Below are 72,089 nucleotides of genomic sequence, written 5' to 3'. Positions count from 1 at the left end.
AAGTCTTGAGTTCTTTCAGCACACTAACCCTTAGCCATTGCCCTAAGAGCCATAAAGCCTTGTGACAAGCCAGACAACTCTACTAGCAAGAGTAAAAGCAAAGTGTATTGTATTGTTATCAATTAATCTACAGGAAAGGGAGTGGAATTATTTTCCTCACCCTAATAATAATGATTCAGAGGCTTGGATAATTTACACCGTTGTTTTAAGTCACAGAGCTACTAAGTGACAAGATCAAGATTCACCAAGTCCACTGCCTCTGCAACCCATGTTACTAGCTACATTACACTGCATTATGCCTCCTTTTATGATCCAGAGCCCCATGGTCCATTCCAACGTAGCCAACTCTTTCAGAAGCCCTCAACATACATATCTTGAAGGCTTTGTCTTGCCTGTAACCATCTAGAAACTGTTGGCCCACACCGAACACTCAACACTCTATGGTTTACAAATCAGCTTAGAAGGGAACTCTGCAAACACGGCAAGCAACAGAAGGTCTTCTAATGTTTATAGTCTCCAAAGTTAGTGACCCTAGAGGACAGCTCCTATTTGGCACAAATAGAGAGAGGATAGATTTTAAATAAACCTTCTCAATTTACTGCTCATTAAGTAGTTAATAGTTTGGGCCAACATCTTTATCAGAAGGTAACGAGGTAAGTCTATCGTCTCCAAAATGAGCACATTTACATTTACACTTCCCAGAGTCGGTGTGAGCTAATCTTGGGAACTATACATATTACAGTAGGAGAACACTGGTCAGACCTACCTAGATATGAAACTATTTGTATTGTTTAAGAAATATAAATCCTAGGACATGATAGGATTGTCTGTTTCTCTACGTTTAAAGCAGGAGGAAAGCAGGGAGCTGAGGACAGGGTTCAGTCAGTAAGGTACAAGCTGCCCAAGTGTGAAGATCTATGAGAGCTCTCCAGAAGCCTTTTTGAGTGAGAGACCCTGCCTCAAATCACAGAGAAGAGAGCAGTCGGCACAGCTGATTCATCCATCCCTAGTGCGGATACTGAAGAAGCCTGATCTGACTTGGAGCTCTCCTCTGGACTTGCACAGCACTGTCTATCTCTGGCCTCTCTGCAATAATCAACACCCCAAAACAACAGCAGCAAAATTACTTGACTTGGGGTTTTGCCAGATTAAAGAAGAAAATAAATATGACCACGTAAACATGGGAACTGGGGGGAGTGACACCGTTGCTGCCTTCCAAACCCCTCCTCCATCCTTTCTGTCAGTGCTATGACTCCATTATGGAATCCTTAATGAGATTCCTTGAGGCCAATCAAAGTATTTGTCCCACTCACTGGCTTTTACCCTGACAAACCAATTTTTAAAGAGAAAGTGGCAGGAAACTGAAGAGCACCTACAAACATGGTAGATTCCCTTGAGGAAAACTATCAGAGGTTAACAGCATAACCGACCTATTCATAATCATCTCTTACACTGCTTAGAAGGAAAACTGAGGTTACCCCAGGTGTCCCTTTAGAAAGAACCAACTCAGGGCAGTAAAAAAACATCAGTGTGTCATCTCCAAAGTGCTTCTCTGCACAGATTCCCCCATGGCAGTCATCTCCTAAGGAGGTAATAAAGCTGCCCTTCATAAATTTACAGTACGTAATTGAGAGAACGAACCCATCTTTGCCTCTGAATGTGGATGTAATCCAAGTAGTTAAAAGAGGAGGATTCCTGGCAGAAGGGATGGAGCTCAGAAACCTTAAATCGAAGCCAGTTAGGCCTGCAGATGCTCCAAGCCCACACATTTAGACTGCTGGCAAGTCCAGTGGAAAGTGGAGCCAGGAACAATACCAAGTTTCAGTGAAGCCTCAAAACCTGATGGTCCCGCCACATGTTTTAAACATATGTTTAGCCCAGCAGGGTTTATGATGACAGCTGAAGAGCCTCTTCAGAAGCTGTCAGGGATGGCATTGGAGAAGCCCCTTAGGGCCGTCTCATACCAGTAAGGGTGTGTGCCTCATGTTAGCATGAAATGTGCCTGCATGAACATAGCGTGAGGCTTCTCTGATGAGGCTGGACCACTTTCCATTTGCCAATCCTGCAGAGCTTTGCTCCCTGGAGCTGGAGGGCTGGACCACTTTCCATTGGCCAATCCTACAGAGCTTTGATCTCTGGAGCTGGAGGTTCTTTGCTCTGCCATTACAGAAACCAAGGACTGCACTGTCTTATTTCCCCAGGAGTCACCTAGGAAATATCCAGCCATCACCAGAACATCTTTGTTTGCAAGTCTCTAAAGAAAGTAGCATGGCAATCGTCTCAAGTGGCTGGTCACCATGAAAACTAGTTGGAAAAGGTAACTTGGTGTTTCTAAATCATATAATTGATGGTTCCTGTTATTAGCCAAGGTGAAAAAATGCCCTAGAAATGATTCATTGAGTGTTATTAGTATGGAGAGAGATATATATACATACACACACATATATATATGTATATATATGTATATATATGTATATATATGTATATATATATGTATATATATATGTATATATATATATATAATCAGATGATCATATTCCTTATTTGACACGTTAGCTTGCTACATCATTTTATAACATAGCAATAAACCACTGCTCAGGTTCCAGAAATATCATCTTTTGATACTGCACTGCCTTAAAAAAAAAAAAAAGTAAAAACTTGGTAAAAGAAAAGAAAGTGGAGAAACTTTGAGAAGGTTTAAAACTTACAGAAAGAAAAAAAAAAGAAAGAAGCATTCCTTATAAACAACGTCATATATACAAATGTCACTGTTGACACCTGACTTTCTTAGTAAAAAATTCAGAAACAAGTTAAGAGAGGATAATTTTCGCCAAGACAGATTTAAGATTCTAAAATTTTGTCAATGATCATTTAATTACAAAAAGTTTCTCTTCAAAGTACAAGAAACCTAAGACTGTTGTCGCTTGCCAACTGTAGGGTCACTGTTCCATCCTCTCTGTCTCTAAAAGGAGGATTTAATTTTAAAATCTTGTTAAGACATTTTGCAAAGGATGAAGAAAGCTTCCTGTGGGTCCCCATGCCTAAGAATGAAGTTCAGCAGACAGTGTGTGGGGAAGTGGACCATGAAAGATAGCCTAGTCCTCGGTTGAGTTAAAGCTCAGAGAAGACCCTGATGGGACAGTAGGAGCTTCGCCTGTACCAGAATTCTGTCACTAGTCACGGCTCCCATAGCTTTGTGGCCACCAGTCACATAAGAGCAATGCCCCAAGCCTCCCACATGTAGATGAGGCTTCCCTAACATCTCAGACCAAGACCTGCCCTGTGGGCTCAAGACAGAGTTCTCCATTCTAATGAGGTACCTAGAAGCCTGGAGGGCTTAGCCAATAAGCTTTTCTTCCCAGATATTGCTCTCTGCAAAAGGAATTTCAAGACCTCCCTGATAAGTGGGGTATGTATGGCTTTACACATCCACTTTTTACCGTGGCAATAAACTCCTTAAAAATATGGACTGCCTCTTTTTATCAGAATCCACTGCGAGGAACCACAGAGATGGCCTTTGCCTACAGAGCCACTGTCTAATCTCCCATAGAAGGTCTCTCTGCACTCCCAGTCACCAAGCCTCCTGCTGAACAAGCCAAGAACAATCAATCACCTTGGGATCCAGCCTGAGAGCCCAGATTCCACTCTCAGCTCTTCCATGACTCCCAGAGTCACCCGGATGTCCAAGAGCCTGGGAACTCCAGGACCCCAGACTCTGTGCAGGCTCGGGACCCCTGAGCCAGCTCTGGCTGTCCCATGCCTCAGATTGTACTTCCCTATGGCCCAGCACACACCCAGCAATGGCGTGGGGTATCCCTGCATACTGCCTCCTCAGGCAGTGCTGTTTGACCGCAGGACTCACAACCCTACAAAAGTAAACATAAATTTATAATCAGTGCAGAAAGAGCTTCCTAGAAACAGGTGAGTTTGATAACTTGATTCTCTGTACTACAGTTCACCATGGGCAACTGAAACACAATGGATTCGATGTGTCTCATAGTCCAAGACTAAAAGAAAAATTGGGAATTCACTCTAAAACGGAATGACAACTTTGAGGCTGTCTCTGGAGTAAGTGTTGTCAATTGACATCAATGTGGAACAGATAGGTAAACATGACTCAGCGCCTGAGCTACAAAATTGCACAACTTTCTCAAACACATTTTCACTGCAGTTTTTCTTTTGTTAATAATTTATGTTTATTTTTGAAAATCTCATATATTTCCTCCCCCTGTTTTGTTTGTTAACTAACCCACTAATTGCAGTTAGTGCTGTTCATACGTGCATGGGTATAGGGCCAACCTCAGGAGCGTTGGAAAACTTCTAGTGTCTACATCCTTAAGAGAATGATTCTCCTTCCATGGGCAACTGACACTGCCAAGAACTTCTTCAGTAACAAGTAAGGCCTGGAGAGTTCTTCCTTCCCCATCTTTTCAGACATTTGGACTGGCTTGATGTTGTGCAGGTCTTGTCCAGGATTTCATGAAGTGCCCTACTATGTCCAGATGATAGCATTTCACAATCCTTCCCTCCATCCTCAGGCTCTTACTTTTTTTCTGCCTCTTCTTCCAAGACTTTCCCTGATTCGTAGAGTGGAGAGACGATAAAGATGTTCTGTTTAACCATAAGTACTCAATCTCTTATTTAAATCTAGATCCCACATATGAGAAAAATCATAGGGTATTTATCTTTCTGAGTCTTCTGGATTCTCTTAACAATGATTTTTGAATCTATCCATTTTCTTCATTGTTGAATAAAATTCCATTGTGTGCATGTAACACATTTGTTTATCTATTCAGCTGTCCATGGGCATCTAAACTGCTTCTGCTTCCTAGAGTTTATAAATCATAATGCTATAAACATGGATGAGTAGCTGTCTTTGTGGTACTGTTGACTTAGAATCTGTTGGCTACAAGCCAAAGAGTAGTACAGTTGGGTCATATGGTAGTTCTACTTTTAGTTTTCTGAGGAACTGGTTTCCAAAGCGGCTGCTCCAGTTTCCATTCCCACCAGTTTCAAACCCTTCAGCTTTCACAATGGGCAGTAGTATCAACGAGCCATACACTCTGGAGAGGTTAAGCTCCTGAAGACATGTTCACTTAAAGAAGGACTTGACAGCCACATCAACGAAGTTGCTACTGTTGGTAATTTCAGTCTTTCCAATCTGGTCTCAGTGGGCTTGACCATATTTTCTGGGAGCTGAATCTTTACCACTTACTCCTTTTCACTGATTATTGACACAGTTTAGCTTAATTAAATTTTAAAACAATACTTAAACATAACCAACCATTTGGAGGCCAAATGAAATAGACAGCTGAGATCTGTAAGCAGAACCTGCTGCTCCAACTAGACAACAGGCAGGCAGAGGGGAGAAGCAGGATGCATTTAAAACAGCCAGTTGGTTGGAGATAAGGGCTATAAAAGTCTGAAAACAAATGAAAGCAGGGAGGATGGGCATTGAGGTGGACATCTGCTACCTCAGAACTAAAGAGACAGAGGCAGGGAGACTGTGAATACAGGGCTACATACCTAAGACAAACTCAATTAACTGATTTTTTTTTTAATGCGGGAAAGATCCCTGTTTTCTTGCATTCTTCTAAATAAACAACTGAAGTAGATCATTTTGGGGTTTCCTTTGGTCTTTCTACATTCAACAAAACTATGATTCTCTTAGAAAAATGTCATGACCCACAGTGTTATGGCATTTTTTACAAAGAAAGATGTTTCAACTAAGAAAGACATCCTCGTGGCTGTACCCTAACAGAACACGCCTCTCCCCAGAGCTACAAAATCTTCCTACTGCTGTGATGATCCACAAAAGTTGCAGTTATATTGAAAAGATTTTCATTTTTCTTTTCTCTCTCCTGTGGACAATAGTTTATGATTTTCTCTGCATCATTTATTGGGATAATGCAAACAGCAACCCCTGGAAATCTGGCTCAGAAACACTCACAAGCATAATGGCTTCCATATGCACCCCTTTCCCAGCTGCCAAAGAACCTCCACTTATCTCATATAATCTTTACAACAGCTCAGTAGGTTTGGGAGATGTAGTACTCCAATAAAAGTACTGAAGCCCAGACACCACATATCTACCTTAGAACAAAGCTGCTTCTTCTAGTATCATGCATTCTAGTACAATAAATGGGATACCAGGTCTCACTTCCCAACTACACCTGCATATTTCAGTGTGTTAATATAGCCCACATATATTCAATGTTTTATTTTCGTTGGTGAAATAGTTTCCTGGCCTGGTTATCTCACTAAACACTAGCTTGCGGCCACAGTTTCAACATATGATTATCAGAAAGTGTTTAACCTCGGGTTTTCTCCCATTTATTGAAAATTGTATCCATCCAAGAAAATGTGATACATTTACACATTTGAGTACTAACCATTAAAAACATTGACAATTTGTAATTTGCGAGCAAATAGATGGAACTAGAAAAGATCACCCTGGGTGAGGTAAACCAGACCCAGAAAGACAAACATGGTATGTATTCACGTATAAGTGGATATTAGTCATAATGTATAGGATGACCGTGCTACAGATCACAGACCCCAAAAAGCTCAGTAGCAAGGAGGGTTCAAAGGGGGATGCTTGAATCACCCAAAGAAAAGGAAATATGTTAGACATCAGAGGTGGATGGAGGGAGGGAACTTGGTGGGGGAAGGGCTGGGGATGGGAACAGGAGGGATGAGATGAGGGGAACAGAGGGAGAGAATACTGAAAGAGACAACTAGATTGGGTGGGGTGTCTCTGGAACAAGCTGAAAACCTAGGGCAAGAAAAGCTCCCAGGATTCTATGAGCTTGAACCTAGCTAAGATTCCAAGCAATGAAGCCTGACTGAACGGGCTATCTCCTGTAACCAGAAAAGACTTTAAATGGGAGGATTTGGACACCAACCCAGCCACAAAACCCTAGACTCACAATTCATCCTGCAACATGAAGGGCCAACTTCCTTCAAATTCTTCAGTCAATGGCCCATCTTGAGACCCATGCTATGAGAGGGAGTCCAACCCGACACTATTAATGATATTCTCCTATATTGCAGACAGGAGCCTAGCATAACTGTCATCAGAGAGGCTTCACCCAGCAACAGATGGAAACAGATAAAGAGACACACAGCTAAACATTAGGAGGAACTTAGGGAATGCTGTAGAAAAGAGGGAAGAAGAATTGAAGGAGCCAGAGACACCAAGGTCTCAACAAGAAAACCTACAGAATCAACTAAGCTGGGTCCATAGGGGCTCACAGAGACTGAACTGCCAACCAGAGAGCATCATGGGATTGACCTAGGTCCTCTGCACATAAGTAATAGTTGTGCAGCTGGGTCTTCATGTGGAACTCCTAAAATGGGAGCAGGGCCTGTCTCTGACAACATTGCCTGCCTTTGGAGCCCTTTCCTCTAACTGGACTACCTAGTCTGGCCCCAATAGGAGAAGATGCCCCTAGTCTTACTATAACTTAATGTGCCAAAGCTGGTTGATATTCATGGGAGTCCCACCCCCTCTTCTGAGAAGGAGGGACTTGGAAGAGGCAAGTAGGGGGAAGCTGTGATTGGGTTAGAAAAGAAATAGCTTAATTAATAAGAAAAGAAAGAAAGGAAGGAAGAAAGAAAGAAAGAAAGAAAGAAAGAAAGAAAGAAAGAAAGAAAGAAAGAAAGAAAGAAAGAAAGGTATGATTATGATGAGACCAGAAGCTGAAACAATAACAAGAATAATACAGTAGACACACACACACACATACATCTTATTGACAGATGTGTGCTGAGACCCATAGTAGGGGCCCAAAAATCTTAGATAGTACCAAATCCTATGCATGAGTTCTGAGATATCACAATACCTAGTGTGATAAATGAAAAGGTACCAGTAAGTGACTAGTGGGGAGGATAATGCACACAGTAGATACCCTGGCTTAAAGGATGACTTCTGCCTTGAATAGACATAATGAGGAGATGGCTCAAGATTTTGTCATGTTACTCTGACTGTGCACACTTTAAATCCTAGAAGTTGTTTCTTCCTGGAATCCTGTGCTGATTGCTTTTTAACTACAATTGACCCAGTTAACTGACACTGCAGAAAGTCAAAACACATCAAAACAAGACCTTTGTAATGGCAACTACTCATCAACATAGAAGACCTTTGTCTTAGTTAGGGCTTTACAGCTGTGAAGAGACACCATGACCAAGGCAACTCTTATAAGGACAACATTTAATTGGGGCTGGCTTACAGGTTCAGAGGTTCCGTCCATTTTCATCAAGGCAGGAGCAAGGCAGTGTCCAGGCAGGTATGGTGCAGGAGGGGCTGAGAGTTCTACATCTTCACCTGAAGGACCACTAGCAGAAGATTGGCTTCCAGGGAGCTAGGTTGAGTGTCTTAAAGCTCACTTCCACAGTGACACACTTCCTCCAACAAGGCCACGCCTCCTAATAGTGCCAGTCCCTGGGCCAAGCATATTCAAACTATCACAACCTTATAATAGACGTATTCTATCTTTATAACAGGCCCGTATATGGCAAGTTATTAGAATTCTTATTAGCGTTAGAAAAAAAATGAGGCTCAGCAAAGCTGAGCAGCTTTGTAGGGCCCTAGGTCAGGGGACAGCGGCACGGGGTGTTGAGACCAATGCCACCTGTACTCAAATCCCACCTACATCTCATAATGGCCCATTGTTTTAAGGCTCTAGATTCCCAGTGGCCAGTGTGATGTTTCTCTTGCAATTTTCGCTCCTTCGGAGTGTGGCCTTAATTTTTAAAGAACCAAAAATAGTTGTCTTTCGACTGTCCATACAGGAAATCTGTTTTTCTATTCGATGCTCACTCCCCTTTTCCCTCCATAGGAGGTTTTGATCCCCCACACACACTTCTCTTAGTCCAGTGGCCTGGAAGAGTGGACATTATAAACTCTGCTGCTGGCAAGCAATTGCCCCCCACTGGCCTCAGCATGCTCTTCCAAGGCAACTTGTTTATCCATGCACTTCTCTGCAATTTTGCTGGCCTCCTGGACACATTCCCAAAGCCTTTGATAACATTAACCTCCCAAGATGAAACTCTTCCATTTCTGACTTGTCCAGGCTGAAGGGCATACAGCTGCCATTCATTCCAGCCAGTGTGCCCTATCCTCTCTGAGAAGTCTCTCACTTTGAAAGTGGAAGTGTTCGCTCTGTATGTCTCGCCTCTCACTCCCCGATCCTTACTTCTACTCCTCCTCTGTCACTCAAGCAACCAAAATCTTTCTCAATTCACCCTTTCTTCAACAAACAAAGGGCCTCACAGACAAGCCTCCTGTCTCTTTAGGACTTCCATTTTGTCCCCTCCTCCCTGTTCCCTCTATGACAAATAGATTCAGTCTTCATAATCTCTAGACACTTCCTCACCAGCTCACAAAAGTTCAAATCCTCCTCCTCTTCGGCCTCCGTTTACTGCTTGTTTGCATTCTTGAAACTTTTTTTCTGTATCTTTTTTTAAATTAGATATTTTCTTTATTTTCTTTATATACATTTCAAATGCTATCCCGAAAGTTCCCTATACCCTCCCCCTGCCCTGCTTCCCTACCCACCCACTCCCACTTCTTGGCCCTGGCATTTCCCTGTACTGGGGCATATAAAGTTTGCAAGACCAAGGGGCCTCTCTTCCCAGTGATAGCCGACTAGGCCATCTTCTGCTACGTATGCAGCTAGAGACACGAGCTCTGGGAGAACTGGTTAGTTCATATTGTTGTTCCACCTATAGAGTTGCAAACCCCTTCAACTCCTTGGGTACTTTCTCTAGCTTCTCCATTGGGGGCCCTGTGTTCCATCTTATAGATGACTGTGAGCATCCACTTCTGTATTTGCCAGGCACTGGCATAGCCTCATATTAGACAGCTATACCAGGGTCCCTTCATCAAAATGTTGCTGGCATATGCAATTGTGTCTGGGTTTGGTGGCTGATTATAGGATGGATCCCCGGGTACAGTAGTCTCTGGATAGTCCATCCTTCCGTCTTAGCTCCAAACTTTGTCTCTGTAACTCCTTTCATGGGTATTTTGTTCCCTATTCTAAGGAGGAATGAAGTATCCACCCCTTTGTCTTCCCTCTTCTTGATTTTCTTGTGTTTTGGAAGTTGTATCTTGGGTATTCTAAGTTTCTGGGCTAATATCCACTTATCAGTGAGTGCATATCTAATGACTTCTTTTGTGATTGGGTTATCTCACTAAGGATGATATCCTCCAGATACATCTATTTGTCCAAGAATTTCATAAATTCGTTGTTTTTAATAGCTGAGTAGTACTCCATTGTGTAAATGTACCACATTTTTCTGTGTCCATTCCTCTGTTGAGGGACATCTGGGTTCTTTCCAGCTTCTAGCTATTATAAATAAGGCTGCTATGAACATAGTAGAGCATGTGTCCCTATTACCAGTTGGAACATCTTCTGGATTTATGTCCAGGAGAGGTATTGCTGGGTCTTCCGGTAGTACTATGTCCAATTTTCTGAGGAACCGCCAGACTGACTTCCAGAGTGGTTGTACAAGCTTGTAATCCCACCAACAATGGAGGAGTGTTCCTCTTTCTCCACATCCTCGCCAGCATCTGCTGTCACCTGAATTTTTGATCTTAGTCATTCTGACTTATGTGAGGTGGAATCTCAAGGTTGTTTTGATTTGCATTTCCCTAATAATTAAGGATGTTGAACATTTTTTCAGGTGCTTCTCAGCCATTCGGTATTCCTCAGGTGAGAATTCTTTCTTTAGCTCTGTACCCCATTTTTAATGGGATTATTTGAATTTCTGAAGTCCAGCTTCTTGAACTCTTTGTATATATTGGATATTAGTCTCCTATCAGATTTAGGATTGGTAAAAATCCTTTCCCAATCTGTTGGTGGCCTTTTTGTCTTATTGACAGTGTCTTTTGCCTTACAGAAGCTTAGCAATTTTATGAGGTCCCATTTGTCAATTCTTGATCTTACAATACAAGCCATTGCTGTTCTGTTTAGGAATTTTTCTCCTGTGCCCATATCTTCAAGGATTTTCCCCACTTTCTCCTCTATTAATTTCAGTGTCTCTGGTTTTATGTGGAGGCATACTTGAAACTTAAAACTTGAGTAAATCCTTATTGTAGAACCTGAAAAAGACACACACATGATATAGGCTAATAATAAACACACATATTTAAAATATTTAATTACAAATGTGAATTCTACATGTTTCTGTGACACTGCTTAACACATGAGGAAAAGAGTGATACAGAGCACATCTTTAACATCTTCACTTCAGTAAGCTACTACATAAAGATAAAGCCACTGCCTTTGGATTCAGGTTGGCTCTAGATTCACTCCCTTCTGTCCTCCAAAGTTTCCTGGCTGCTTCAGCCATGCCAGGAACTAACCTGTCTTCCACACTCACTCAAACGAGACAGTATCTTCCTATGATATGAGAGCCTGGCTTTTTACCATTTCCTAGACATATTTCTCTAAACCATGTTTTTACTAGATAGTATGGCCCTGTCTCTGATATAATACAACTTTTAAAATTTGCATAAATCTGTGGGGGCTGGAGAGATGACACAGCAGTTAAGAACACCCGGTGATGTTCAAGTCCCAGCACCTACATAATGACTCACAACCATCTCTAAATCCAGTTTCAAAAGATCTAACACCATCTTCTGGCCTCTGTGGGGACTAGGTACATATATATATATATATATATATATATATATATATATATATGTACATATATATATATATGCAAAATATGCATACACTAAATAAAAATTTTAATATTCCTACCAGTTTAAAGCTACTCTGTGTTTTAGACAAAAGCCCTGTCAGGGAAAAAAAAAGTCAGAGCTCCAAAATGGCAGAGGACATTAAAGTACTTCCCTCCAAGACCTCAGTTCCTGAGACCCACATGGTAAAAGGAAAGAATTTTACATCCCCACCCACACCCACAGATAGATAATGTACAACAAAACAAAAGTTATACACTATGTCAATAAAAATATGTAGATGGCTGCCATTTGGCATAAAGCTTACTCATGTTTAAGCAAGAACTTTTTTTTTTCAAATCAGAAATACCTTTGGTGAGGGGAAGAAGAGAATACTTAAAATTATTGAAGATTAGAGTAAACTAGGAAGATTTTATGATTTGTTAGTCAAATAGGAAAGACTACATATTTTTTTTATGTGAGACACAACTCTTCTTCTTTGGATATTGTTTTGTGGATTTATCCATATTGCTTCTATTTATTTAAATTAAAAAAAAAACATACACATCACCAAGAATAGTAAGAGTGAGAAAAGCTTACTGTGAAATATTGGCTCCTCCAGCAAAACATTTAGTCTAAAAGAAGATTTCATTTTTATGAGTCAACATAAAAGTCTCCCTTAGTCAATGAACCACCAAATAAGTACCTTACTTGGCCTGAGTGTCTGAGAAAACAGACTAAGAAACAAACTTGCCATCTCTGTGATCATCCTCCAGGGGGCAGTGCAGTTCTGAGGATCAGTCTGACCTCTGTTGCCAAGGCTGGAATCTCCTCCCTGCCTGTTTTCTCTTACATGAATTAGGACATCGCTTTAAGCTGAGCCTTAGTTTCTCATACAAAAAATGATGAACAGAACCAACAAAATTGTTGTACAGACAAAATGAGAAAATGGACACGATGTGACATGTTCTATCAATGCTGTACTCCTACTCTCTTTATTCGCATTATGCTAATTTTCCCTGAGCTAGTTTCACTGAGCATTATTTATTGAGCTTATATATTTTTAAAAATATATAACATGTATGAAACTTATTAGGCATATAGGTAAAGACACTAGAAACACAATATATCTATCCCTTATCTCCATAAGGGATGTGCATCCCTAGAGGTGTAAACAAAGATATGTGGTCATGATTCAGCCACAGCTCTTTCCTAGTCCTGAGTTCTTAAGAGAGAATCGAATCACTGAAGAGCCAGAGCAGAGCAGAGCACAGTGGTGCTGGTGGGTGATGAGCAGATCTGAGAGCAGGAGGGAGATGTACTGATGCTGAGGCTGCTCCCAGGGGAAGACTGGGGGAACCCCCAGCTGGTTACCATCCCTCTGAGTCTCATATCTCCTTCTGAATCTGATGTCTAAACCCCTGGCCAATATCTAAGACCCCTTAGGGCAGTGGTTCTCAAGCTTCCTGACACTGCAAATTTATACAGTTTCTCATGTTGTCCTGACTTCCAACCATGAAATTGCTACTGCTCTGAATCATAATGCAAATATCTGATATGCAGAATATCTGATATGTGACACCCAAATGGGGTTACAGTGTTGAAAACCTCTGCCTTACATGACTGTCTGGCTACTTTTTTTTTTTTTTTTTTTTTTTTGGTATATCTTAGAAGTTTTCTATTCTTTAAAACTTTTGTTGTTTTGTTTAATTTTAATTTTTTATTAGATATTTTCTTTATTTACATTTCAAATGTTATCCCCTCTCCTAATTTCTCCTCAGAAAATCCCCTATCCCCCCCCCCCTGCACACCAACCCACCCACTCCAGCTTTCTGGCCCTGACATTCTCCTATACTGGAGCATAGAACCTTCACAGGACCAAGGGCCTCTTCTCCCATTGATGGTCAAAAAGTCCATCCTCTGCTACATATGCAGCTAGAGTTATGAGTCCCACCGTGTGTTTTCTTTGATTGGTGGTTTAGTTCCAGGAAGCTCTGGGGGTACTGGTTAGTTCATATTGTTGTTCTACCTATGGGGTTGCAAACCCCTTCAGCTCCTTGGGTCATTTCTCTATTTCCTTCATTGGGGACCCTGTGCTCCATCCAATGGATGGCTGTGAGCATCCACTTCTTCATTTGTCAGGCACTGGCAGAGCCTCTCTAGAGACAGCTATATCAGGCTCCCATCAACAAGCTCTTGTTGGCATCCACAATAGTTTCTGAGTTTGTTGGGTGGTTTGGGGGATGGATCCCCAGGTGGGGCAGCTATTAAAAACTATGAATTTATGAAATTCGTAGGCAAATGGATGGATCTGGAGGATATCATCCTAAGTGAGGTAACCCAATCACAAAAGAACACACATGATATGCACTCACTTACAATATTTAACCTCACCTGTTCCTGTGAGTCACAGAGTGAAATTTTGCAGTGCCATGGGGATCGTCCCTCTGCGTTTCCAACCGACCTCTGGCTGTTGCTTGCATGTATGCTATGATAACGATTTTCTTGCCTTTTCTCGGTATAAAGGGGGTCTTGATTGTGACACTGCTTTATCTTTGCAAATTACAAAGAAAAGCACCATCTAAATTTTCATTTATCAAAAGAATCAATTCCTCCCCCTTCCTCTGTGGTTCATTCCTCCCAGACAGGGATCCCTCATTCTTCACTCTTTTCAATTTATGATACCCAACAAAGAATGGGAAAAGGCTACACTGGGAAGAACAGTGCACGGAAATAGAGAAATGGGGGCCATTTTCTAGTTTCCCGGAGGGGTCCATGATCCATTGCTATCCTTGTTTTTCTCTTAATAATAGGCTGACCAAATTGACCTTCTTCTAGGGTCAAATATCAGCAGTTAGGTACTCGATGCAGTGGCCTCAGACAAGGGCACTGACTGCTCTCGGTACTCGCTGAAGGAGCCTGAGGTGAAGATGTTATCCTCTAACAAGCCATCTGGGACCCTTGAGGCCTTAGGAAAGGAACCCACACTGAAAATCACCTATGTGAGTACAATAAGAGTAGAAGAAGAGAAAAATAATAACTTGCCTTCCCTATTTAGGCTATAAGCCTGCCTACAAAAGCCAGAGCTTGGCACTTCTGTATTCCCAAATGTCTCCCTGCCACCCCTTCTCACTTTCCAGCTGTCTCCAGATTTTATTTTGTATCCACTTTAGCTATGAGGTCACAGTTAATCCTTGAAGAATGTGTCTTGCTATAGGCAGAAACCTGATTCTTTCTGAGGACCAAAAGAAAAAGAGAAAAAAAAAAACAGTAGACTTTGGGAAAACTGCAGTTGCTTTTGCATGTACAGGGAGAGCTTTTGGAGTCACTCGACTTAAAATGTTCTGTTTGTGAGACTGTCAAAAAGTTACTGCTCCCTGGAGGACTGAGCTGGTTCCCCTAAGCCCCTCCCACTGACTCATGTCAGCTTGACTGCAGCTGCTCAAAAGCATGGGAATTTAAAAGCTTGCCACACAAGTGCAAGAGCTGTTGCCAGAACCGCCACCAGACTGAATGGGAAGTCGCCTACTGAAGAAGGTGTGGAGAGGAAGGGCCATCAGTGGCAAAGCAGTGGAATGCAGGGTTGATAGAGATTAAAAGAAGCAGGAAGGAAATCACAAGTTCTCGGAGCTGCAAACTATTTCACCCTTTGACCTTGGGAAGGAAAACTCTCAGAACTTCAGTTTCCCTCTTTTGGAGAGGTTTTCTTTGACTTAAACTTTCCCTAGAAGTCAGAATTGATAAGCTGCCCATCATACCACTAGTCTAATATTTTTTTTCATCAATGCTCAAAAGAAACTTCAAAAAGAAGTTTTACTTTTGCTTCATTGTTATTACTTCCAGCCTAATAAAGTCCCAGAATTTTCCAGGGAAAGTATGTCTTAGCTCTCTGGTTCAGAAGTTCCCAGAGCCCAGGAAAAACGAGGTAGACAGCGGCAGAGCCATGAGGCAAACTCCATTACTGCAGAGTTCTTCTCTGTGCCCCTTTCCACACCCCCTCCTGGAGTTCTGTAATTTTCCCATCTCACCCGTCAAACAGGAACATGATTTCACAAGCATCCATCCAAGGTATAAAAGGGAACATGGCTATTTTTGTCAGTCATTCTACCTTCAGAGATAGAAAGGACGGATGGAGGACAGAGCGGGCAGAGCTGGAGAAACGCTCTCTGGGTGTGAGCATTGATGGTGACTGCTCCTGCGGAGGACGGGTGTTCAATTCCCAGCGCTCATTTGACAGCTAACAATCGTCCGTAATTCTAGTTCCAAGGGATCTGTTACCTTCTGATCACTACATACCCATGGTGCACAGATACGTGTGCAGGAAAAACCACCCATACACATAAAATTAAAGATACAAAGGAAGCCGTTCGCATGGCACTAAAATCTCCACGGCGTGCTTTATGGGGACTTCCTATTTAAACTGGACATCACAGTCCATCCAAAGCTCAAAATATTGGAGATGGGAATGTAAAAAATACTGCAAATTTCTCCAGAAATACCTTTGTTTATCCACCCCTCCCCAATGCAATGGTGCTCATTATACCTGCTTGCCTACGCTGAAGCCCTTACCCCAGACAGAAACATCTTCAGTGCTTGTGAGAGAAAGCCTGCCTTGCTAGAAATGGTGTCTTCCGGAGCCTTTCTTCTTCTGTTAGGAAAACTTCTGTTAATGCTGTCCTTCCTTAGAGTTGATCCAGCCTGAGAGCACTTCAGACTGAGTCTCTTTCTCATGCCTTGAACCCCATCGCCACCGGCCCATAGTCCGATCCATAGGGATCCCTAGTCGCGGCATCCCTAGAGGGTTTCGTGCCACTTTGCATTGGGATCTTCATTTTAGGTGGGTCTTCTGGAAAGCCTGACTGATTCATTTTCTGCCAGGTTCCCAGTACATTTCCACAATGATCTGAAACTATTTATAACCGCTTTACTTCCTGGAATGTTTTTGCTGCGCCAAGGAAACTTCTAAAGTTTAAGGACGTCACTTTAGAACTGGCTGCTTGGCTCTGGTCCTACTTTCTTTTTAAATTCTGAACTAACAACAACTACAAAAAAGAAAAAAAGATTCGAAAACTGATGTTTAAACTGTCTCTATTAAATTGCCTTTCATTTATTTGTTTGTTTTTGATAAGATTATGCCTCTTCAGCAAAACTCTTCACTCTCAGAGGACAAAAACGATGCCAGCTATTTGCTGCTTTGCTTGTTCGTTTCTTGCTTACTGCCACACTCCTTCCTGAGGCCAGCTCATAGCATCCTACACACAGTAGGAGCACACACAGCAGCATATAGGTGTTGGAATCAACAAGGTATTTTGACATTAATGTCTGCGTTTTGGGTGGCCAATGCTTTTAGCCCTATAGAAAAATAAAAATGGAAATATTTGAAGTTTGGCCTGTGAAATGCAAACTGACCTTTCTCTCATAGCTAAAACCTGTGGACTGGGAAGGGGTATATAATCCCCATACTAGAAAGCAGGATAATACCACACGGACTTGTCATCGAACAGTTATACATATCAGTCCAGCCCCTGATCCACTTAACCTCCTGCTTACATCTTTTTCAGATGTGTGTCATGTGTCCAGATATTTGACACTGTGACACAAAATTCTCATGGACAAAAGTGGCAGAGCGAACCTCGTTCTGGGATGTGAGCTGACCACGGGGCAGAGCAGGGGAGGGGACTGCACATGCCTGCAAGTGCACTCTGCTCTTTTCATTATGGGTGGGTAGGGAAGTGGGGGGAGAGGGTATGGGGGACTTTTGGGATAGCACTGGAAATGTAATTGAGGAAAATACGTAATAAAAAATATTAAAAATTAAAAAAAATAGAAAACATAAAAAAAGAATTAGTTATCCTTGGTGCTGGTGATCAAACTCTAGCTGGGCCTCTTGCCTTCTAGGCAAGCATTCTACCACTGAACTCTGCTCCAAACTCAACAACAAGTAATTTTGCTGCATAAGTACATCCCAGCTAATAGATAATCATACTTACACTGAAAAAAAAAAAAGTTGTCTCAGTTCAGACTTAATGGGGCAGCTGTGTTTTTATTTGCTAAATCTGGCAACCTCAGTGAATGAAATAAAATTTTAAAAATTATTTTTTTTAGAAAAAAAAAAGACATGTCTTCTTTCATGCTCTGTCATTGCTTCTTGCAATAATGTTTATGCTACACATTGTTAAAACTATTAAGCTTTATCCTTGTACACATTTGTGGATTTTGAATTTTTAGATCTAGGTAGATGGCTTAGAGGGTAAAAACACTTGCTGCCAAGCCGGACAACCTGACTCAGTCTCCAGAACCAACAAGGTAGACAGAGAGATCTTACTCCAGGAAGTGATCCCCTGACTGCTGCATGCCACACACTAAATAAATGTAAAACTTTGCTTAATTTTATATTTAAATTTTTTTAAATAAAAATTAACCGTGTTGGAGGTCACACACACACACTCACACACACACACACAAGCAGCCCATACATATTTGTTTATGAACTTATGGTTTTGTTTTATTAAAATAGGAAACTATTATTAGACAGTGTGGACTGGATGGTTAGAATCAGTTTCTACCTCATGAGCGCTCTCACACCTAGATTGGATTATAAATTTGAGCTGCAGTAGGTCAAATGTCCTTGGGAACTGTGAGGGGTAATATCGACCGTCACTTTGATTGAATCCGGAATCAACTGGGAGACAAGGTCTGTGAGAGCATTTCCTGGAAGCATGAACTGAGCTAGGCAGATGCCCCTCCAGCATCCCTCCGTGGCTCTGCATCAGCTCCTGCCTCCAGGTTCCTGTCCTGTTTGAGTGCCTGCTCTGACTTCTCCCAGTGACTGTCATCTGAAAGTGGAAACTGGAATAAAGCCTTTTGTCCCCAAGTTGCCTTGGTCATGATATTTCAACACAGCAAAAGAAACCTTTACCAAGCCACCGATACAGGAATCTGGACAGAGATTATACAACTGCCTACATGCATGCATATGTGCATGCTTTTATTCAGACTTTTGGATACTGTACTGTAAAGTGTACATTTTTCATCTGCATCCCAAGCAGAACCTGGTCTCTTTGATTTACGAACAATAGAATGCTTAGGAAAAACTGCTTAGAGAAATAAAATAAATATCTCTTGTTCACTTGTTGCTAACAATATGCTCCCATCCTTCAATAAGCCCACCAGGTGGCTGCGATTACTCATATTTTATAAATGAAGAAACTATTACTGGGGTGTTATCATCCCCAGCTCTGTGACTAGGGACTGAAAGAGCAGTCGCCTAACTACAAAGACAGTAGTACTCTTTCCGTGACTCCATACTTGACACAGGGCAAAACTGAGGCTCACAGCCAAAGCCACCAAGGCAACTGCTGCTGAGATGCATAACCAAGGCTTGCGTAAAACTCTGGCTATACTTGCATATGATGATTTGTGAGAAATTCTTTGAAAAGCAAAGTCCAGTCCCCCATAAATATAACATATATAATATAATATAATATCATGTTTATGACACCAGCTAACACACAAAGTGTGTTATAGAAACCCACAGGTGTTTCTATAATGCAATCTTTAGTATTTATATCGCTATTCACATATATTCATTTTATTGACTAATGGATTTGTTATTGCATTCATATATCATACATATAATTACATCATTTTATATACAATAATGTATGTTGTATATATTCATATCCTATTAGTTTCTCCTGCCCTTCCTACTGGTTTCCTCCCACTTTCCAAATAGCCTCTGTCTTCTTTCAACTCTTTTTATATTAAATCTAGATTTACATGTGAGAAAAAATGTGATATTTGTTTTTCTGAGCCTTGTCTGTTTATTCTAAAGATTTCCAGTTCTCTCCATCTTCCTGCAAATGATATATCTTCCTAATGGTTGACTAACACATGTGTGTGTGTATAATAAAGAGTGTGTACATACAGTAAGTATATGGACAGAAAAATAAACTGAAATGTCATTTCTAAAATAGAGATCTTACTGACATTCTTTCTGGGCACTTCAGTCACATCAAAACCTTCATGCGTTCTCTCCGGATATTGACAATCAGTAAGCAGTTTTCCCAGGCGTCTGAGGCCTCCCAGAACTTCAAGGTTCAAAATCAGAGCTGAGACTGAGAAAGGATCAGGCAAACCAAGAACAGCTGGCCATTCTTCAGACCATGTCCATAAGCCATTCATTTCACTACTGAACACACCAAAATTCACAGAAAACACACCAAAGACCAGCAGCTATTGACCCAAGCCACCTCTATGCCACACTAATAAGACTTTTCATCATGGTGACAAATCCCTGATAGAAACAGTTTAAAAGGAGAAAAAGCTTTATTTGAGGCTCCTTGTGGTCAGCGGTTTCAGTCCGTGGCTTGCTACTCATTACTGGGAGCCTATGAGCCTGTGGTGGGACAGAATAGCATGGCAGTTTGAGGGCAAAGTAGATCAGAGCTGGTACCTTGAGACAACCAGGAAGAAGAGAGATCATGGAGTTGATCCTTCAGCTTGTTGGACAATTCTGTCCACATTCATGGCAGGTCCACCCCCCCCCCCCCCGTTATGGCCTGTTATCTCTGGAATTTTCCTAATAGATTCTCTTAAATGTGTGCCTTAGATTCTCCTAGGTGTTTCTCAATCCAATCAAGTTGCCAGAAAAGCATAATTATCCTAAATGCTGTTCCTCTTCAAGCTTCTCTGGGGAACATCCAGCTCTAGGATATGCTGTGACCTCACAAACCTAACCTGCAGATCCATTGTTCATCCTTCCCACCTATTGTTAAAATTTGTGAGGGGCCAGATCCATGCAGCTCTGTATTTTCAGTGCTTAAATCAGTCTCCGATCAATAAAATGCTGGTGACATTTGTTTTTGTTTGTTTTGCTTACTTTCTTTGATGAACTAGGTGGTTTTAATTGACAAATTTATTTATTCAAATTGTATCAAGAGGGGCCATTCTATAGTAAAGATGACTGTCCAAGGTTATGACTAATGATATTGTATGCTGATTTTATTATATCTGAGTATTATTAGGCTACAACTAAACTAAAAGGCACCCTTAAAAATACTTGTCAGTGACTTGTATTCTTTTGATTAACTAGAGGAGGGCTGATGGGAGGAGACTAGTCTACCACAGAATTAATCGGAAACATAGCTGTCCTGGGAGCTTGAGTTTCAGCCAATAGCACAAGATGAAAGCACATTTTCCCCTCCATTACTGACCCTCACATTTTGCCTTAAATTATTCGTGGAGGGGCTGGAGTGGTTAAGAGCCCTTGCTATTCTTGCCTAGGATGCAGGTTCAAGTCCTAGCACCTAGAGGTGACTCACAACTGTCTGCAACTGCAGATCCTGAGGGGTCTGATACTCTTTTAGCCTCTGGGGAAATTAGGTATATATGTGCTACACAGGCAACATAATGAAGATATTTTAGTCTTTTATTTTTTATTACTCTTGTTTTGTTTCGGTTTGGTTTTTGGTGAGACAAAGTTTGTCTGTGTGTCTCTGTTTGCCCTGGTACTATCTTTACAGATCAGGGTAGCCTCAAACTCAGAAAACCCAGTGTCTCTGCCTCCCAAGTGCTGGGATTAAAAGCCTGCACCACCACACCCAGCCTGTTTTATTAATTCTTGTGGTTGATATACAAAATGTTTCAAAAGATTGATGTGTTGAAAACTTGGTCGTCACTGAAATAGGATTCAGAGACAATTGGATTATGGAGGCTCTAACCTCATCAGTGGGTTAATCCATTGGTGGATTCATGGCTGAACAGATCATCAGGAGTTGGGGCCTAGTTGGAAGAGGTAAACAGGGAACGTGCTATGGCTATAAACAAAGATATTTTGAAGGCATCTTGGTATCATGACAATTAAGCTAAAAGAGTGTAGTAAGCTCCCTGAGGGGTCTAGGCATTGTTTGGGGACCCCTGGGGACCTCCATGACCAACATCTCATAAAGAAGTACCCTAAACCTGACACTGGCATTCTAGTTTTCTTTAATAACTCATGGCTTCCAGAAACTGCAGTGTCCAACCCTCTAACGCAGTAGTTCTCAACCTGGGTGTCGCATATCAAATATCTGGCATGTTTTTATAGCTTCTATTACTTCCTGTCTCTCCTCCCTTATGTATCTGGCCAATAGCTTTTCTCTACTTTCCTGGAATCTAGGGATACACACACATCTAAATATCCAGTGAGAAGATTTCCATATGAGAAAGAATAGTTAGCGTCTGTCTTTCTCTGCCTGTGTTACTTCACTTGCTGTAATCCTTTCCAATTTCACACCTTTACCTGATTATCTCATAATTTCAATTTTTTGAAGAAAATAAATTCCCTTTCTTTTCTCCAGTGTGGCTTTTGGCATCTTCATTACGATTCTGAAGCACCCAGGAGTCTCCCCACACCTTGATCTGCTAGGGAAATGGCCAAGCCCATAGTGACTGCTAGTGTGCCATCTCTATGCGTGCTTTGTTGAGATGGTCCTGTGGTGAGACATGTTTAGTGACTCTCCAGTCTACTTGACACAGACACCCAGCTTCTGCTGGAAGAGCCACTATTCACTTTAATTATATTAATATTGTCATTGTCATTGCCGTTCTGTTAATGCTGTCACATGTCCAACCATGTTCTCATGTACATGTGTATACCCTCCCAGAATGGGAGGAAGAGAAGTCACATCTATTGCGCATGCACCTAAGCACATACTATAGCAAGTATGTGGAAATGTGTTATAAGATCAGAGCCATGTGTAACATTGCGTCGTGAGGGAGAAATGATTACAACGGTTGCTTTAGAATAATGAATCCTACTGATGTGAAAAAAAATAAAAGTACGTATTGCTTGCTCATTGCAGGCAACGAATTGTGCCCGGTGCTTTTGTATCGACTTACACAAACTATCTGAGAAATGTATTTGAGTTCTCAGACAAAAACTCAGGGGAGATTTTTTTTTCAGGGCTGCCACCACTAGGTGGTGAGCTCAACTATTCTGTTTTGTTTTGCTCTGCCTTAAGGTATAGTTATAAGACCATAAATAAGTAAAATACCCAGAATCAGTTTCTTTCATATAGAGTGTACCTTTCTCAGTGGCTAACATTTTAATAACTACTTTCTGTGGTATTGATTTTTAAGTACCAAAGTATTTGGATGATTCAATGATTAATCACAATGTCATTTTCAAAGCATATTAAGGCAAATAAATTATTAATTATAAAGAGTGTTGCCTAAAATCTTGAACTGCATCTGCTTACAAATTGTCTACAAAGGACAACTACTCAAGCTCTTAGGACTTGTCCCTCTTGCATATAGATTCCAGCTTCTTGCATCCAATGATCTATTGTTTAAAAAGTAACCACAAATACCACTGTACCATGCAAGTTATGTTACAGAATAATTCACTATGACAATTTTCACTACTATTGCCATTTTTCCTCACTGACAACATACTCTGTTCAACTTCATTGAAGTGACATATTCCCCAACTTTTATAGAGACACATTTTATAACTGTCAGTGTTGATGACAGCCACGGGTACAACTAATTCATTTAGTGAGCATTTAATGAGTGCTATGGTTTGGGACTTAAAGGTCCCACCCCCCCCAAAAAAAAATCACAAACTAAGAGCTATGGTGGTATTGGGAGGTAGGTCGAATAAAAGGAAGAAAGCCACTGTAGGCAGGCCCTTGAAAAGTTTGCATCTTGTCTGATTATTTCTCACTGGCATTGATTTCTTGCTGGCTTGATCTGCGTTGCTCTACTCCACACTCCTGGCTGTGGTGCACAGTCTCTTCACAAGCCCAAGCTCAATGGCTTCAGTTCACAATGGACTGAAACATCTAATGTCAAGAGCCAAAACCAACCTGCCTTCCTTTGTGTTGCTTTTTTTTGTAAACTGGGGTGTTTTGTTATAGCAACAGAAGGTTGACATATACACTGAGCCTATGTGCAAATTACTATTGACTTTGAAGACTTGAAGCAAGAGTGTCTCTAAGGAGCCAAGCACTAGACATAAGTGTAGTTCGGTTGGGGCTATCATTTGGAACACTGCCCCAGAATCGCACTCAGCCATGCATTGACTCTCATGGACAGTTCTCAAGAACAGTTACAATCACTCTTCATTCATAGACCTATAGTCTAATCGAGACAATAAATATACACATTCAGTGACACTTTTCCTACAGAAGCTTGAGATACAGACTTAGATCTGTTACTCAGCAGTTGTATGGTTTAGGACAAGTTGCCCATCAAAATCAGAAAGTCCAGCATTAGGTAATGCATAACAATAGTACAGCATGCGACTGTGTTCTAACGAGAAAATGAACCAACACATGTAATGACGCACTTTAGCTAACGGACTCAAAGCCTATTAGCCATTGCAACCATGTGTTTGCATGAATCGCCCCTACAGTAAGTACACAGATAATTCATGAGAGCAAGCAACCGTTTGTAAACACATTGCTTAAAAGATTTGGCTGAGATGTTGAAGCAGCATGAAAATGTTTTCATAGGGTGGAGCAAACAACAGTGAGAAAAGTCAAGCGAACTGTGCTTTGTGCAGAGAGTAACAAAAAGAATCCTTACAGGGCAGAGATGATGTAAGCAAGGGTAGCCAGGTCGAGAAGGGAAGCTCGTGCCGTTACAGAAGACCTCGGACCAGACAAACAAGCCTGGGTGAGCTGCACATGTGATAGGGAGCCACCAGAGCTTCTGTTCAGGGATCAAAGCCACATGGTGTAAGAAAAGCCGGGAAGGAGGCATTAAGTCCCATGAAGCAGTGGGAACATGAGCTCCACAGCCCCACCACTCGACAGTGAGGCATACTTTGGAGTCCTGGCAGAGCAGAAATTAGCTACAGGAAGCATTTTAAGGATAAACAGGACATATTTACTAAATCCCAGGGCTCATGGTCCTAATCTAAGAAATGTTGTCAGGCCACATTTTCCTGATGAGTGTCCAAGCCTGAATGCAGGTCATGAGATTCCGGAGATTCCTTGAGTCTTATGAGTCCTTTTTTATTATTTCTTTTTTTTTTTTCCTTTGGAGACAGGGTCTAACTATGTAACTCAAATTGGCATCATAGCCTTGATCTTTTGTATTCAGCCTCCTGAGGGATGGATTATCAACATATACCACCAAGACCAGCTCTTCGGATATTTTATTAAATTTTTAAAAAGTTATATTTTGAAAAAAGTGAGCTCTCACATCTGCACACACCCATTCCCTACCCTCCAATCCCTCCCTTGTGCCTGACCACCACTTCTCTTCCAAATTCACTCTTTTTGGTTAGTTTGCTCGCGCCAAATATTAAATGGTTGTTCATTCTATCACGGCTTTGTATAACTTACAACTTGGTATCATACATAATAGCCAAGGATGACAGCAACCCACCATCTATTACCTATAGATGAATAGTTAAATAATGGCTTCTATTGGGAGAGGCAGGTTCTACATGATCCCCAAAGGGTAATAGCATTCTGGCATTTGCCACCATTGGTGATCACCATGTCAAGTAAAATAAACTGGACTAGAAAGGAAAGCATTGTATGATTAATGTTTATCGAGTTCCTACACTAGTCAGTCCACAGAGACAGAATACCTTAGGGTGGGGTGATGGGGAATTGTTCAAATGAATACAGGGTTTCAGACTGAGATGATAACAGTTTTAGACACAGTTGGTAATGGATTTGTAAAACGGTATAAATATCCTTAAAAAAATAAGCTCTCTAACGAAGAGTGGTTAAGATGGAAACTTTTATTTTGCATTATGAATATTTTACCACACTAAAAGACAGTGGTTCTCAACCTTCCCAATGCTATGACCCTTTAATACAGTTCCTCATGTTGTGGTGACCCCCAACCATAAAATTAATTTATTGCTACTTCATAACTGTAATTTTGTTACTGTTATGAATTGTAATGTAAATATCTGTGTTATCTGTGTTTTAGGCTACGCCTGTAAATGGGCCCCTCAAGAGAGGTCACAACCCACAAAACAAGAACATTCGATTCTGAGTCCCTGAGACACATGTTCACTCAAAAGGAAGGGAAGGGAAGGCATGCCAACCCACTTAGCCTTGCTGCTCAGCCAATTGAGGCCCTAGGGGACCAGACACCATCAGATGGCTCACCCAATTGAAGAAATGAAGAGGAAAATGCCAGCCATCACCTCCATCAAAACAATAATGGTAGGTAGCCCAGTGGGCAGTGTCTCGCCCTCCATCTGCTGTGGTCTAACACTAAGGGAAAGAGAAAGGAAACCACTCCTTGTGTCAAAGCAATCCCTTGCCTAGGTGTCCCCATGACAACAAACCTTTTTGGGAAATGGGAACATTGTCTCTGTGCCATAAAAGGCACTCTGCAAAAAAGTGTTGGGACAGGGTTTCTTAATAGATCTTTCTGTGACCCTCTCTACCTATCAGTCTGTGCTGCAATGGCTAAGGCATGTGAAGACACGGTCGCTGCCATTTAAGATCACATAATCTACCTGAGGGGACAGAGTCTCATAATGACATAATAATGAACAATATGAAACCAAATATAATTAGGTGCTAAATTGTGTAGTACAGATTATAAGTACCCTGGGAGGACATAACATTATCTGACATCTTGTAGGAATGAATTATAGGTCAGGAAATGTTCAATTAACATGCACTTGTAGAAGCAGACAGATAAACTACATTATAAAGCAGACAAGAGAAATTTAAAGTCATACATTATAATTTCATAATATTTCTTTTTGAAACTACAACATAATTATATCATTTCCCCCCTTCCCTTTTGGTCTTCCAATCCCTCCCCTGAACTCCCTTGCTCTCTCTCAAACTCATGGCCTTGTTTTCTGTAGTTGTTGGTGTGTCTCTGTGTGTGTATGTGTGTTGCATGTATATAAGTGTGTGTGTGTGCACTCACGTGTGTGCTCATACTAAGAACTCCAGAGAAAGGTGTCAGGGGTCTTCCCTTATTGATCTCTGCTTTATTGCATACAATGAGAAATTACTGCTATCTCTTAGCATTTTAAATCTATGTAGTCCAGTTCCAGAGTTAGCCCCAAAGGCTGAGGTAATTTGTCGGAGAAGCCGTAAGAATGTTAACCCTCAATCATACTGCTTTCCCCTGCTCATCTTTCAGGGTAAAATCTTTTCTTGGTTTCCATCTTCTGCTTAGTGACTAGATCTGCTTCTGTCCTTTCCTTCTGCTATAGGGAGCAAAACAGAGCAGTGTGCACATGTAGAGACTGTGCCTGAGGGGGAACCAGCATGTTATAATACTAATGCTACGCAAGTCAGTGCTACTGAGCCCACGTGCTGGCACTGAACAGTACACAATTTCCCGACCACCAACTAAAAGAAACAAAAATGAAATAAAATATAAGCATATATATATATATATATATATATATATATATATATATATATATATATATTTATATATAAAGAGGGGGTTGTAAGTGCTTAGCATTCTACATAAAATAACTCCCTGCCTTGTTCTTGGTTTGTCAAAGGGGGTAAAATGTTAAGGGAGATTATTCCTACTGGCAGATTATGCAGAACAACGCATGCACTTCTGCAGTCACTTGCTTCCGAGCTATTAGAAATTGCAGAAATTGCAGTGATGTAATTAACTGAATCTAGAGTGGCTTCCAGATGGCAACCCAATACCCTGGGATTCTGGTAAAGTTCTGGAGCTGCCCTTCCTTATTGTCCCACTTGAGTCCTATAAACTGTATATGAGAAGAATATGAAGTTACTAACCAAGGCACCTGCTCTTTCAAAAGACACTTCTGTATATGCTATCAAGGGCGAGACTAATGCATTTATAGGTAATAGTAAGGCTGATATCTTATGATACATACTGATCAAATGGTAATGACCCCATTTATGACCCAGATCTGAAGGACAGTATCTGGAAGGCAGGGGTGATGCTACAGTGATATGATAGCTCTGTCCCTGGAGCTCTGAACTCCCTGGAGGAATCATACATACAGATGTAAAGGTGACCTGGCCAGCATGCAGGGAGTCAGCAAGAGAGTGACGAGGCCAGAAACAAAATAGAGTGGAATTTAACTTGGAAAAAAATAAAAGAACACCAGCGCCATTCAACATGTAGTAAATGCTTTTGTACGAAAGTTAGCAATAATAATTCTACTTTATGTATACCAGAGAGAGAAATCTGGATCAATAGATATAAAAGTATAGTACGCAGTGGCATGTGGGAGGCTGAAGCAGGGGGATCCCGAGTTTTAGGCTAGCCTGAGCTATTCGTGTCTCACAAAACAAAATATCTGGTAGTACACCTGGAATATTAATGTATTTCTTTGGTTACAGATGTCTTTACATCTCTGCAACAGAAACCCAAGGCAGCTCACTCAAAAAGAGCTTATTCAGCTCACAGCTGGGGAGGTTGTAAATCCAAGACCAATAGTTTTTACCTATGTGAGGGTGGCACCAGCCCATGACAGAAGCTGCCATCTCTTCAATGGGGGGAGGGGGGAGGAAGGGAGGGAGGGACAGAGGGAGGGAGGGAGGGACAGAGGGAGGGAGGGAGGGACTAACACACACAAGAAGAGACCACCATGCACACACACGAGACAGGAAGATCCCTTGGAGCTGGAGACACAGGCTACTATCCAATGTTATACTGGAAATTGAACTCCGAGCCTCTGGAAGAAAAAGTACATGCTCGGAACCACAAAAGCCATCTCTCCAGGCCAATACTACCTTTGAATTGTCATGACTAACTTCTACAAGTAAATATAGAGATTGATGAGTGTTCAGGCAGAGATGGTGCCTTCTCGGCAAGTGCAGCTTTTTTCTCTTTTTCTTTCTTTCTTTCTTTCTTTCTTTCTTTCTTTCTTTCTTTCTTTCTTTCTTTCTTTTCTTTTTCTTTTACTTTTTTTTGTAACCCCAATTCAGATCACAGTCCCACAAAATGACACCTAAGTAAGGATTCTGTCGGATGGTCACTTAGACTAAGTGGGACTTCCACAGGAAGGGGTCTGTGAGTTTGGATCATCCCAAGAAATTCAAATTTTCCCTTCATCATGCCACCCTCGTTTTCTTTAGGCCAGGTAGAGAGTTTAAAGAAGAATCCCAAATACTTGGTGAGAAACATTTTACAGACAGCAACTGACTTAGGGTTTCCATTGCTGTAAACAGACACCATGACCAAGGCAACTCTTATAAAGGACAAGATTTAATTGGGGCTGGCTTATAGATTCACGGGTTCAGTTCATTACTATCATGGTGCAAGCATGGCAGTGCCCAGGTAGGCATGGCACTGGAGGAGTTGAAAGTTCTACATTTTTTTTCCTAGGGCAAGTGAGAAGACTGACTTCCAGGCAGCTAAGATAAGGGTCCCAAGGCCCATGCACACAATGACACACTTCCTCCAACAAGATCACACCTATTCCAATGAGAACATATCTCCTAGTAGTGCCACTCTCTGGGCCAAGCATATTCAAACTACCACAGCTGTATATGCCACAGTTAAGTGTAAAATATGAAGCAGCCATTTGCACATGCATTAGTAATCCTTATTCAAGACAAGAGTGAGTTGTGCTTATAACCTTGCAAAAGTGTTTACCGGATGCTGACTATACCAGGTATGTTTAGCAGACACTTAAACCATTTAACAAGGTGGGTGCTAACACCACATGAATGAAGCCTGCTGTGGCCTTCTTGGTACTTGAGCATCTCTCAAAGCCCCTTATGCAGAGGCTTGGTTCTCATGGTGTGATACTTGGAGGGGCCATGTAAGATGTGGGACTTATGTCCTTAAGTTATGCTTGGGCATGCTCTGGAAAGGGCTTGTGGGATGTTGTAAGATCTGAGGTTCTCTCTCTCTCTCTCTCTCTCTCTCTCTCTCTCTCTCTCTCTCTCTCTCTCTCTCTCTCTCCCCTATCTTCCCTCCTTCTCTCCATCTCTCTTCTTCCATCCAGTTGAAGATTCGAGGGCTCCTGCCATCAGGAGTTGCTCACAGAGGCCGAAACAATGGAGTCACTTGAGCTTGTACTTTCAACCTCTCCAACTGTGAGTTTAATGAATGTTTTTTAGTGGGATACGTTGGATTTGTTGTAGAGATGCAAAGACTCACCCAGATTCAGGGCCACTGCTAGCCACGCAGGCCCTTTGTCCAGACTCTAAAGCAAGGAACATCTCCCTCAAGACATTCCACTTCCATTAGCCATAAAAATACACAAACACATTTTATCAAAGCAAGTGATGGTTTGTATATGCTTGCCCTAGGGAGTGACACTATTAGGAGGTGTGGCCTTGTTGGAGTGGGTGTGTCACTGTGGGCGTGGGCTTTAATACCCTAGTCCTAGCTGCCTGGAAGCTAGTTTTCTCTTAGAGGCCTGCTGATGAAGATGTAGACCTCTCAGTTCCTCCTCCACCATGCCTGCCTGGATGCTGCCATGCTCCTGCCTTGATGATACTGGACTGAATCTCTGAACCTGTCATCCAGCCCCAATTAGATGTTGTCTTTATAGGAGTTGCCTTGGTCATGGTGTCTGTTCACAGTAGTAAAACCCTAACTAAGACAGCAAGTAAATTAAATTCACTATCCATGAAATTATCTGAGTAAATAATTAAATTTATGATGCCTAAGATATTTATATACTTTATTTGTGCTTCTCTTTGCAATGCTCAACCTACCTTACTTTGTGATATATATATATATATATGTACATATATATATATATATATGTACATATATATATATATATATATATATATATATATATATATATATATATATATACACAATCTGTATTTGCTTTTAGCTGAAAGGAGAATGAATGGTCAGGAATTCTCATGAACTCGAGAGCCTTCTGACAACAAAAGGTGCTGTGTGATGTGAACACTGGTTTACCCTTAAACCATTCATAAAGTGCAGTTACGTGGACAAAATCCCGGGGAAGTCAGAGTGATTGACGAGTGTTTCAAGGCTGTGAAGAACTTCACAGAGGGCCCATCCTCAGCTGCCCGTGGCTTCGTTCTTTTACCAGGTGACCTGAAAGACAATCTTAAGATTAGTATAAAAATATGTTTTCTCAAAATTATCCACCACTCATTGGAATCTGGGTTTGTAATTATCACCAAAGAAATAACTGGAATGACATTTCATTCTTGCATGATGGTGCTTGGATCAGCGTTCAGTCAAATTCTGGAAGAAACATCCTACAAAACAATAGGGGGGCATTTCTATTTTCCATTCTGTTTGTTTGTTTGTTTGTTTGTTTGTTTGTTTTAATTGCAGTGCTGGGGATAAAACCCAAGGCCTTGTGTATATAGGGCACAGGGTCAACCATTGAGCTACCTCCCAGATCAATGGAAGTTTTTAAATACGTTCAAGAATTTCATAAATGTATATAATATAACTTGACCCTACTCCCCCTAGACTCCTCCACACCAAACATCCTCCCCACTTCACGTCTTCTTGGTTTGGTTTTTTTAAAAAAAAAAAATAAATAAACTATTGAGTCAAAAAGGGATAACCATACCTTCAAACATAGGGAACTGACCAACAGTCCCACCCTGAAGAAAGCTCTCTTTCCTTCCCCAAGCTGCTATCAACTGCCCATAGCCCCTCAGCCAGGGGAGAAGAAATCAGAATGTTTTTAGTTTCGAGAGAGCCTTTCATGCAGCCCTAGCTGCCCTGCATATCACTCTACAGACTACATAAGTAATTTTTTAAATTTTTTATGTCTATGTGCATTGGTGTCTGGTTTGCGGGCATGTCTTTGTGAGGGAGTCAGATTCCATTGGAACTTAAGTTACAGTTTGGAGCTGTGGAGTGGGAACTGGGAATTGAACACAGATCCTCCTGAGGAGCAGCCAGGGCTCTTAACCACTGAGCCATCTCTCCAGCCTGTGCTGATTCTTGCTTTAGGAGAAGAGTTGCTTCGTCACAAGAGGAGACAGGCGAATGTGCAGTATGTCCCTAACAGGCAAAGAGCATCTTTCTGTCCTTGGGAGGAGCAGAGCCTGTGCGTGTGAGGCTCTGCTCACCCACTCCTGCCCCTTGTACCTCTTGTAGCAGGCTGCTGAGGACACAGACAAGCAAACCTGGACTGTAACCCACCTTCATTCCAGCCAGCAACATTAATGTCAAGAGAAAATTGAGCAATAGAGACCCAGGCAAAGTACGAAAGGCCCAATCATGGAGACCTGATCTGTTCTGCAAGTGGAACTTGAGCAAATGCGACTCACAGTCGTACGCGTGAGCTTTAAAGTTAGCTTTGAACCTAATCCAGTGGTCATAAGGACTCACAGTAAATATGAAATGGACGTGGCATGATGAACAGATGACCCTTCCAGCTACAAATGAGCTCTGGGTGATCTGCATCAATTATAAAAGTCAGTCTCATGGATACAAATTACTTTTAAACACCTAGAACCCTGGAACAAATTGAACTGAGAGGAGATGCTATTTAAAAATAAGCATCATAAAGATGATTTAAAAAAATAATTTCTGGAGCTGGAGACATGGTTCAGTGGTTAAGAGTGCCTATTGCTCTTGCAGAGGCCCAGGTTCAATTTGCAATACCTACAAAGAGATTCACAACTATCCAGTCAGACCTTGATCTTCATGGGCTTCTGTATTTATAGGGTGCACATAAACACATTCAAGCATATGTGCACATAATTAAATGATATTTGACATGTATGGGCACTGTGCATACATACCTATGCATGGATGTTATTCAATGACAGAGTTCCAGCATCGTCAGCATGTGAGTCCCTGAACCTCAGAAGGAAAAAAATATAAAACTTTAACTGGAGTACATCCTGTAGGGTGCTTAGAGAGATTTGTGGCTCACCAACTTATAGAAATTTTGGGACCATTGAATGCTTACAGTTTTTCTTTTTCCTTTATCCTTTTTTTTTAAAAGATATGCAATTTACATATGCAATTTACAAATTAAGTAAGACAGTTAATTGGTAACAACTTGGGTTGTAAACAGCCCCCAAAAGACAGAAGAAAGTGCCAGAAAACTGTGAACTTGGCACAGTAAAACAATGGTAAACTGGTATTTATTCAAAAATCCTAAGTGTAAGCTCTCTTTTGAACATGGGCTTCACTGTCATCAGGCCTGTGGAAAGGGATCAAACTTGCAATTTCTCACACCGAACCTTCCTCAGGTACCCTACACAGATGTAATAAGGATGTGAATAGGCAGAAGGCGGAAGAGTCGGCTCTAACCATGTGACTCACAGAGAAAGACAGTGAGCTGGCTCAAATGCTGAGTAAGGCTCTAGAATCCGCAGAGCCTCAGGCCACTTGGCGGATCCTGGTACCTGCTGCTTCATCCTACTGGGTGCTGGTTTGCAGGAACCCACACAAGTCAGGACGTGGAAGCCTGGAACTGATAACACCCTACACCTAAGCTCGCTCAGGTCCTCGCAGTTGCACCTGGCTGACACCCAAGAAAGAGACCCTGACCTGTTTGGATGTCTAAGAACCACTCAGGAAATGAGATCCATGGGTTGTGTGCCGGGGACCTGCTGTTGAGGCCCCAATCCAAATCCTAATCTCTTTGAGAAACATCTGTAACCAAATCCAGCAGCAAAATCGAACCTCACAAAGGACCCACCCAGGTTCCTCCAAGAAGTGTGCTTCTACTCCAGCACCTAGGGGAAGGCGACAGGGTTTTATGGGACTGACTGCCTTGACCTTGCTGCGTGGACATCGCTGTCGCCTACTCCTTTTGTGCTTATATTGCCTCCGCCTTAGTTTTTAATCTCCTGGTTGTTTTTACGTTACCTTACTGACCTTGTGTTTTGCTTCCCTCACAAACTTGAAAGGGGAAGTGGATTCATAAGAAAAACGAAACAAAACCCAAAACGAAATGCGCCCCCAAACAAGACAGAAACTCTAATCGTTTCTTTTATTCAGAGTCTCTGAACCGGTCTGTTCAAATCTTCACTAACTTTGAGAACGAGCAGGAAACACACAGTGTTTCCTTGCTGGAGCAGGCTTCGTGGCTGGAGTCAATGCTGCAGCAAGGCCAGCAGGGGGCAGTAGCACACTAAGAATGCAGGAACCGTCCCAGGCTGTGCGGAACACTCACTGTTGAAGGGTTTGCTCTGGTCTGTGTAAGAGCAATGAGCTCAGCTCCGATGAAGTCTTTTGTTTTGTGTCCTATTTTACAATGCACGGTTCAGTTTTCCATATGAATTGTGACTTAGGCACACTTCACTGTGACAGCTGGGCTCAAGAAAATGAGACGTAAAGAGGAAAATGGAAAAGGGAAAGAAAAGAGGAAGTTCAAGTGTTTCAAATAAACTACGCAGAGAAGGCAGCAGTAATTCCCCCGTAGAGATACAAAGTTTGTCCCTTCGTTGTTACCATCCTTAATTTTCCCCTTCTGTTTACAAATTAAACTCATCCTTGCTTTCTCTCTTTTCCTGCTACTTTCTTTGCCATACAGTTTTCTGTTTTGTTTGCTACAGATTTGTGCTTTTAAAAGATAAAGCTGGTTTAAACCAAATGGCTTCAAAAAATCCTATCATTTCTGAATACAGAGAGTGGATGTTTTGTGCCTTTTGAATACTCGTTAGTCATTGATGTGTATGTTGCAACAACAAAAATGTCCCCTGTAGCCATAAAGCTTTGGATAAACAGCCCAAAGCTATCGCTGAGATCTTTATCTGAGGGCCTGGAGGTAGAATACGAAGTTCACATAGAAACATCAGAGACCTGAAGATCATTATAGTCAAGGATCATTGGGGTTTGGAAGGGTAAAAGGTGATAGGGCATCCAAGCGTGGGGATTCTGCTGCTGCCGGACCTCAGCCCACGCTGTTCCAGGAACATTCTTGCCTCATTTATCCAAACGACTCGTTCCTTCACCCATCTGAAGTGTTTGTGCAAAAATGACATTCTGGGTGGCTTTTCCCAACCACTTATGTAAAGGGATGATCAACTCCGTAGTCTTTCTTATATGAATCTTGGTCCACTTTTCTCAACAATAATGGCTATCAAATGTCACATTAAACATTTAACATTAGACAGTTAAATATTATAAATTAGACAACTGGGACAGAATCCATCAGTCAACTAATGTCTTCACTCTCTAGAAAAGGGGAAAACTAGGGTTGATCCCAATAAAACCACCACGCTGCCACACATAAAAGATGACAACAAAAGTAAAAGTAAGTCAGGAATGATGAGAATTTCAGAAAAAAAAAAAAAGATGGATGACAGACAAAATATAGCAAGAAAATGCTTATAAAAAAGAACTGAAAACTTCTTAAATAAAAAAAAAGAGAAACTTAGACCCCAAACCATCTAAATAAAGCACAACTTAAGAATTTTTCCATATTTTGTGTTTTGTGGTTAAAAGAAAGTTATGAAAAAGTATATAGCTCATAATCATAAAGAAAGAATTACAATTAATTTAGAGAAAAATTGAATTCATAAATAATAACAGTGTATAACACAATCTCTTAAACCAGCTGCAATTTAACAAAATTATTTATTAAATTGCCTAGAATTTACATTCAGAGGCAAAAATAGGCATACCTTGATAAAGTACATAAAGAAATATAACACGAACAATATTTTTAATTAATGATATTATAAAACTAGAAATCACAGCCATCAAAATGTAACTTGAAAAATCCTCTGACCTTGAACTTTTTAATTTATATATTAAATCTCAATATCAACCTCAGTTGATTCTGAGAATTTCTAGAAAAAAACCCACAACAATAATCTTTAAGATCAGCTGAAGAATGTTCAGAATAAAAATGAGAGAGCATCAATACAAACTAGGAACTGAAATAAATACGTTTCAGTGGGAAAGGATGTACCTGCAGTGACCTGAGGTGCCAGGGTGCATTGATAAGAAAGGGAGACACCACACACCCCCCCACCCCCCCCACCCCTACCCCCCCACCCCGCTCAGAGGGAAAGGTGAATGGGGAGGGGAGGGGTCATAAGAGAGGGGACTGGGAACAGGGGTGATTGCAATCAGGATGCAAAGTGAATAAATAAATGGTAAAAGAAATAAATAACCAGGCGTAGTGGAGCACACCTTTAATCCCAGCACTTGGGAGGCAGAGGTAGGCGGATTTCTGAGTTCGAACCCAGCCTGGTCTACAAAGTGAGTTCCAGGACAGTCAGGGTTATACAGAGAAACCCTGTCTCAAAAAACAAAAACAAACAAAAAACAAAAAATTTAAAAAACAAAACAAAAAAAGAAATAAATAAGTTAAATATCCCAGTCAAAAAATATATTTTAAAAAATGATAGTGTTTTTTTTTCCACAGATTTATTTAATTTTATTTTTAACTAAGCAACATGAAACAAATCCTAATAGATTAACCACATTTGGCATTTTACTAGGGAAAGGCAAACCATCATACAATGCAGGATTCATCCTTTTCAGCCTGAAAGAGAGGAGGTGAGATAAAATATTGGGTAAGCAAATATACTATCATCTTTCACGTAGAAGCTTACTGTTACCACAAATTGGCTTTTATTTTTTTCTCTTTAAAAAAAAATTACATATTTTCTAAATGTTTTGTGGAAGAGTCAGAAGCCATGCCAAGCCAATGAGCATCCTGAAGGTCACAGGCTGCAGTCAGCTGGCTGCAACAGAAGCTGTAAGGGTTCCCTGGGCAACGGTTGGTTTTCAGTCTGGAGCAACACAGTGGGAACCACCCCGGAATGAGCCTGCGAGCTGACACCCGAGCTGACACCACCACAGCAGGAAGGAAGGACGCACATAGAGACCCTTGGAGCTGTGTCAGGTAAACACAAGGGCCAAGCAAGGGCAGTCTGAGCTTCAGTGGATAACGGCTACAATGACATAAAAGCAACATGCTCTCCGATGACAAGCTCCTGAATCAGCAACAAATTAAACCTAACAGCAAGATATAAAATTACATACAGAAATTATGGTCGTCGTTTGGGGCAACAAGCACTCATGAGGAAGAAGAGATAGGATGAGGCTCTTTTACAGTGCAGACGCAAAAGGGACTATGCTATAAGCAGGACATGTAAGCATCCTATATGGAAAACACTAGAAAGTCTTGCTGAATATCACAGAACTGGGTTTTCAGTAAAAGGAAAGATAAACCCCGTTCTCCAATAGGAAAGCGCATCAAATTATTCTCCGTTTCTCTAAAAGTATTTTAATGAAGCTATATTCTATTGTTTATATGGAAAAAAATAATATAAAAGCAAGCTGTAATGAGGCAGGCCTAACCCTTTCAGACATTGCAATACACTGCACAGACTACAATTAAAACGGGTAAATTTCGAATATGACAATATCTAATCAATGTGGAAAAGAAAAGTATATAGATCAGGACCCATGTACAGTGTAGAAATTGACATAGGTGGTATCTCACATCCCTAGAAGTAAAGAGGAAAAGGAATTTTATAAAGTTATCTTGTTAGAATAGGTAGACAGTCATTTGAAAACCGAAAAATCATCTAGGTAAAATTTCCACCAGTCTTACCAAAATGCAGAAACAGTCAAACAGAGAGAGTGAAGGACACTCTGGGAGGAGACCCACCCTAGTCAATGTCAAGAAAACAGCAAAGTGAGGGTGGAGAGCTGAACTAAATGGAATGAAGACAGATAATTGACATCTAAATGTGTTATGTAATCAACTTAATTCTAGATTTAAATTGTACCAACAAACGATAAAGTAAAAAAAGAATATTTTTGGAACAACTGAGGAAATTAAATCATATTAACTCTATCAGAGAGAGGTTACTAAACTTGTTACATTTCCTCACCCCTGCTGTATTTTAAGCCTGTGGGATAGTAGTCAAATATGGGCACATACTTAGCAGAATTCGAGTATATTCTTGTTGCTCAGAATCAGGGAGATAAGAGGGGTGGAGATTGAAGCTGCCACCCAGAGACTAGAAATCGGGGATGCTGCAAAATACTAAGTCACTTCACCTTATGGACACACTGCATGATCACCACCACGGGTGCTTGAGAAACCCCGATGGAGAAAAATCGCTTATTCTGAGAAACTAGGTTGAAGCACAGGATTTCGCCGCTTACACAGGCCTAGTATGGATGTTATCTCTGGGGGAAGGTAGACATTGTTCACAACTAATTCAGAATCCAGTGTGTGTTCTTCCGCCCACAGCACCAGCGGCGACCGGTTCCTAGCCGCAGCTCAGCCAGCAGCCAAAGCTAAGCGGTGGGCGTGACCTGCTCTGTGGGAGGAGCCTTGAGGTAGGCGGGACGTGGACCGGCACCGCGCGTGCGTAGAGCTGTCAGCCGCACCCACGACGCGCTTCCAACAAAGTTGCAAAGCAACCGGCAGACCTGTCAGAACGGTGACGATCCCGGCGATGGAAGAAAGGCGAAACTGCTCCGCGTGGGCTGCCCGGAGTGGCATCGCGCCTTGTTCGAGTCCGAAGAAGTTCCCGCTTCTCTAAACCGGCTGAAGAGATGCGAGTCTCCTCCTCTTGTCCCAACGGGACTGCGTCCTGACACCGAGTGGACTCCGCCCCGAGAGTGCGAGCGTCCTGAGCGATCAGGGCATCCTGAGCCGCGGAAGGCATCCGGCCACACCCCGCTCTTTACCCGCCAACGCCAGCCCAGGTAAAAAGAAAAAAACTTTACTTGCCTTAAGATTCCTCTGGAGAGTCGCCAATTAGAGAGTTACCAGTTCTGTGACCACCCCACCCCCGCCCCCTATGAAGAGCGATATCTGTCACATACTCATCTTTCACAACCTTGTCTAGGAGAAGGAAACACCCACTCACGGCCGCCGGCCTTAAACGCTTGCAGATTTGCGATGGAAGGCAAATCCTTCACTTTCTGGGAGCTGGCGCCGCGTCTCTGGTGCTTGCAGAAAGGATCCAGTTTCTGTAAGGATGACCAGGCTTCGATTGCACAGGTTCTGAACACCAGCCCTGGAATCCCATGTTTGCGCCTTCTCCCCAGCCGGTTACAGGTCAAGACCGCCAGGAACCTCTTAGAACAGTAGCCAAACCGGCTAGCCTTTTATTCTGAAACGGTCACTTTCCGTGGCTAGTAAAGTCCAACATTTTTGGATAAATTGGCTTAGTGTAAAAAGGTAAACTATTGTGTTTTGATAATGTCTCTTTCGTTGTGGTATGTCCAGTGTGATCATTTAAAACATACTGAAAAGTGTATAGAAGAATGTTGAAATTCTACATAATCCCAACAAACTTAAAACAACTTGAAAAGCTTTATGTATGCTTTTAACCCTTTTTTTTCCAGTGCTCACTTGGTAAGACCACTTACTGAACAACTAGATGGTTGAAGCTGTTTAACATTTGTTGAAAAACAGCACAGAAAATAGTACGCCGATTACAAATGCAGTTCAGTACTTAAACAAACCTACTCTGGCAACAGTCTAGATGATATAATCTAGTACAAGCCTCCTTCATCGCAGTCCGTAACAAAGAAAGCACACTCACCCTAAATATAGACACTACCTTAGCTTTAAGTATTCTAATTGTTCTTTCTGTCATAATAGTTATCCATCAAATAGTCTGTATTGCCCTGCTCCTTTCATTCCACACTGTATTTGAGTTTGTGCATGCTGTTTCACACAATGGGTCGTTTAAAAATATTCTTTTACTCTTATGTTGTGTGGCCTCCAGTGTTTTGGATATACACAAAATATTTTATTAATAATGGTAATAATGAGATATGGCTCAAGCCATACAATTCATCCATTTAAAGTATGTGATTTGGTTTTTTTTATATTCACTTCGTGGGACCATAACTATCATGTCAAATTGTACGTCATTTTCACCATCTGAAAAGATGCCCTCCAAAGATAGCCCCGATCCCTCAAGCCCCAAACAACCGACAATCTTGCCTATAGACTTGCCTGTTGGGATCATTCTCTAAAAGTTCAATCGTGTAGTAAGCAAGTAATGTGTGGCAAACCTCCCTTACTGAGACTGTACATTTATTTCCAGGTTTCGTGTTCTTACAAATAATGCTCACATGGGTAAATATTAATCTTACCTGTTGTCACATGAATACACCTCTCTTGATATATATGCCTGTATGTTGAATAGCTCAGACATCTCCTATGCTTACAGTTAGAGTTACAGTGCTAGCTTTTCATGTGTACTGTTACACTAGCCTGGTCTGATAAGAATTCTCAGTATTCCACCTTCACCAACATCCCGGTGGTTATATAGTCTTAATTTACAAAAACCTCTGTTCACTGATGACAGAATCATGCCATTATTAGTCACTAATATATCCTCTTTAGTAAAGGGCTCTTTAGCTGTGTCTATTGATTGCCAGTTACACTTGACTTCAAACTTATAAATTCTGGCTGTGCTCCACCACGAAATGCATTTTTCTCCTCTACAGTTTGTATTTTAACTCTCTCACTGTTAGATTATTATAAATGTGTAGTTTTTTTTCCCCCAAGGTAAATTAAGTACCTTGGCTAACCTATAAATAATCATTTCTTACCCACAAGGTCACAAGAAGGTTTACCTAGCACCCTCTTATGTGTGAGTGTTTGACGTACTACCTAAAATTAATTCGGGGGAATCTTGTGTAAGATTCTTTTTAATATGATTACCCAATTGACCTAAATCTTCCTTCTTAAAGTGGAAACTTCTTCTCTCACAATTCTACTCTATCACCTTGATCACAAATCAAAAGAAACAGATTTCTAGAGGCTGGGATTTGTAGAAAAGGAACATAGAATACCACACCAAGTATCGTGAACAGTTTTACTAAGGGTTGATTTCATAGGTGAAGGCAGAGAATTTCAAGAGAAACACAGATAATATGGAAAGAATGGGATGGAAATGCTAGAACTGAGAAAATAACTGGAACCATCGGAGGTTATCAGGCGAGTTTGTACCCAGGGCATTCTTGACTAAACTTAGAATTTTTAAGTTAATATATATTGAAAAAATGTTGTTGTTGTTGTTGTTGTTGTTGTTGTTGTTGTTGTTGTGGTGGTGGTGGTGGTGGTGGTGGTGGTGGTGGTGGTGGCTGTGGTTGTGGTTGTTGTTGAATAGCCAGGGTTTGGGTAGCTTATAAAATAGTATGAGGCACCCAACACACATGATATGACATTCCCTGAAGGGCAGGAGATGGTGTGAAGGAGCAGAAAGCTATTTGAGAAGACAATAGCCAATTTCTGGATTTTACTAAATTCATTTCATCCCGAATGATTACCTGTTTACAACCCAGAGCTGACCCAGATCCCGTTTGTCATTAGAGGAGTTAACTGTTCTAATAAATAAGTTAAAAGTTTTAAGTCAATTTAAATGAGTAAGAGGTCATTGTAAAGGAACACGGTAGGTGGAAAATTACTTTGCTGAGTTGAGTCGTGCTGTGTGTGGCTGTCCTTTAGTGTCAGCTCTGCCTACTCACCAGGCCCACACCGTCACACCAATCTGGACAGTGTCAAAATGTCTTCTCAGGTCTTCACAGCATCTCCTCTGTGCACACTGTGGTCCTGCATTGACTGAGATGCGCTCTCACACAGTCTGCCTCTGCCTCTGCCTCTGCCATATACATGCCCTTTCCACCCACCTCTTTCAATGCTTAATCCTCAAACCACACTGGCATCCCTCCAGCTAAGGGCTCCCAGGATTGGGTCTCCCTTTTCCAAAAGCTCCTCCCCCAGATACCTTTTGGCTGCCTTTTTTTCTTCTTCAGGTTTTTGTTAAAATACTATTTTCTCTGTGAAGCCAGAGATTAAAAGAAACAAAACCAAATATCCTCTGTGTGTGTGTGTGTGTGTGCATTCGTTTGCTGGGCCTGCCACAGCTGATACACAGACTAAATGGCCTGGGTAAGAGAAACATCTTGGTTGTGGAGGTAATAAGTTCACAGTCAAGATATTGTTAAGTTTAGGTTCTCCTGAGGCCTTTTTGCTAAGTGCTTGAGCAACCCCAGTATCTGAGTCCAGACTTCTTCTTGGCACAGATGTGAATTAGATTATGGTCCACCCCTAAGGTTCTCCTTTTAATCTTTTCTTTAAGTCTCACCTCCAGGGTCTGGACCGATGGCCCAGGAGTTGAGAACACTTGTAGCTCTTACAGAGGACCAAAGCTTTGTTTCTGGGACCGATATCAGACAGATCACAACTTCCTGTAAGTCCAGCTGCAGGGTGCCTGACCCTCTTGTGGGTGACCCCCAGATACCTATCCACAGACACATGGACAGAATTTAAAATAAAAGTGAATCTCCAGATACTCTTAAGTTATGGATCTCTGGTTGTAAGGACTCCAATGTGAGACTTCTATAGAGGGAACATAATTTTGTCCACACTACCCATCCGTAGTTTATTTCTGTCTGTAGTTGTTATTTCAAATACAATATGTTTGAGTTGCTAACATTAGCATTTGTTTTCTTATTTTCTGTCCCACTACAAATTTTATGAGGGACAGATTGGAAGCAGTGTTGTTCTCTGTGGTGTCTTTTGAACCTCAGATGGGTTTAAGAAACAGCAAAAAGAAGTGTTAACACCTCTGCCCGTGGCTAGCACACAGGCAGTCTTAAGTTATTTCTAGTAGCTCACTATTATCTCTCTGGGCCTTCTGTGATTTTTTTTTCATGAACAAAGAAAACCCTGTAAGGATTCCAGTAAAGCAGACATTTTTTTTTCAAAGTTATCTTCGATTTTCTTAACAGAAAGAATTATAGCAGTAAAAGATGTAGCTTTTTCACCGAGGAGTCTTATGAATGCGGTGTTCTTGTTTCCAGAGCAACCAAGAGCTTTTCACATTTGATTAGAAGAAAGGCTCCCCCGTGTTACACTGGAGTATCCACCCAAACTGCCAAGGACCCCCTTACTCAGGAAGATGCTCAGAGCCAACATCCCACAGAAAATTGCCTATTCAATCACAAACTAACCTGTACCACCTTCTTGTTTTTCCTTAGGTGGTCAGGCTCAGAATGGACTGTGAGCCCGTGTGTTATGGATCTCTGGTTGTAGAGACAAAAGAACAAAGATGGAAGCCACCAAGGATGCTCCCGGCTGAATGAATTGTTGCTCTCTGGCTTACACAAAGTCAAGCGAATGATCTTCCTATGTTATGTAATATATCAACGACCTGCTTACCTTACTCCTTTAATCTACGTTATTCTGGAAAGTACCACTTGAAACAAAAGAGTAGATACATTCTACTGGAAATATGACCCTCAGAGAAGGAAAGAAAGACCGAGGGTTGAACCTGAACACATGAAAGAGAATCCAAGGTAATTGGGGAAGCATTGTCAAGAGCTCACAAGCTATTTAAGATAAAAGCATCCCATGTATCTTAATAAATTTTGTCTGATTGATGGCTTTTTGATGGGCCAGAGAGGAGTGAGAGAGAGCCAGAGAGGCACAGAGACAGGCAGACAGACAGTAAGGAGGATTTTTCTTCTCTATTTCTGTGTGAGGGTTTCTCCCTTCAAATGTCAATTCTGCCATCCCTGTAGAGAACCTGCTTGGTACTGCCACATCAGAGAAGCCTCCGGTAAGGAGACTGGATGCTTGGAATCATGGATACTCAAAGCACTGTTAACAAAGAGCAGAGTCCAGTCTTCCAGAGTCATGACCTGAATCCAAAGTTGAAAAGATCTGAGCAGTGTATAAACAGCCTGTCATAACCTGCATAATACATTTTTAGTCCTGAATAAATCTATTCACACTTCTTTCTATAATCATACTTATGTAGATAAGGTTGGCAGGAGGAAGATGAAGTATATTTGAAGGTGTATGTTTATAACAGCTTTAACCTCAAGTCATGTTTATTTATAAGAGAAAATGACAGTGGAATTTGGAAAATTAAGAAATGATTCTTACCAGGTAGTGGTGGCACACACCTTGAATCCAGCACTTGGGAGATGGAGGCAGGTAGTTCTCCAATTTTGAGAACAGTCCAGTCTACAGAGTGAGTCAGAGGACAATCACAGGACCACATAGAGGAATTTTGTCTTGAAAGATTAAAAAAGTAAAGCCTGATTCAACGCAAAATGTTTGAGCAGTAGGGAGAGTGTCAGATGTCTGGTCTCACACAGTCTCATGAACAGCTGCTTTGGGGGAAGGGCTGAAGGAGGAAAACTCTTTCTCATGTGAGCTTTATAAATTATCGCCATAGACTTTCCCTAAGAGACTCTCTCCTGTTCTCATGATGTGCTAATGACAGAAATCATATGACTAATGGAGAGAAACTGGTAGATATACAAGAAAAACTGCATTGGGATAACCGCCATCTTACAAAGGGTCACTGCTAACATTTGTCAGTGTATCCTGTGGTGAGTCATTCAAGTCGGTACATGTTGAGTTCTATAGAGTACATGACACTGTCCTATGCCTGTGAGCAAGCCATAATGTAAAATAATTCATCCAAACCCATAGGAGTGTGTGTCTTTTGTAAGGTGTGCCTCAGAATATTTACACACTTATGTCATAAACTGGATCGCTGACCAAGTCCCAGCAAATTTCAAAAAACTGAATCCATATTTAATAAGAATAACCTGAAAATCAAGCATATAAAGTTGTCAAAGGATTCCAAATGCTTGCAATGTAAGAAGCAGAATCCCCAATGGCTAAGGAGTTGGTACATTGAATTAGAAATTAGAATATGTTTTGAGATGACTTCTGATTCTAAAAATACTACGAGACCGTGTGAGACTGACTGTTTATGGGGCCTGGACGTGGTGATGCACGTTTGTAATCGCAGTACGTGGAAAGTAGAGGCAGGAGCTCAAGGTCATCTTTGGACACAAATAGAGTTCAAGAGAGGCTGGTCTGGGCTACATGAGACCCTACCCTGCCCCCAATAAAATGAAGAAAAGAAAAAGAGCTCAGTGGACATGCATAGTTGTAAACATATCTAAGTGTTTATGTTGAAAACCTGTGAAGAGATGGTTAATATTCTTAAAAGCCAGGGGATGAGCTTGGGATGCAGTCCCCACAGAGGCCTAAAGACAGTGTTGGATTCTCCTGGAGTGGGAGGTAAAGGTATGAACTACCTTAGCACGTGGTACTACTATAGTACCTTGGCACTAGGACCCAAACCCCCATTCACTGCAAGAGCAGCAAGATCCTTTGCCTCTGAGCCGTCTCTGCAGTCTGTGGCTTTTCTGTAGGCTAGTTTTCTGGCTGTTTGAGCAGAACGATTTGCTGAGTGGAGAGAAAGACTGACGTTAGAATGGGTGGTTGAATTTTCATGATGAAGTATCAATGAGGAGGTCAGGTCTGCAGACAGAAACCTGCAGGAATCTATAAAGAGATGACTGTTTATCTTTTGTTCAACACTCAGCTTTCCAGTTCTCAGAGCTGGTATGAGACTGGGACCATTTCACTTCCAGCCAGCCCCAGCTAACAGTCTGCTCTGAGAACAGGATCCCTGAGAGGTTATGCCTAACGCCAGAGAGCTCAACTGCCCAGATTAAACCAACCCCACCCAACAAGGAACTGTAGAACAAGCTTGAATAGAGTCCTACTGATCCAATATAAATTCCTCCCAGAACAAAGTGCAAGTTTGTTAGTCCAGCCCTCCCAACAAGCACTTACAAAGACTTGATTATAAGAGTTTCATTTGGGGAAATTCCTGTGAGAGTTGAAAATGAGAGGAATCCGAGGAGGTAGAGCCATTAGATCATGTAACCTAGTCAGCCGTATGCATGCATGACTTGTTATACCTGCCGAATAGACTACACCTGGTTAAGCATAGTTTCTGGGTATGCCCATAGGGTGTTTCGGGAAGAGATTGACATTTGAGCTGACAAACTGAGTCAAGCAGGTTGTGGTCCCCAGTGTGGCTATCTATAGAGGACTAGAATAAAGCCAAACCAGAGATGAGAGATCGAGTTCTTTATCTCCCTGACTGTTGAAGTCAGGCATCCATCTTCGGACCTTGGACACCATCAGTGCTTCTGGGACACAGGACTTCAGATAGCAGATTATGGGACTTTGTCTTTATAGTAGTATAAGACGATTCTTTATAATTTAGGTAAATAGATGGATTATCGTGTTGGTTCTGTGTCTATAGAAAACCCTAATAGAGAAAGACAGAATATTAAGATGATTGTCCTTCGGCAGAATTCCAGTCAAGTTTAAGGTTGGCTGATAAGTCAAAGTTTTCCAGTAGAGACATCCCCTACTTCACAAGAACACACCTGCTTTGCTGTTACTGTTCTTGTGGAATGAACCTGAAGGAAATGTAGCCACAGCAGGAAAGTGACTTCAGATCAGCAGCAAGGGCCATTTAAACTCTCCCCAAGGACAAGGTCCAAGGGGTACAGTTTCACCCCAGTTCAGTCTTCTGCCCATCCGCTACTTGGTGATGACTTGGTGTGACTGCCAGAAAGATGGTTAGGTGCCAAAAATCAACTCAGAGCCTAGGCTAGCCAATTCTAGAAGTAATTGAATATCCTCCTTTCTCAGTGAATAGTCACCCTAATAAATTGCCCAAAAGTTCATTGGGGAAAGAACGAGAGAGTCATCACAATATGTGCATGTCATTATACACCAGGGTCTTTATTGGCTAAGGCTGAGCCGCTTTTCCCATCTCTGTAGTCCTTACAATTTTCTTCATGTCTGGCAACCAGAGCAAGAAATTGTAAAGATTCATCAGGGACAGTACCATTAACATCTTGCTTTTCAGTTCCTGCCTTAATTAGTTATAGAAGTTAAGCAACACCTTTGCTACTTGCTCATCTGTTTTGCCTGGAGGGGTGTTACCTTCAATTAATCATCTCCCTAACACCCTGTGAGTCAAGCCCACTTAACTACCCCTCCAATTTCACTAGTTGTTACAGTAATTACGGCCTCTTGGCTTTTGGTAGCTAAGCACCAGTCCTGCAGGGCCTTTATTACTTCAGGGTCCATTACCCTGAGTGATATTAACAAGCCCAGCTCTGTGACCGCCTCATCTTCAGCCCCAACTAAATGCAAGCACCAATGCTTATCACGATGATACTGGTCCCCTCTCATAGGAGTGTTCAAGATGACCTTGGTGAATTGTGTGTCCTCTGGTCCTTGCCTTGAAATAAGTCACGTTCACCCTCACAACATACGAGTTCCAGTATGACCAGTTCCCTCAGTTGGTTTATACCTTCCCTATTGACCGGAGCAATTGTACTACTTTGCTCAGAAAGGACCCTTTCTCTTTTCAGAGCTCTATCAGGGAAATTGTTTCATTCCCTAGTATTTCTACTGCAGTAATGTCTGACGCTGACAAATTCACAGAGAAAATAAATTTAGTTCTCACAGATCTAAAGGATGGAAATACAAAATTAAAATGTCAATAAGTTCAGTATCTAGTAAGGGCCCAGTATGTGCCTCTTTTTTATTTTTATACTCAAGAGGGGACATAGACTATTTCCTCATGATAGAATGGAGTGCTAAGAGAGAAAGAGATCTACATAGCTCCCCTGTAAACCTTTTTTTTAAAGTCCAAGTAATATTTTTTCTTCTTTTTCCTTCTTTTTAAAAAATTTATTAGGTATTTTCTTCATTTACATTTCCAATGCTATCCCAAAAGTCCCCCATCTCCTCCCCCACCCGCTCCCTTCCCCACCCACTCCCACTTCTTGGCCCTGTAAACCTTTTTAGAGGTCATTAATCCCATTTGTCTTCATCAGTTACCCTGTAAAAGGTACCATCTGTTGATATGTTCACACTGGCAGTTTATAGTTTTGTCACATGAGTTTGGGAGGCAGCAGACCAAGTCAGATGATAAACCCTTTGCACCCATGAAGTACTCCTAAGTAAATAAGTTTGTATACTTCTACCCTCGTATTCTAGTTCCCTCAGAAAAGCAATGGAAGGACTTACTTCCAGGAATATGTCCTGTCTCTTTCAGAAGATGTTTCCAGCATCTTTGTCAGTATATAGCAATGCCAGTCCCAGCATATCTAAACTGACTTTGTGCAGAATTTTTTAACTAGTCATCATTCTAACAGTCAGGAAAGACGACAATCTATGGCTGCACACCTACAATTTACCTCTCAAGAACTGCCCTTTGATTCTCCATACACACAGCTTTCCACGAAGTGAATTGGCGGTAGATGCAATCTCATTGTTCAACTCTTCTAAATCCTTAAGAGGAAAACAGTACCAAGCTTGAAGGATTTGTCAATTGATTGGGAAAATAGCAATCCTTTTGACCTGATACAGGAAATAAATACTTGCTCCTTGCTGTAGATGATATATAGAACTTTGGAACCAAAATCTGACAAAACAATATCCAAAGGAGAAATTATAGACCCAACCTCAAAGATTTCCTGAATCAACCTGAAAATTTCATAGATATCAAGTATTTTTTTCATTATAGAGTTGTTAATCTATTAATTTTAAATATATATTCAATTATGGACAAGGAAAGCACACAGAAAGTCTTGAAGTTTCTGGATTCCAAGGTCTTTCATTCTTTCCTCAGATGAACCATTTTACTACACTGTAGAGAGGTGAATCTCAGCCTCATTCATGACATAAAGCCTGTTAGGCTACATCTCACATATACTTGGATAGTTGTAACATTCATACAGCATTTTCATGGGCAATATCCTCCATACTTTGATCATTTCAGACTATTTCATAGTCCTAAAGTGGATAGCCAATGGAAATGCATCATAAACTTCACCTCCCGAGAATTCCCATTATTTACATGAAGTCTGATGCCACTGTGAAAGAAGGAGCCTCGCCCCCATTCTTCGTGCTTCTCTCCTAGAAATAATCCCCAAGATGCCTCCAGAGAGAAGGTAATGGAAGTTAAGGTGTCCAATTTTCTGCTTGGGAACCAGTAAGTCTCACAAACGTTAATGCTCAGATACTTAACAAAATATTATCAAAGGAAAGCTGCCGAGTAATAAGGAGAACAATACATCACTACATGGTTGAACATTTGAAAATTAATTGATGCAATTCATCATATAACAGAATAAGACAAACCATATGTCCATAGCTGCAGAGAAAGCAAACACATCAACATGCATTAACAAAATAAATAAAACTTGCAACAGAGGGGAAATTGATAGTTATCTATTAAGAAAACATACACTTGGCATGCTACTTAGTAGTAAAACATGGATTCCCCACAACTGTGGTTTGTCCTTGTCATGCATATCAGGCACACCACGCATGATTGTACATGTAGAAAACTCGAACTGTTCTATAGGCTAAGAGAATGACTGGAACTTAATGTCAAAATATCAAAAACTATACCCTTACATTGCATCAACTGAACACATTAAAATACTTAAAATGTATTAAGAATAGCAAGTTTCAAATATGTAAGAACAAACCGTAAGATTTATGATTTTCTACAGTGGAAACCTGAAAACCGTTACCAAGAACTTAAACACTTAAATAATATGCGGGGTATAAACTGTTGAGGCATGGAGGAGCTGATGGTTTAAAGATCAATATTTTGAATGTACTCAGTATTTATTGTCTGTGAAATCTCCATCAAGCTCCCAGGAGATCCATTTATTTTGATGAAACTGATAAACTGAGTGAAATGTATTTAGATATTGAGTTGTGAACAATATTCTTCTGGGCCATCCATAACCAAGCAAGCTACATAAATTGGGGTCCTTCTGTGTTTGTACAGCAATGACAACCAATGGAATAAATACAGAAATAGAGCAATGGGTAATTTTTCCTCGGAAGATAAATGTTTCCTTTCTCACTCACTGCAGGACGCATCCAGGCCTATTCTGCCCTTGGACCACATTGTATGCTTAGTGTTTCAGAAGAGAGAAATCATCAAAGGCGCACCCAAAGAAACATCTGAATGAAAGCTCAGTGGCATTTGCTTTTCCCAAGGACCAGCATCATGGTTTCAGAGTTAACACACTGGAGAAATGCCTAACCCTCCATGTCACTCCCTACATCCTCAACACTCACTCAGAGAGGGACATCGAAGAAAGGATCACCAGTGAGTCGTACTTCTCAAAGAGAAAGCAGAAGTTTATTGCTGCTGAAAGTCTATGAATAAATCCATGCTCCAAATCACAACCCGAAAAAGCTCCAGAAAGGATGCACATGGTCTAAAAAATGGAGAGACTGGTGTCCCATGCCCTGTCTTGTTACCCTGAGACATGATGTTGGGTAGAGTTGGTCTAGGTACAATATCATTGAATTTGCAGGTGCCTAAGTGTAGGGGAATCACATTGCCATATACAGTCATTATAGTGTCGGGAGACAAGAAAATCTCTTTCCGGTGCATCTGAGAACATTGGAAAAATAATTGCAATGGCCTGCAGACCTCAGGGACTCTCTGGAGAGATACAGTGTGACCTCTGAAAACGCTTTAGATTCTGTCAAATATCAAGATGCAGATCCATATCAGTGATTACCAAAAAGGCTTGTTCAAATCATTGTTCTTGAAGATAGTCACAGATAGACACCAATCAAGAGTCAAATGCTGTATCCTCTAACCATTTAAAGCTTGGATACAGCCCTGAGTGTAAAGGAAGTACTGTGTACCCCTTTGCCACACGAAGGTCATATATTCAAATCTCACCCCTCCCAAAGGTGATGATATTAGGGGGTTGGGACTTCCAGGAGTGAACATAACATATTCCCTTATTAAAAAGGCTCAAGGGAGCTCACTTACCCTTCTGTCAAGTGACAACAGACAGCTGCTGTGAGTAATTAAGTGTGTTCTAGCCACAGACCCTGCCAGTGCCTTGATCTTGAATTTTCTAGTCCGAAGAAGTATGAGACATTTCTGTTATGTATAATTTACTCAATATATAGTAGGTGTTCTGTTAGCTTATTTTAAAATGCAATGCCTGTATTTATCTTGAAAATAAAGGACTTTAGGTGTGTGTGTGTGTGTGTGTGTGTGTTTGTGTGTGTGTGTCCACATACATAGCATAGACAATATGTAAGATCTGTGTTCAGTTTTGGAAAAAATAAAGCCATGTTGCCATACACCTGAGTGAGTGACTTAATTAATTGAGGATACCAGAGTTTCAGGCAGGACTGGTAACCTGGGGTTGAAGGACAAGAGAACCATGAGTAGTTGTTTTGGTTTCGTTTGGTTTTTATAGTTGTTTTGTTGTTGTTGTTGTTGTTTTGGTGGGTTTGTTATTGTTTTGTTGTTTTGGGTTTTTTTTGGGGGTTGGATTTTATTTGTTTGCTTTTTGTTTGTTTTGTTTTTTTTCACATCCTGCAAGATCCTGTACATTTAGGGAGATAATTATCAAACTAAGTACTGTGTACCCCTAATTCATTGTACAACAATTGACACTAGGAGAGAAATGAGTTGAAAGGTTTCTTTAGTGCCAGACTCTCAGGGTCACTCTTGTGCAGGCATGTGGAGCACATTTCCAAAAAGGATGATGTAGTGCACACAGAAGCATTACCAAGTGTTGCCCTGGTCTCCCTTCAGAGAAGGACTCAATCCCATTTGCTGCGTGGACAGTTAGCAAGCAGCTAACTGTCAGGTCTCTTCTGCCATCAGATGTCCTTTGGACTTGCCTCCACAGCACAGAGCATGTCATTTAATGTCACACTCCTTCACAGGGTGACACACATCCATGACTGATCATGGCAGGAATGCAAAATTGTCCTGCATCTCATCTCCAGAGTTCTCGGTGATGCCGGCAGAAGCTATTGGTGAGCCCTGTAGCAACCCAACCTTTTCTGTCTTTAATGTATCTTCAAATGCTCATCCAAAGCATACTTCTTAATAACAGCCATGATTTCAACTGTACTTGAGAGCCTCAAGGGTTCACCCTGCAGAACACAGAGGATGAGACCTGCTCTCCCTCTCTCAGACTCTATTTGACCAGGAAAGAAAACCCAGAGGCCCTATCAGGCACCGAGTTCAAGAAACACATCTGTATGTTGCTAAGTACAGATGTGAGGATTGAGAAAGTACACTCATTTTGTCAAACAAATACAAATATTTTATAGTCCCAGATCCCTTTGGGCATATTTAGCAGGGAAAGTGAGAGAAGTATTATGAAACTCTGTTTCCAAGAACTAAAAGCCACATAACAGAAATCCCATAAAACTAAAAGAAAACAACAAAATTGTAATAGCTTTTTTTTAAAAAAAAAAAGTTGATCACAATAGCCTTGTTGAAATGTTTGTGGTCGGCAATACAGTGACTGGTATCATTTCAAGATGTTGACTCTATAATCACCACCACATAAAAAAATTCGTAGCAATAATATTTTGCATAATCATATTTGTATTTCAGTGCTACCTTGAGAAGCAAGCTTGAAGAACTAACACCTAGATAATCATTGTCAATGAGCCATTAGACTGCACGGTCAGCGTAAACTGCATGATCAGCATAGAGCAGTTTCCAAGGAGGAAGAGATGCATGCAGCCTCTACAAATTTGGCTTAGGGAGGCGTTCGCTTCAGCTCACTTGAATAAGCTACTGTCTATGGCTCACAAGGGTCCCGTTCTTAATGAGGTGGTGCATGGCAGCAGCACACTGTGAGTCCAAACAGCAGATGGCAGCGCTGTTGAGTAGGCTGGCAAGCTGATGTCTAGCCACCAACTGGCAGCAATCATTATTAAACTGATTCATGTGCCCAGAGAAAACCTTCATAAGAGTCTTAGCAAATGCGAGCAGCAAGAGGCAAATGATCTGTTCCTCATAGCCAACAATGGATGCTACCTATGTTTTTAAAATTACTGTCCTCCGGGGCTGTCTCCATGAAGAATGGCAGGATGTGTGAACTGGAGGCACGGTTGCTTTCTGTATGCTCATATGCCTTTAAATGTGATGGCTGTAATGTCTGGTTGGCGAATAGCTTTGACTTGAAGGAAATAGCTTCATAGCTCTCACCCCGTGGACACGTGGCAAACATATTCAGACAGGCAAGTACTGTCAGGGTCTCCAAACAAAGATCCTGTGTAAATGTTGGGCAAATAGAATACTGAACATTATCTGTCTCAAATTATGATGTAGTGACCCAGGCTACTCATGGTCCATCCACAGGATCCTGAATAAAAAACAGGTTAATGCAAATAAGGATATTGCAAAAGTATTCTCTTTTAAGGACCTTTCTATGAGGAAATCTTGGAAGGACTCATTTTGAAGCTGAATTTTTATAAATCAAAATAATGAACAAGTAGTATGCTTGTCTTTTCAAACCAATGGCTTTGTATTTATAATCAGTAAAGCCAATTTATTTATTGGTATATAAATATTTTATTGAACAAAACCAAGTCCTGTTTAATTCACTTACAAAACACTTTCACTTTAATATTCAAAAGTCATTTTTTTATGAATCTCCACTAAATTATCTTCCTACTAGAAAGACATTTATAGTTGTAAGAAGAAAAACACTACAGAAAAAGATCAGGTAATCATGGTCCTTACTGTGTTTTTATAAGGCATTTTGGTTCAAAGTAATTTCTTAAATATTTTAAAAGTGCTAAAGAGCTAGCAAGATGACTCAGTGGATATGGGAACCTGTTGTCAAACCTGACTTCAGCTCTTGGGAGGAGAGAACTGACTCACACCACGAGTTGTCCTCCTGTGTCTACAAATGCACTGTGGCTTGAAACTCCCTCACACAAAATAAATAAAAATTAAAAGTACTTTTAAATTTCTTGTGATGGTTTCTACATGCTTGGCCCAGGGAGTGGCACTATTAGGAGGTGTGGCCTTGTGGGAGTAGGTGTGTCACTGTGGGCATGGGCTTAAAACCCTCACCCTCGCTGCATGGAAGTCAGTCTTCCACTAGCAGTCTACAGATTACGATAAAGAACTCTCAGCTCTGCCTGCATCATGCCTGCCTAGATGCTGCCCTGTTCCCATCTTGATGATGATGGACTGAACCTCTGAACCTGTAAGCCAGCCCAATTAGATGTCCTTTATAAGACTTGCCTTGATCATAGTGTCTGTTCACAGCAGTAAAACCCTAACTAAGACAACTCTTAAGTATTAAAATCACTTAGAATGTATTCTCTGTAGCTTATCAATCTAATAAATTTTCCAGGCTAAAAGAGAGAGAACATTTACAAATCCTACAGAGTGTGCTCTCCTACTGAGTTGTGTCTCTTTCGAAGGCAACCTAGCCTTCCTGACAATAAGCTTCAAAATAAAACTCACACAACCATCATGTCTCAGCTTCACCCTTCTCCCCAAACAAGGAAGTTCCGGAACTTATCACATGCATTAATATTTGGAAACAAAAATATCATATCAAGTTATCTGCACCTTCCTTGAATCCCAGAAATTCAAGAAATAAAACAGTTTCAAAAGGTAAGATGTCCATGTCTTGCTGTGCATGAGAAAAGAAATGTGTCACCTTAAAGGGAGTCTGAAAATGGTGGCAGTTCCTCAAAACAGCGGGAATCACTTAAAATAGTATATGACCTATTATAAGATTAAAGACTGCTTTGGAGTCATAGCAAAATGCTAGTAATGATGTCAATAAGCTATAGTGATAAACAGTGGGCTGAAAGTACTGAACACAACCACTAGGAACCAGCCTTATTATTACATGTGTCTTATTATTACATGTGTCTTATTATTACATGTGTCTGTGTGTTCTAATACAGATATCTGAAGGTGTCCACCTTCACAGGTCTATTACAGTTGTGTGGGTACCAGTCAGCCCCGTTACCAAGCAATGGTGGTTCTTTTATAGATCAGGTGCACTGCAAGGGACATTCTTCCTCAAATTTTCTGTTCTAGACAACTGCTTTTTTTGCCTTCTCACCCTTCATAAGAAATGCCCTTTTCAAAGGCATCAACGATATCCATCTTGCCATGATCAAAATTTTATTTGCAGGCTATCTTTTACTTTCGCTCTCAGGCATCTGATCAGCTGGGCACCATCACCTTGAATGACTTTCTTGTTTGGCTTCTAGGAGAGTGTGAAGAACCCTTCCTTCTCATAGTCTCATGATCTCCTTATCAAAGTCTTGACTGAGTGACATAGGAATGACCTTAGGTATTCTCATGTACTCTTAGGCAATTGGCCGAACGTAGATACTAATTATGTACACTCCATGTGTGTGTCTGGCTTACTGAAATTGTCTAGAACATAGTCAACCCTTAATTATATTTTTGAAAGAATGAATAAAAAGGAGAATAATTATAAGTAATTGTAGTAACCTAGAGATTAAATAGTCCTAACATTCCATTGAGGAAGATGTAAATATCACCATTCTTATCTGTTTAAAATAAGAAATTGAGGTTTAGACAAGTCACTTGCTCAATAACACACAGCCACTGAGTGTCATTGCTGGGACTTGTATTGTTGATGCCTATCTATAGGCTGGCTACTGACTTAATGCTGTGTTGTGGATGAACCAGGTGCTGTTTGTATTTTGATGCTAATTCTGCTCTCCTGGGAGGGGCTGCAGGTAAGGAGTGAGTCACACATACTCAGGTGACTTCTTGTGAACCAATCCCCTAATGATTAAAGGAGCCAATCACTGAGCAAGGAAGTGGGACTTCTGGGTTGGAGAAGGGAAGAGAGGAAGCAGGAGAGTTGGATCTTTTTTGGATGAAAATAACATGAGGACACGATTTAATTACTAGTGTCTCCCAGTTTCAATGGCAGATCTGTCAGGATTTCCCACCAGAGGATTTTGATTTAATAAAGCTTACAAGATTAGAATGTTAGTTGTTGTACCCAGCAATTGAGTTACCATTGTTTCTGAACTAAGTCTGTGTAGCATTCTGAACTGTAGTCATGTGGTGGTCCGACTGGGTTCAAGAGAGAAGGGTATGGCAGTAAAGCATGGGTTCGTCAGATGTGTACTACAAAGACCATGGGGGGTTTGAAGCATTGGGCTGTCAAGGTAACAACACACCCGAGGGAACTTAGCGAGCTGGGTGGAGATGTTTCAGGAGCTCCAGGCTAGAGAATATCCACCAGATAAGAACAGGTCGGCCATTGCCGGGGCAGAGTTGCCAGCACAACCACAGAACATGCCAGTTCATTTTTTTTTTATTTCCCAAAACAATGCTGTACTTTGATAACCATGTTGTTCAGCTATGGCATGCTATTTTTCTTACATTTAAAAAGAAAAGGACATAAATATTCATCTGAAAAGCATAAATGAAGAAATCCTCAGCCTCGATTCCACAATCATTAATTTAGACTAAAATTTATATCAAAATTTTAAAATACTACCAAAGACTGATCAATTTCTGTTCATTTGTTATTACTACCATGAAATACTAAAAGGACTGAAATGGAGGAGCAGGAAATCTTTTAGGCTGAGTATGGGAAGAAAGGAAACTGTCAAGAAAGATCTAAAACATGCGTTGCTACCTTACCTGTTAGCTGGGGAGACAGAAGGAAAGAGTAGCAACATTTCGTCTAAACAGTAGCGCACACCAACTCCATAATTATAGAAGTAAAGGTTCATTAATTTTACCATATTTCCTTATAAAAAGAAAAACAGAATGACAAAGTCTGGGGATGTTATAATTAGTGGTTTTCCCGTTCATTTGTTTTGTACCTGTGTGGTTTACCTCTCACTGATCCCAGAGACATTGCAATTAGCACATGCAAGGGATGACGGGAGACAGGGTAAGCAGGAGAAAGTGGGTTAATGGGGAAACACGAAACAGGCAATGCCAGAGCATCTCGTTCCTTGGAATATGCTCGTCTTTGTGGTAAAATCAAGCAGTGTCCTTAGGAACCCTCAAGTTCAGTTTCACTGTTAGACTCCAGGTTTTAAGCCACTTTCCTTCCTTATAAGGTCAGTTTTTATAGACCATGTTGATCTTGGTCAGCTTTGATTCTGAGACATAAAAGTTTTGCTATGGGCACAGTCTTGCTTTAATAGTAATGAGACCATCACGTCCCTAGGAAAGGCACGGAGGCTTCTTGGTGGTATGGGGATCCGTTGGGAAGATTTCTTTGATATTTTAATATCATACAAGACATGGAGTCAAAATTATTTCTTAATCTAAAGAATCTAGATAGACAGCCTCATATGTACAGTGTTCAAGTCCAGCACAGAAGTGTTCAATCCCCTTTCAGTTTAGAGTTAACGAAAGACTCAACTCACAGTGCTCATTTTAAAAAATTATGTGTATGCAGTGTTTACCTGCCTATAAGTCTATGTACCATGTGCATGTCTGGTGCCCAGGAAAGCCATAAGAAAGTGCCAGATTCCAGATGGCTATGAGCTACCATATAAGTGCTGGGAATGGAAACTGGGCTCTCTGAAAGAGCAGTTAGTGCCCTTACTTGTATAACTATCCAAACACGATCATTTGTAAAATCAGAGATTGGCCTTGCAAGATAGCTTTAACTATCCAGGGGAGATTAAAGATGCAGTTTAACACAGTTTCAACTGTCAAAGTTGTTCATCACTATGATGGTGATACAGAAATCAGCTATTCAGATATTAATTTCTACTAATTTTGGAGAAAGTCATATGTACTTGGAGGGAACCTATTCTCTAGATTTTGAAATCCTTTCACTGATCTTTTCTCTTGGTTTCCTTTAGTGCTACTATAGCATAGTATCTGGAACTGGACAAATTATAATGAACAGAAAACTGTTTCTCACAGCCTGGAGGCTGCAGAGTCCAAGGTCAGTGTGGCAGTATCTGGGGAGAGGCATCTCCCTACATCAATACATTGCAGAAGGCCTCAGGGTAAGAGAGTGCAAGAGGAGGTTAAACTTGTTACAAGTTCCATCCTTTAGGGTAGGCGCCTCATGGCCTGTTCACCTTTTTGAAGGTTTCTCCATTTGATATTATCACAGCCATTAAAGTGTTAACATGAGTTTTTAAGGGATAACGGCTCAGACCACAGCACACTTTCACTGGTCTTTTTAGAACTTTATTAGTTAATGAATCCAAGGAGCAGTTAGTTACTAAGTATATGCTGTGAGTCTAGAATCTAAGTACTACAGTTTTGATATTGAATGCCCACCTTCCGATTTATACCCATGTATTAGGCAGGGGCCTAGTCTCTAATCCAAGGTACTGTTTGAAGTTAAAACCTTTGGGAGATAGGACCTAGTGGAAGCTAATTAGGACGTTGGGGTTATGGCTTTGAAGGTGTCTTAGTCAGTGTGGCTATTACTGTGATAAAGCACCATGACCAGAAGCAACCTAGGGAGAAGATTTGTTTAGCTCACATATCCTGACTCCACTGAGGGAAGCCAAGGCAGAAACTCAAGCTGGGTGGGAACCTGGAGACAGGAGAAGAACAGGTCATAGAGGAGCGCTCCTTACTGGCTTGCTCACCCCACTTTCTTACAGAACCAGAGCCGCAGGCTCAGGGGAGACACCCACACTGGGCCCTCCCCCATCAATCACTAGTTAAGAAAATGCTCTATAGGCCTGCCTGTAGCCCAGTTTTATAGTGCCATTTTCTCAATGCCTCTCAATATAGCTGTGTCAATTTGGCATAGGACTAGCCATCACAGAAGGAGATTTTTGGACCATCACAGGTCCAAAGCCATGGAGCCAATTGATCATGGGCTGAATCCTCTGAAACCGTAAGCCAAGGTAAGCTTGTCCTCCATACCAGTTTCTTTTCAAGCATGGTGCTCATGAACAATTACACGGAAATAGTTTTAACACAAGTATGATCTAAAGTTCACCCAGAACTGCTTGATACCAGGAATAAGCTTAAGAAGGAAATATGCTTTGCAAAAGATGCATAAATAGGATATTACACTAATTCAGACCTAATGTTGCTTCTGTAAAAGAGAAGGAAAAAATGTGGTGGAAGAGGTGGTGTTTGGTTTGGCCCTCAAATAAACACAGAGTCTGGACATTAGAGATCCAGGAGGATGCAGTCAAGCACATGGGTGTGCAAGGAGCACTCACACATTTATTCACCTTGGAATCTTGACACTGCTTTAAAGCCGGTAAATCCGCATCCATGGTGCTGTGCATGAGAAATGTGATGACTGTGGAGAAAGGTAGTTGATAAATTTACAGCCAGACCTTAGAGATCTTTAAATGACAACATAAAACATTTGGACCTTAGGACATTATTCAGGGCTTTTAGGAGACCAAAAACAAACCAAAACAAAATAATCCAAAAGAAACAAAAAGCAAAAAACCAACCAAACAAAAAACCTACCCATAACTGACCTAAAAAGAAGAAAATAAAAACAAGTTAGGTGACTTGTTAATACAAGTGACTTGGAGGGCATGCCTCCAAGTAAGGATGAATGAACAGACTCTAAAACTCTTCCTGGAAGTGTTTGAAATTACAGAAAGAAAAAGACGTAAGTATGGACATACAGACAGGATGTTATTTCTGCGGGTCTGATTAAGGCCATTAAATCTACACTGACACAAAAAGACACAAACAAGAGATACAGTGATGGAGCTGCAGGAATTTTTGTAACTGTTCCCCCTCCTAGAGGAGGAAGGAAGACAGGAAAGACAGGAAACTTAAGAAAATGTAAAAACCAGGTCCCTAACTTTGTCAACTGTGTTGCTTAGGTTTTTGTCAATTTGATAGGAACTAGGGTTATCTGGGATAAGGAAACCTCATCCCAAGTGCCTCCATCCAACCTCCCCACAGGAAACTCCATGTCGGCATTTTCTAGATTAATAATTGATATGGTAGCACCCATCTCACTGTGGGCAGTGTGACCTCTGGGCATTGGTCCTTGGAGTTATCCAAATGTAGCCGAATGTGAACCTGGAGAACAAGTCAGTAGCAACATTTCTCATTCTTCCATGGTTTTGCTTCCAGGTTCCTGCCTTGAGTTCCTGTCCTGACTTCTCTTTCTGATAGACTGTGACATGATGTGTAAGCCATACAAATCTTTTCCTCCTTCAAGCTGCTCGTGGTCCCTATGACCTCAGTGGTAAAGCAAACTAAGACATCAACATTTGCATTTACAGAGCTATAAACATTTCAATTTAAAACTATGTGAAATAAATGTCAAAATGATTGAAAACAGCTACTCTGACAGACTCTTGTGCCAATCAAAAAATACGGCGTTAGTTGTCTCCTATGTTGTAGGCTCTTTTCCAACATCGTCCTGCATGTTTGCTCCAACGCTTCCTCACATATACACAGCTCACTCTTCCCTTCTACTCTAAATCAGCTAGCAGTTACTGAAGTCCCATTCAGAGTTACAACTGACAGAACACACTCTTGTGACTCTCAGTCAGGCTCCCTTCTGTGTGAGGATGCTCTCTAGAAAGGACTGGGATTATCTCTATGACAAACAGCCCTGTGTGTGTGTTTTCATTATAAAAAGTATCCACCAAGAGTAGGACATTATTCAAGGAGACACGAAAGCCCGCAGAACAAGCGACAATGAAAGGGCAGCAAGACAAGACAGATGTTTCCTAATAAAAACATGGGGATGCATTTCACTGTCTGTGAGCAGTAGGGAGGTTAACCAACAAGATACTGGAGGTTAAAACAAATACTTGCCAGATGCATTCACGCAGAACTCTGACTAAATAAAGAGAGATACAAAGACACTGTATTCCTCATAGTCCCCCAAGCTTATTATTGCCACACCCCAACTCCACTCTGCTCTTTATTTATTTATTAAAGTCAGAAACATGGGCAGCTCTTTGTCCTTTCCATTAATCCCCTACACTAAAGCCAATTCGGGATATATTGCACTAGCTCAATTTCTGTATGTTTTCTATAATATCGTGAGTTGTTTTCCCTGCTTCTGGTACAAAACAAAGGACAGGCTTCTTATCATGGCCAGTTATATCAGAACATTGTTTCAGATTGCCCGTGCCCTATCTCTCCTTACAGTCTTGCATTATGCACTCGCTCTGCTTGGAATGACTCCACTGTGGTGAACTCTCAGACTGACAGAAGCACACAGAGTACCAGGATGGTTCACTAGAAGGATGTAATGTTCTCTGGTGCCCGTGTATCCATTCAAAAAGAAGTTCTTGTTCCTCCCAAACAGTTTCTATAGCCTACCTGTCTCTACCACTAGACTTAATAACATTATTGAAGTTAGAGGCATTATCATATAGCACAGTAGACTCAAAAACCAGCTGCCACACATACACAGTTATTGCCAATAGAAACATTAATATGCTCCTCGGAACTTTATCATAGAGTAAGTCTTGTCTAAAAAGAATATATTACAAATCATAATACTGATCGTCCCTGGAATTTCTTTAAAAACTTCCAACTCTCTCATAGAGAAGACTAACCAATAGCTTATTCTCTAAGCTTCTGATCAATGCATATTAAATAATTCTATTTAAACATAATGTGAATCTAAAATAGTAAATAGAATTTCTCTAAATATCTACTAACTCTTAATTAGAAAATATTACCCAAAGTTTATTCTCTAGGATTCTTAGAAATGTTATGTAAATAAGTATATTCAAATATATGAATAAAATAGCAAATAGAAATGTATAATATAGAGAATATTCTGCATATCGTTTCTTTACATTATCCCACTATTCAAAGTACGGGTAGCACATTGCCTACACAATGCAGTAGGAATGAGGGAGGAAGAGTTCATTTTCTAATCTCTGTAAAGAAATATTTTCCAGGCAAACTTGGCTCAAATTGAAAATATGCACAACAAATATGCCTTAAAATTCCTATGCTTGAGTCTAAGCAGTTGCTAGTGATATAGGAATTATTTGCTGGTGATTTCTGGATATGCTGAAATGTTTAAAACAAAACAAGTACACATATACTCTTCTGATTAAGATACGTCAAGCTCCTGTCACAGCACAAAATTATAGTCAAACATGATGGCACCTGTCCCGGAATGACCTGGGATGCCAGCACTTGGCAGACAGAAGTGAGAGGGTTGTAAGCCTGGTCTGTGAAAAGATGCCCTGACTAAGAACAAACAACTAAAACAAAACAATACAAAATGTGACAAGGTTGGCTTTCCTTGCAAGGGGGTTGGGGGGAGGATTGGGGCTGAAGGAATGGCTCAGCAGTTCAGGCAGCTGGTATTACTCTTACAGATGACCTGAGTTTGGTTCAAAGCAATAAAGGCAGCTCAGAGGTAATCTCAATTCTAGGGATCTCCAGTAACGTTTTCTGTTCTCCATGGACAACTGCACTTACGTGCACATAATACCCATGCATGTACATATATGTGTATATGTATGCATATGTGTATATGTATATGTATTGTGTGAAAGTCTCATTTTCTTAAAAACTAAATAAAAATAAATCTTAAAAAGAAAACGAATAGCAACAAATGCTAGGAAAGAAATATAAGGAAAAAGGAACTCTTATTCACTGACTAGAAACTTAATTAGAGAAGAAAATATTATAGAAGCCCACGCTGAAAAACACAATGTGGGCCTCTAAAACAGAATCTTTTCCTTCTAGATGAAATATGGGTTATATGTATGGACTTCTCTTCGGGAATGGGAAAGTGTTCATGTTCTCAGATATTCCTGTAGTTTTGTTTTCAAAACGATCTGACAAGTATCACATCGAATACATATGTTGACTACATCCAGCAATAGAGTATATGTGTAAAGACTGATAAAAATTACCACAAAGTTTCACCATCTTAATTGTCTTCATTTCCAACCTTAGACTTGGTGAACATGTCATGTGTGTAAAATAGAAAGAGTGTCTGGCAGGCTGACCAGAAGGGACGAGTTTTATAGACAGGAATTCTAGAAAAATCAGACACTAAGAGCAAGAATGACATTTGTAATTTTAAAGCCGGGGACGGCGGGGACAGAGCTAAAGAGAAACAACTGAGTGGCTCAGTTACTTACTCCAGGGTTCATATATATTGTGCATAGCGTGAGCGTCATTGCACTCATTAAAGCTGGCCTGTTTGGAAAATAGCTCCTCCCCAACAATCTCCCTCTTGATTTACTAGAAGGCCAGATATCACCTTAGCTGGAGCTTGGTGAAATGGACCTTTAGAATGAGTGACTTCATTTGATCTGGTTTGTTTGTGCTCAGTGCCATAGCTTAGCTCAAAACAATGGCTCTTCTGACTCCTACTCAGCCCTGCTCACCAGGCTTTGCTCTCTGGTCCACTTTCCTCCTTTACCTGTATTGCTTTTACCCATTTTACCCCTTTTTCCATGAACATTTCTTTGACCTGAAGAAACCATGATGTCCCATCTGCCTTTATCCCTATCTCCTTTGGGCCCTTAGCTTTCACTGGAATGTGATGATGCCCAGAAAACAGAACTTACCTTTGATCCTCTTGTCACACACTGCCTTTGGTCCCTCAAATCCATGTTTGATGCTGGGTAAGTGGAGGAAGCCATTCTACAGAAAAGGATAAGGATACCAAAGAAGCCTAGGCTTGTCATAAAATACTCAGATGCTAACTTCAAAAGGCACTCAGTAGTCACTGACCAGAACAACATTAAAGAAATATCTAAAAATCATTGAAACTTGAGTTTACTGAAATCTGTTAAGTTCATAATTGTGCTAAAATATACAGAGAATGCAAGAAAATAATTTTTTTATTGTAAAAACATGATTTTGAAAATAATCACACATATAGGGTGAGTTATATTATGGTTGTCCCAAATAACAGATGACTGTGAACATTTCTGTTCTACAAAATGTTCCAAGATACTTTCAGTCTTAGACAGGCATGATTAAGTAGCTGGTATTGAAATAACCCTTCTGCTGGAAAAGAAAGGAGAAAAAAAAAACAAGGAAAACTATACACTGGATTAAGTTTATAAATCAGCTGGTTGGAAGTCATTGGCAGGAGCCCAGGATAGGCAAGCCCATCCCAGCTCCATGAGAGGAAAGCACATATGGTGCACTCTACCTTCATGCTGTGGAATTGCCCGAGGGCGTTTTTTTTTCAAACTGTGATGAAGGCAGCTATCTCGGCTCTGAATGTGATGATCTTCCAGGTCTGAGGAGAATCTGGTCTGAGTGCAGGACTGCCAAAACAGCGTGGAATTAAGCCTCAAAACCTCAGACAGGAAAGGAATTGAAAGAAGGGATCAAAAGCCACATTCGAACACCTCTCACTTCGTAGACATAGTAAAGTCTCATGCTGATAAAATCTAAAACGAAGCCAGCACAAATAGTGGCAGGAAGATAACTGGAGATAAACTGCTGAGGGTTCTTATATTAGTAACTAGCAGTTCTTAATATGAGTTCAATACAGTATGAACATATATGATCGTAATTAAATGAAAATCACTGAAATGATTCTTTAAAAAAAAAAAAACTAGTTAGTTAGGGGCACGGTGTGTGCATGCCAGAAGAGAACGTCAGGAGTCTGTTCTCTCCTTCCATCACGTTGGTCCCAAGGAATAAACTACATGTCATCAGTCTTGGAATCCATTGCCTTAACACTCAGTGGGACAAAAGATTCATTTTAAATGTATGACTGTAACATTTATTTTTCTCATCGCCGTGTCCAAATGTCTACCAAGAATCAAATTAAGGGATGTGAGTTTTGGATCATGGCTTTGGTTGTAGTCTATCACAGTGGTGAAGCATGGTGGAGTGTGTGCCCCTTGGTGGTGATAGCACATTGTACACATATCTGACACTGCTTCCTCACATCTAGTGAGTGAAAAAACAAGCACTGGGGTATGCAGGCACTTAGCAGGCTTCCTCCTTCCCCCTTCTATTCACTCTGGACCCTCAACATATAAGGAAGCTCTCTGTGTGCTCAGGGTAGTTTTCCATCTTCAATTACTCCTCCTTTAAATACCCCACACACACACACAAATGTGTATCCCCTAGGAGAGTTTAAACCCAGTGGAAGTGACAGTGGAAATTAACAATAACTAAATCAATAAAAAATAATAAATTAATCACAATGACTAAAAGGCTGGTAAAGAAAATGCGGAAAAAAACATACCTGGTTAATCTAAAACAGTTAAAAGAGAGAATCAAGAAAGGACCAAGAACAGATAAGACGCAGGGAAAACAGATAGCACAGCTTTAAAGTCAACAATCTTAGCACTTACATGAGATGTAAAGAAGCAAAAGACTTCAATCGCAAGACTACCATGTTGAATTTTAAAAAGGAAAAAATAGAAATGCTGCACCAATACCCAAGATCGTGAACTATTCCTTTAGCAGAAGCACACAGAAAATTTAAAGGGAAAAAGGCAGAAAGAAATGCACACTGTGCGCATATCAAGAAAGCCTGTGCATTGGCTTTATTAATACCAAAGTAGACTTTTAAGGAAAGACAAATGACAAGACCATCAACTAAGCCGGAAGCCAGAATATTCCTTTCTGTCTACCATATAAAGGCCAGGGAAGCAAATCCATAGCTGTACTTAAAAATGTAACCACAACTGACAAAATAATCAAATGATGATAATAAAAAATAATCAAAATCGTCAGCAGGAATATCGAGCACTTAAAAGACAGTCAACTACCCTCCCTAACTGGCAGATAGATACTACAGCCAACAATCTCATGGTACAGTTTTGCTAAGTGCCCATAGACATTTGTCCCAATCAGACCAAGGCAAATCTTTACCAGTTCCAAAGAGCTGAAGTCACAGGATGTTTCTGGTCAGTAAAGACAGAAACTTAAAGATGATTAGAAAATGTCTCAAGTGTTTGGGAATCAGGCAACATACTTCTATAGAGTTTGCGAGTAAGGGGGCTGGGGAAAGCAGCCATGAGCTTTAAAGCTTTAAATCCAGGTTCTTAGCAGCATGCATCCATAAATGCTCAGCACTTCAGTGGCCACTTTAGAAACAGTGTCTGGAAAACTCTGAGGAAGTTTCTGCTAGGTGCCACTTCTTTAATCTGAAATAGACATTTCCCACCAAGCATACCTCTGCAATTATTTGGAAAGAATTGCAAAATGTTCAAGGTCTTTCTTCATTTACTACCATAAAAGTCAGTGAACCAAAAAATTTAATGATGCTAGCAATCACTATGGAGCTTCTTACAAAGCCCTGGATTTTCTTCCACAAGGGTGACACAGAGCAATACAAGAAGGCAGAGGGCTCTCAGGTAGAACTACGTCCAATTTTCTGAGGAACCGCCAGACTGATTTCCAGAGTGGTTGTACCAGCTTGCAATTCCACAGCAATGGAGAAGTGTTCCTCTTTCTCCACATCCTCTGCTGTCACCTGAGTTTTTGATCTTAGCCATCCTGACTGGTGTGAGGTGAAATCTCAGGGTCATTTTGATTTGCATTTCCCTGATGACTAAGGATGTTAGGTGCTCCTGGGCATATACCCAGAAGATGTTCCAACATATAACAAGGACACATGCTCCACTATGTTCATAGCAGCCTTATTTATAATAGCCAGAAGCTGGAAACAACCCAGATGTCCCTCAACAGAGGAGTGGATACCGAAAATGTGGTACATTTACACAATGGAGTATTGCTCAGCTATTAAAAACAATGACTTCATGAAATTTGCAGGCAAATGGATAGAACTAGAAAATATCCTGAGTGTGATAACCCAGACATAAAAGAACACACATGGTATGCACTCACTCATAAGTGGATATTAGGTAAAAAGCTCAGAATACCCATGATACAACTTACAACCATATGATGCTCAAGAAGAAGGAAGACCAAAGTGTGGATGTGTGGTTCTACTTAGAAGGAGGAACAAAACAATCACAGGAGGAGAGAGAGTGAGGTACTTGGGAACGAGAAAGGAGAGGAGGGAAACGGTGGGGGGGGGGGCAGAATCAGGTGTGGGAGGAGACGGGGGTGGGGTGGTGAAGTACAGAGGGTCAGGAAATTGAATGGAGGTGTATAGCAGTGGGGGCTGGGGAACCGGGCATAGCCACTAGAAAGTCTTAGATGCCAGAGAAGCAAGAAGTTCCCAGGACCCAACAGGGATGGCATTAGCTGATATACCCAACAAAAGGGAGAGAGAACCTGTAGAGACCATATCCAGTCGTTAGGCAGAGGCTACCCACCCAACTCCAAAATATTAACCTATGATTGCTTTTTTTCTAAAGGAAATGAAGGGAGAAACAGTGGAGCAGAGATGGAAGGAAACGCCTTCCAGAGACTGTCCCACCCAGGGATCCATCCCATCTGCAGACACCAAACCCAGACTCTATTTCTGATGCCAAGAAGTGCTTGTTAACAGGAGCCTGGTATTGTTGTCCCCTGAGAGGCTTTGCCAGAGCCTGACCAATACAGATGCAGATGTATGCAGCCAACCATTGGACTGAGCATAGGGACCCCAATGAAGGAGTTGGGGGAAGGACTGAGGGAGCTGAAGATATTTGCAACCCCATAGGAAGAACAACAAAATCAACTAACCAGACCCCCCCAGAGTTCCCAGGGACTGAACTACCAACCAACACATGGAGGGATCCATGGCTCCAGATGCATATGTAAGAGAGGACTCTGCCTTATCTGGAATCAATGGAACGAGAGGACCTTGGTCCTGTGGAGGTTTGATGCCCCAGTGTAAGGGAATGCTAGGGCTGTGAGGCGGGGATACATGGGTGAGTGGGGGAGCACCCTCATAAAAGCAGGGGAGAAGGGGATTGGAGAGGGAGTTTGAGGAGGGGAAATGGGGAAGAGGGATAACATTTGAAATGTAAATAAATAAAATAGCAAATTAAAAAAAGAAGAAGTCCACACAGCTCACTACAGTATTGCCTTGGCCACTGCCTTGGTGACTTCCTTCTCCATTTCCACAAGATCAGGGGCTTTTCCTCGTCTTTAGCACTTTTTGCTAGAATAATAAAATTTTACAAAACCCAGAAACTTCTGGTAATCCTTTACACACAGGGTTTGCATTACAGCTGAGTGAGATACCCTGAGCTTAAGAATCACCACACTTTTAAAGGAAAGTCCTTTCAAACTGGCTTGTGTTTGGGCCTGGGAAAAAAGTGTTATCTTTACTATGCTGGACAGCAAACCCATCTCCCCTTTATCTGGTACCCAGACCCGGCCTTTATCTTCTGAATCTGTTAACCATGTAAACAGACTTGAAAAGATACTCCAGGACAACGCTGTAAACGTGTCTGTGAAGAAGATGTGCAGAAACGCAGGAGATCCACGCAAGAGCTGTTTTCTGCCAGCACTTCAGTGAAGCTATACTACGAAACCCAATACAGAAATAAAATTATATTGCAGCGGTCATGGGGTCATCTCTGTACTAATCTATATCCTGGCTTTGAAGATGGTGATTCCACACTCAGCCAATCTTCACCAAGTTTCTCTAGTTAAAAAGGCCGATATAATATGTTTGTTCATTACTCTTTGATAGGAAGTGTATGGTAAAGACACATAATTCTACTGAGATGACCTGTCTCTCAAGAATGAGTTGCTATTTTATCTCAGGAACAAGGATTTAATAACAAAGAAGAGACTTTTTTCCTATCTAGATCACCAAGAATTTATTTACTAAATCATTCTCTTGAGAAAGAAAGAAAGAAAGAAAGAAAGAAAGAAAGAAAGAAAGAAAGAAGGAAAGAAAGAAAGAAAGAAAGAAAGAGAGAGAGAGAGAAGGAAGGAAAGAAGGAAGGAAGGGAGGGAGGGAGGGAGGGAGGGAGGGAGGGAGAAAGGGAGAAAGGGAGAAAGGGAGAAAGGGAGAAAGGGAGAAAGGGAGAAAGGGAGAAAGGGAGAAAGGGAGAAAGGGAGAAAGGGAGAAAGGGAGGAAGAAAGAGAGGAAGAAAGGAAGGAAGAAAGGAAGGAAGGAAGAAAGGAAGAAAGAGGGAGGAAGAAAAACCGGGATTGGGGAGGGTCAGGACTCATGAAGAAGTCAAGAGAGAATTTAAACATTGGAAGAGGCAGGAAAGCCAGCAAAAGTGCCGCATTCCTTTTAGTAGATAAAATGTATGCTAGAAGATTAAACTGTAAACTAGAAGATGTAGACTTTATGAAGTAGGACAATTGCTCTTTCTGGACTTCATCAGCCTGCAGATTCTGGCGACTCATTAACTATAAGAACTGTATGTCTCCCCGAGTTTCCCACGCCTCTTCTCACTGTTCTTCACTATTCAACACTGGGAACCCACTATATACCACAAGATCTCTGGGTGCTTAGACCTCCCACCACACCTGGAACCTGAGACCCACAGTACACAAACCTACATCTCTTATTCTGTTACAGTATTAGGTTTCTGCTGCCACACAGCAAAGTATTAAACTATTGTGCATGGGATACCTCACAAATTAGTTATCTCTCACTTCTGTAGGTCAAGTTTGTAAGTCAAAGGAGCTCTCTGCATAGCTGAGATCTAGGTGCCACTAGGCTGGACTTTTATGTTGGGCTGCTAGGAAAGGGTCCACTTATTCCGATTGTTGCCAAATACGAACTGAGGTCCATATTTTTTTTCTGGCTGTCAGCCAGGGACCACTCTCAGCTCTTTAGGCCACCTGCAGTCTTTGGCACAAGACCTCTTCCTTTCCCATCCAAGAAACAGTGCAGCAAATCCCCTAAGCTTTGAATCTCTAATTTCCTCTTCTGTTCCATCTACAAACAACCTCCCCTCCACTTCAAGGGCTTCATCTGATTGGGTTACGATTACCCAAATAATCACTGTATTTTATGGCCACTTAACCTGAAACTTTAATTGCATCTTCGAAATCTCTTTTTTAAAAAATGTGTCTAGATTAGTTTTCAATAGAGAACGAAGGATCAAAAGTTTGGGGCTGGGGGGGGGCATTTTTAGACTCTTCCATATAATCATTATTAGAGTATAGTCTGCTGTCCCCTCTTCCCCACTATAGTAAAGTCATGTTTGTATATTTACACTTGAAACTTTTTAGAAAGTCAGTTCTTGGAGCATGTGGTGTGTGTGTGTGTGTGTGTGTGTGTGTGTGTGTGTGTGTATACAAACCCTTTGCTTTCCATAGGATTTAAGCTCAAATCTAATGGCACCATAAATACAAGTCAATTGAAAGTGCAAATTTGAGCAATTTTCATAATCACATAGATATAAACAAGGGTTTGACCCTGGGGGTCAAACTCTTTAGAGATCTCAGTTTCATAGAAAGTGGTCTTGGGGGGAGCACCCTTGCCAGTACACTAGGCATGCCCAGACGTGTGTGAATTCTAGCTTACTGCTGCATCTGTTTTCTTACCACATTTACATACGTTTGGTGTAGGAACTGCAGGCTTGTGTCCATTTGAACACTGTACATTTAACTTCTGCTCTCCGAGAAAGTCTGCTTCCTGCTTGTGGCTAAATGTCTGACCTGTAGCTTGAAACAAATGAGGATTTATGTGTCCCTGGTTTATGTGTTTCCTCAAAGGATAACCCTCCCTTTCTGTGCTTGGGGGTGGGGGGAGGTAAGAACAAATTTCCACTCAATCCAACACATTTCCCCCCCAAAAAAGACAAGTAGAAAAATAATCAGTATTCAGCCTACAGAACGGTCTGCAAGCCCCAAGTCTAATAAAATATGAGGATTCATTTATTTATTTATGTATAGAATGGAAAGTAGATGAATCCAAGCAGGAATAAAACGTGTATTCTGGAAAGTGTGATTGTTAATCTGGATTGTCAATTTGATTGGATGGGGAAACATCAGATTGGTAAAGCACACCTCTAGGCATTTCCCAAAAAGGATGAGCAAAGTGTGCTGTGTTAGAATCGTGGCTTGCATCCAGACAGACCATACCAGGCCAAAGCAGTTTCATGTGGAAGAGGTTTGTTGTTAGGGAAGAGGGCAAAGGTGGCAGTGAAGAGGTGGGGGAAGAGAGAGAGAGAGGTCAGTAGGGTCTGCTTTATTTGGATAGTGATATAGCCACTTACAGGTAAAGGTGGGAGGTGAGTCAAATGGATTCTGGGAATGTCTGGTTGTAGCCATAGCTGCAGATGTGCAGGCTTCTGTCACCTGTGTGTGATGTCACTGGGTTTAGAGCCACTCTGCTGTGCCGGTTCTTGATATGAACAAAGTGGGAAGAGGACTAGCCCTGACATGGTGGTTCCATGCTATAGCTGGTAGTCTAAAGGTTGCCAAAGGACAGAATCTTCACTAGTTCTCTCCCGACCCCCACCCATAGCACTCTGTCTCTGTTTCTCTCTGTCTCTGTCTCTCCCCGACTTCTTTCCTCTCTCCCCTACCTACCATCAGGCAATCTTCTTTGCCTCACTATGCCCTCTAGACTGTGATTGACAAAAATCACATATCAAAATAAATCCTTTCTACTCTAAGTGATTTCTGTCCGTTATTTATCACAGTGATGGAGAATCTGGCTAACACAGTTATGAAGTTGGCTGTGGACACATAGGTAGCCCAACTCTGTACTGTGACTGAACTGTGAAAAAAGCCCAACATAAACGTTAAGAACTATTCAGCTACTCCAACCAATTTTTAATTTTAGAAAATTTATATTATTTGAAATAACCCTTATAAATTACTCCAAAATGGACTTGATTCTAGAAACCAAGCAGAGAAAAACATGCTAGGATTTTCCTTCAGTCTAAGATCTGTACTTCATTGTCTGTCTATTATAAAGGTGTTATCTTTTCTTTTGACTTCTGATTCCTTTTTTTTTTTTTAAAAAAAAAAGGAAACCAACAGAGTGGTTTACTTAATATATTGTATTTTAGGTAATTTCCCCATGTGCTGGATAGTTTTATGTCAACTTGACACAAGCTAAAGTTCTCTGAAAAGAGGGATCATCAATTGAGAAAATCCCTATGAGATCTGGTTATAAGGCATTTTCTCTCTCTCTCTCTCTCTCTCTCTCTCTCTCTCTCTCTCTCTCTCTCTCTCTCTCTCTCTCTCTCTCTCTCCCTTTCTTTTTTGTGCATATTTTCTTTATTTATATTTCAAATGTTTCCCCCTGTCCAGGTCTCCCCTCGGAACCTACTATCCCATCCCCATCCCCTTACCTCTATTAGGGTGCTCCCCTACCCACCCACCCACTCCTATCTTCCCTTCCTGGCATTCTCCTACACTGGTGCATCCAATACCCTCAGGCCCAAGGGCTTCTCCTCACACTGATGTCCAAAAAGGCCATCCTCTGCCACAAATGTTGCCAGCGCCATGTGTCCCTCCATGTGTAGACTTTGGTTGGTGGTCCAGTCCCCAGGAGCTCTGAGGGTCTAGCCAGTTGACACTGTTGCCCCCTCCATGGGACTTGAAACCCCCTCAGCTTCTTCAGTCCCATTTCCAACTCTTCTATCAAGGACCCCAGAGCTCAGTCCAATGGTTGGCTTCAGGCATCCACACCTGTATTTGTCAGACTCTGGCAAAGCCTCTCAGGAGATAGCCATATCAGGCTTCCTTCAGCAAGCACTCTTGGCATCCACAATAGTGTCCAGGTTTGGTGACTGTATATGGGAAGGATCCCCACATGGGGCAGTCTCTGTATGGCCTTTCCTTCAGTCTCTGCTGCACACTTTGTCTCCATTTGATGAGGGAAAGCTGAACTCTTTGCGGATGGTGCCACCCCTAGGCTGGTGGCCCTGAGATCTATAAAAAAGCAGGCTGAGCAAGTCATTAGAAACAAACCAGTAAGCAGCCCCTCCAGGGCCTCTGCATCAGCTCCTCCAGGTTCCTACCTTGTTTGATTTCCTGTCCTGACATCCTTCAATGATGAACAGTGATATGTAAATACACGCCAAATAAGCCCTTTCTTCCTCAACATGCTTTTTGGTCATGATGTTTCACTGTAGCAATAG

At 41.2% G+C, this 72,089-nt stretch overlaps 1 protein-coding gene across 1 annotated transcript; it reads left to right on the top strand.

Moving 5' to 3' along the window:
- The first annotated feature begins 36,236 nt into the window (after positions 1-36,236).
- On the top strand, positions 36,237-50,521 carry LOC115029576 (uncharacterized). Its single transcript, XM_085832230.1, has 4 exons — positions 36,237-36,287; positions 37,890-38,257; positions 42,557-42,874; positions 49,313-50,521. The coding sequence occupies exons 1-3, from the start codon at positions 36,237-36,239 to the stop codon at positions 42,609-42,611; spliced, it is 474 nt and encodes a 157-aa protein (XP_085688356.1). The 3' UTR covers positions 42,612-42,874; positions 49,313-50,521.
- Positions 50,522-72,089: the final 21,568 nt, after the last annotated feature.

Source organism: Mus caroli, unplaced genomic scaffold, assembly GCF_978045245.1.
Source record: "Mus caroli unplaced genomic scaffold, Mus_caroli_1 scaffold_17, whole genome shotgun sequence".
Taxonomy (NCBI): Eukaryota; Metazoa; Chordata; class Mammalia; order Rodentia; family Muridae; genus Mus; species Mus caroli.
The sequence above is the reverse complement of the archived record's forward strand: the minus strand, read 5'-3'. Positions and strand labels throughout refer to the sequence as shown.

What these genes read in the sequence shown, in the direction of transcription:
- LOC115029576 (XM_085832230.1), top strand. Translation starts at nt 36,237, where the DNA reads ATGAGCATCCTGAAGGTCACAGGCTGCAGTCAGCTGGCTGCAACAGAA. An exon ending in AGCTGGCTGCAACAGAAGCT is followed by an intron (nt 36,288 to 37,889) that starts GTAAGGGTTCCC and finishes GCCTTGAGGTAG; the next exon opens with GCGGGACGTGGACCGGCACC. An exon ending in ACCCGCCAACGCCAGCCCAG is followed by an intron (nt 38,258 to 42,556) that starts GTAAAAAGAAAA and finishes GTTTTTCCTTAG; the next exon opens with GTGGTCAGGCTCAGAATGGA.